Source organism: Quercus robur, chromosome 2 (genome assembly GCF_932294415.1).
Source record: "Quercus robur chromosome 2, dhQueRobu3.1, whole genome shotgun sequence".
NCBI classification, from domain to species: Eukaryota; Viridiplantae; Streptophyta; class Magnoliopsida; order Fagales; family Fagaceae; genus Quercus; species Quercus robur.
This window is the reverse complement of record NC_065535.1, coordinates 83,420,946-83,493,034: the sequence shown is the minus strand read 5'-3', so window position 1 is coordinate 83,493,034 and position 72,089 is coordinate 83,420,946. Positions and strand designations below refer to the sequence as shown.

Sequence of the window (72,089 nt, the reverse complement as noted above, 5' to 3'; positions counted from 1 at the left end):
TGACAAAGCAATTTAGCTTGATAAAATGACAGAAGTACGTATTCTTTAATTTAGCAAAATTACAAATATGATATTTAAGATGTATATGTTGTAATACATTCCTCAACCTGTTTTATTGCTAGGCTTACATCAGTGAAACTTGATGTTCAAAGCAATGTGCAACTCACACCAACATCTGTACTCAAGGAAAACAAAAGGGCATATTCAGGGACTGCTACAAAGCAACAAAGGAAGAAGATACAAAAAACACTTTAAAGTTGTCTTTCAATCTCTAAGATTTTCTATGCACAATTTGGTTTTAATGGATTTGTGATTTTGGTATTAAAGACAGTGGAACAAAGGAAATTTTTTTGCTTTTATGCACAATTTGGTTTTAAATTGAAACTGAGAGGAATTAAACTCTTTTATTTCGTTATTTGAGGATACAGCTCTACTTCAACGTTTTTTAAATATTATGAATACAATGAATATTTAGTGGAAGTCATGAAATAAATGAAATTGAAAAAAAAAAAAAAAAAAAGCCATAGCAAAAATACATGGTATTGGGACTTATGTGCAAATTAAAAACTGTTGGAAGGAGCTTCAGCTTAAAACTGTGATCTATGTGTTATCTTTTGGAACAATAATGATATTTTATGTCCTTCTATTATGGATATAATTTTTATTTATTTTTAATTAAAAAAATTAGTAGCATTCTCGTGCGATGTTCTTTTGTAATACTTATTAAACCAAATGTAAAAGCATATTATGATTATTGTAATATATTACTTCATAATATCTGTATTTATCTCATTTTTAATATTACTTCATAATATTATATGTTTCATCTTATATTAGAGTCAATTTAGCTTTCAATAATTGAAATTAGAGAGATATTTAAATCTGAACATGTTAACATTTGATTTAAAACTATCCCGTGCATTGCACGGGTTTGCGACTAGTATTAATTCAAAACTATTCTAATCCAGTGGACAGCGGCCACCAACCAACTATTGCCGCAACAACCAACGCCCACCACCCAAAACTACCATAATAAAACCCCAAAATCAACCCACTATCACACACAGCCTACAACCATCACCACCCAAAACTACCAAAATAAAACCCACTGTAGAGAGGGAAAATTCCCGACCTATCACAAGCTGACACATCGTACTACCAAGTCTACAAAATACAGCTAATTACAAAGCGCCACGTACTGCTACTAGGTTTTACTATCACTACTTAGAAACCAATAGAAATTTTCCAAGTTTCATTGAAATAGGGGTATAAAATGCATGCAAGAACCAAGCACACATCGGCACGTATAAGCAATGACACAGGCAGTCCAATCGAGTGCTAACATGTGTCACCTTGAAAATCAAAACATTTTGACCAATCAAAAGATGCCACGTGTCTTGGAGAAAAAGTCTTAAAGCTCCTCCAATCAAACTATGACACATGTCACCAATCAAGTTTCGTCACATGTCGCTCACCCACCCCCAAACTCCTATAAACAGAAACCTTCCTAAGGCATTTCTAAACACCAAGACACCTTGGGAGAGATCTTGGAACACACACGCCAAGAGATCTAGAGCACAAGCAGTATCAAAGAAGATTCAGAAATATGGAAGCTCTGCTGGAATCAAGCCTTGAAGCCTCCAAGAACTTCAAGAACTTCAACCTCGAATACAGAGAACATTTGAAGTAAAATCATCCAAACTACCTGCCTAGATCTCAAAGGTCATTGGAATCAAGTTCAAAAGCCTCTAGAAACTTCAAGAAACTACACATTGGTGAAACTCTAAGAATTCAAGCCTCCAAAACTCCGAAGAACTTCTGCCACAAACCTTTGAATATGAAGAATATTCAAAAAGAAATCATCCAAATCATCTTCCTAAATCTCAAAGTTCACTGGAATCAAGCTCAAAAGCCTCTAGAAATCTCAACAAACCACAAAACAACGAAGCTCTACGGATTCAAACCTCTAAAGCACCGAAAAACTTCCACCACGAACCTTTGAAGATGAAGAATGCATCAAGAACATGAAGAACTCCCAAAGAACAAAGAATTTCTAACAAGCTCATAGCCAGAGATTCATTGTAATTCTATTTCAAGGGTCTTCGATCCATCCTTCAGCTAAATTGAAGGATATTTGGTGTTTGAGTCAAAATCACATTATTACAATCCCAACCAATAAGTCTTTCAAAGAGATCAAATCAGAGGATCACTCTTTTGTAATTTTGGAGAATTGTACCACATGTTCATCAATACAAATTCGCATTTGTGAAACTATTTTACTTGTTTGATTTATTTTAAACTAGAAATTTAGTCACACCACACCCACAAATCAACCTAAAACCAAAACAAAAACAAAAACAAATAAAAATTGTGATGAACCTATAGCTAGGCAAGATCAACCTCAGTGCAAGATCTCCGGTAGCAGCATTTGAGAGTAAGAGTGAGAGTGAGAGACGCTGAGAGGCAAATGGAAAGAGAGACAAAGAAAGAGAGATATGTTTGAGAGGAGAGAAAAAAGTGAATAAAAAAATGAGGAAAAAAAATGACATTTCTGCCTATGTGGTGCCAATAATAGAATTGTATTATAGCAAATGCCAATTTTTTTTGGCATTTGGAACATATGATGTTGGTGAGTTTTTAGAGTTTGATGTGCCAAATGCCGACATTTGGCACACCTAATGCTAATGCTCAAGCAATGCCTAATTCCAAGTCCATCTTAACACACACACACACACACGCTCAAGCAATGCCTAATTCCAAGTCCATCTTAACACACACACACACACACACACACACACACACACACACACACACACACACACACACACACACACACACACACACACGTAAAATTGTTTAATTTGAGAATTCACCATAGCCAAATTTCACAAAACAAACCCCTTATTATTCAAAATTTTACAAGTGCTATATTATTTGTCTAAATATATGTAAAATTAAACACACACACACACATGTAAAATTGTTTAATTTGAGAATTCACCATAGCCAAATTTCACAAAACAAACCCCTTATTATTCAAAATTTTACAAGTGCTATATTATTTGTCTAAATATACACAAACATTGTAGAATTTATAAATCATTTTTTTTTCTTTTTAATTATCTCTCTCTCCTCTGTTCTCTACCATTCTCTCTCCTCTCTTCACTCTTGACTACTAAATGATGACACTTCCGTCAAATGGCTGCCTCTTTCGACCACCAAAAAAGGCAAAAACAATAGATTTGATGGATTTTTGGGTTTGGTTTGATTTGCTGGTGGGTTTGGATAGCACCGGCTTGGGTTTGGGGTGCCATTGTGGTGGCAATGTAGATTTAGTGCAGATCTCAAGTTCCCATCATCACAGATCTGGTGCAGTTCAAATCCGGTGTAGATCTAACGTGGTATTTGTTGGGTTATAATTTAACCCTGGTTAATTAATTCAATTACTCAAGTTAATTAATTAGATCAAATTACATGCAAATCATGGAGGCACACACAAATCACCAAATAAACTAAAGTGCAGCAGAAAATAAATTGACACGATGATTTGTTGACTAATGGAGAAAATCTCTCACAAGGCAAAAACTCCACCGGGTGATTTTTTGATCACCACTCCCAAGAATCACTAATTAAGAATCAAGTGGTTACAGATACAATGAATCTTACCACTATGTACCTCGAACTATTCCAAAGTATCAGCCTACAATTAAACCATCACTCCAATCCCTAATTGGACTTGATCTTGTAAAGTCTTCTTCCCTTTTGCACGGGTCCAGTACTTGACTAACTTCCCAGCAACTGATGTTTGTTGTTGGATCTAGAAGCACTTGGTAACAAAACCCTAAAGCATACAAGTACACAATAACTTCTCCAAAAGTATATGAGTTTTCTAATTGAGTCTCTATGTCTTTGACGACATTCAAATAAAGCCTTTATACCCATTAGGAGTTTAGCAAATGAATCCCTAGTAATCCAAGTCATCATGGACCGAAATTATGATCTGAGAATTTTGAATCTGCATAGCTCGATAGACCGAGAAGTGTCTAGCTAGTGTCGATGTCCTTCATTTAATCTCAATAGATGCTAGTATCGAGTTAGTGTCGTGACTAGTGCTGAGGTTCACTATTTCGACTTTTCTTTACTTGTTTCTTGGTGCAATCTTCATATCTTTAATAATATTGTTAGGTTCTAAAGACTTAGGTATTTATGTATTTAGAACTCTAATATGTATTGTTGGCAAACCATGATCAAAACAATGTGTTTAGAAGTGTTTTAGTCTTGCTCAAAGTTTTACATTTATGTAAAGTTGGAATCGAGCTAATGCAGAAAAGTTTTATGCATTTTGGCCTGGCTCGATCGATCGAAGCTCGGGCAGAATGTTTTTTCTGCAAATTTTCCAACTCAGCCCTAGTTGTTTTAAAACGTTTTAGGGTTTTCTAATTTGTCCTAAGTATAAAAGGCAAACCCTAGCCACGTTTTAGTGTTGCTCATATTGCGGTTTGTGTAAATTTCTTGTGAGATCTAAAGGAGCTTTCCTTTACACAGACTTAGGGTTTTCAAGGAGAAAATTTATCTACACCTTGATGATCAACTCGGTTGCTGCCATTGAAGTTTAAAGAAAACACAAGCGGGTGTGCTTGTATCTGGTGGTGAATCCAAGAAAGAAGGAGTCCGTAGATTCGGAGCTTGCACATGGTCGTGTCAGTAAGTTCTACTGGTTGGTAGCAATAAGAAGTCAAGCGTAGGGGCTTGTAAGTCTTATTGTATGAACTTCGATTCTTTCAAGATAGTGGATTCAAGTTTACTTTAAGGATAGCTAGGTCAAATCCTCCCCAGGTTTTTACCGGTTTGGTTTCCTGGGTGATCATATCTTGTGTTATTTATCTTTCCACTGTTTTGCATGATATGATCTTTGTTATTGTGATAACTTAGATTTGTTAAATTGGACTAAGTAACAACTTGGCTAATTACTTAGGTTAAATTAATTGTTTTAAGGGGTCTAAAAACCATCAAATATCACTTGTCTTGATTATTCAACATATTTCGTGATATTCTAAACATATCTTAGATCTACCCAATTACAAGTAAAGTGTATTTGTCAAAGGATATGCCAAGTCATGAAAAATATGACCCTAATAGTGATTTAGATCATATAGATCTAGCGTGATTTGATTTTGGGTTTGGGTTGATTTTAGAAAGAAAAAAATGATTATTTTAATATGATGTATAGTAAAATGGATAATAGGATGTTGTGTGTAGTGTTAAAGTGACTGAGTAAAGTAGAAAAAAATAACTTTTTGGTAAGCCAAAATAAAGAATTTTGATAATCTGGATGTGAATTGTCTTATATATGATAGTTCTTTTAAGACCACATCATTTGTCACAACTTGCTAAAATGGTTCATTGTGAATGGTGGTCAATTACTTTCACATAGATCGATCATTTTTTTCCCTACCACTTATAATCTACTACATCAAAGTTATGGAAAGTTTGTGACATAAAAGTTGTGTTCTTGGAGTTTCTCAACATATAAATTCAATGTCAAGTTCATTCCTTATTGGAAAATTATTCTTTCAAACTTCTTGATATACACTTCTTACTCATAATGTCCATACTTTCCTGATCAGGTGTCCACTTTTTTTAAGATTAACACATGATGCATATGGATAATTGTAAGGTTGAATTTATTCAACCATCTAATTGGCTTCATTCCGTGCCAAATTTGCTTGTAATTCAGCATTTAGTAACCCTGTATTTAGGTGGGTTTGTTGTAAGGGTAGTGAGTGAGATAGAGTGAAGTTTGCTCAAGAGTGTGCAAGAAAACAGAGACTCGCGGCTGGGACTCGCGGCTGCAAGCCACCAGAAGCTGCACACGTGCCAAGCATGCTGGAAGATGAACAGTCATGCTAGCTGGAGCACTACAGGACAAAACAGGACAACTGGCCATACGGTTAACTCGCGACTGGATCTCGCGACTTAGTCAAGCCGCGAGGTCAAGCCGCGAGCCACCCCTGTTTTGTAAAACCTGACGTTTCACATTCCTCTCCCACTCCAGTATAAATACCCCTTTAACCCACGATTGAAAGAGAGCTTCCAGAGAGAATTTTGAGAGAGAAACCCTAAAGAAAAACAAGATTGTTTCACCCACAATTTCTACCTTAGAGTCTCTTCAAATTCCTCAACTCTCTTCCTCTCCATTGTCAAATCCTTGAGAGGCATTATACCAAACCTGGTTCTCACCATTATCATCTCTATGAGACAGTTGTTTGGATTTCTGGGAAGCAGTTAGGAAGGAGCCAATCTTCATTGGTTGATGCTATGGTCTAGTAGTGGAATCCGGAAAGCTAGAAAAGAAAAAGGTTCGGCGCAACCTCGTTGGAGCAAGAAGCTTGGAGGGCTTAGGTGCACTGGGTAGATTAGGCTTGGAGGGTCTATTGCTGTCCTTGTATCCCAACTGTATTTTCTAGTGGATTGATTACTGCTTGGAGGGCGGCGGAGAGGTTTTTCACCGAGGACTTCGGTTTCCTCTTCGATAACACATCGCGTGTTGTCTTTGTGTTTGCATCTTCCTTCCTCTCTATCTTTGCCTTTTATTTATCTGCTGTGGATTTTATTTTGTTATGGCTTAGATAGTTTATAACCTATTTCATATTATAGCATGTGTTAATTTTTCGCACACTAGTTGTTTGACATATTGCTTGAATTGGTTAAGTTGTATTTTGGGGGTCTAAACGTTCAAAGGTGTTTTGTACACGTTTTTGAACTTTCAATTGGTATCAGAGCAGGTACACTTGTTGTGGTTTAAATACCTAAGTGTGATCCTCGACCCCTTGTGTTTATTTGCCATGGATTGTGCTTTGTATGCCTCTTTGCATGATTTGGTTGGTGATGAATGTAACATGCCACATGTTTGTGAAAATGCCTCTATGAGTGTTAATCTTCATAAGTATGATGACATGTTATTTGAATCTATGGGTGTTGTTGACAAACTCTTGAAGAAAAATGCTAAGAAGTTTCAAAAGAATTTAAGCAAGTTATTTTGTGAAAAGGATGATTTGATTGCTAAGCTCAATGAATCCAACAAATTGGTTGAGAAATATAAAAAACTTGCTGAAAATTCTCTTGAAAAGCTAAAAGAGTTTGAATGTTTGAATATGGACTTGGATGCTAAACTTGTTTTGTCTAACAAACTTGTTGATGAGTTAAAATGTGAAAATGAATCTCTTAAGATGCATGCCAAGTGTTTGGTTGCTGAACCCATTGATAAAAGAGATGATAATATTTGTTGCAATCATGTTGTGGTACCCAATCTTGTGCCTATTGTGTATTCTACCTCTAAGGACAAATCGGTGTACGTTCCTCCACACAAAAGAAATCAAAATGTGGAGAGAAAGGCTGTTAAGTCAAAGCCTCTGTTTAGGTCTCAACCTAAGATTTTGAATGGATCTAAATTTGTTCCAACTTGCCACCATTGCGGTGTGATTGGTCATATAAGACCTCAATGTCATAAGTTGAAGAGGGAACAAAACCATGTTGCTAGATCCCTTCCCAAAAAGCCTAGCGGACCTAAACACATTATTTGTCACCATTGTGGTGCCTTTGGTCATCTAAGACCTCAATGCTCTAAGTTTCATGCTTTTAAAAGAATCAAAAGAAAAGAAAAACTTGAGCTTCTTGGAAGTTGTGCTAAAAAGGATAAACCGGATTTTAGTGATAATAGCATGTTGTTAAAGAAAGTGTTTAATGCTCTTAACTCCTTGTCTATGTGCATCTCCGGTTCTCATTCTTCCAACCCTCGTCTCACTTCTCATGAGACACTCATTCCAAACAATTGTTCTGTTTGGATGAGGAAGGGTTCCTATGGTTGAGCTTTTGTTCCTTTGGTCCTTGATCTAATTCTTTCGATCTTTGTAGGACCTTTCATGCATTAGATGCTTCATTGTCATGCATTTGTGCATCATGCATATCTTTATATGCATTGTTTTGTTTTTGTTTTGATCTTACTTTTATATCTTTGGTTTGTGTGTGTAAAAATCCAAAACCACATAAAAAGTAAAAAATCAAAAAGTTTGATCGACATTGTTGAGTTTTGTCTCAAAACTTGTTTTGCCTTGTACCTTCGTGCTAATGACTTTGTGCATTTTCGAGCATTGCTTGTTTCTTTGCACTCATATCACTGTGGGAGAAATCTTGAAATCTATGTGATTGTTATAAATAGATCTTCAAACTTGTCAAGAATGATTAGTGAATGGTTATGTTGATATTGAAACTTGCATAGACTTGTGTCTATATATCTTCCCACTCTTTATTTTTGTTTTTGCTAAGAAGAGCTCACCAAATGTAAATCTCCAAATGAAAAGAGATATTGAGCTGCAAAAGCCTGTCGCACATTCTAGTATTCGACTAGGAAAAAGGGTAAGCGACCTTATATTAAAGAGAATGTTTATTCAAAAAGCCAAAGGCTTGTTCATTAAAGTGAAATATCAAATATCACTCTCACAATGAGAGGTGATTGTCTCAAGAGATCAAAATGATCAAATGTTATGGAGTCAAATGTAAAGCTCCAAGATATGTTATCAAGTTTTGTAGGAGGTCATATATACATATTTCTATAATTGAGATGGATCACTTGATCTAGTGCTAATTGTGTATGCCTTGGTTGAATTGATCATTGAAGCTTCACATTAGACTAAGGACTATCTCATTGTTGATATCCACACAAAACACACAAGTTTATGTTCAATAAATGCCATATTCATTTGTGTGATTGTACTTGATGAAATGTGTTTTCACATGCACAATCTTTGTTAATTCAAGCGCAAAAAGATTTTTGAGTGTTTTAGGTGTTTTTGGAAAGTATTTTGTTAAAAAATCTGAAATTTTTCAAGAAACCCAGTTTTGCCCTATTTTGGCGACTCAGTCGCGGGTAAGTCAAGTCGCGAGACTCAGTCGCGTCTTTGCGGGTCATTTTTGGCAACTCGTTCGCGAGTGGAAGGTCCAGTCGCGAGGGTTACTCAGAGATTTTGGCGGCTCAGCTCGCGACTCCCTCGCGGGTAGACCCTCCAGTCGCGAAAAACACTTAGGAAATTTTTCAAAATTTTGTCTTTGAGCGTTTTGGCGGCTTGCCCTGGCGACTTAACTCAATCGCGAAAATCGCGTGTTTTGCATATTGAGGGTTATTTTTAAAGTTGTTTTCAAAAAATTTTCATTTTTCCCCTCATGCATCATTGGCATTGTTCGTACCTTCATCTCTTGCCCTTATTTCTTCTTGACCCTTTGTCTATTCCTGACAAAAAGGGGGAGAGTATACTCTAGAGAGTATACCGGAGTGTTTTTTCATTTCTATATGACTCTTGTGCACATCCTTAGGGGGAGAAATTCTATTTCTCATGTACATTTGTAGGGGGAGAGATATTCCATAGGGGAGATGCATATACCAAGGGGGAGAAGACATTCTCTTTATGTTTGTTTTCTTATATTGCATCGTGTTTGTGTTTTGGACATGCATATATCCCTATGCTATTGTGCTTCATTAAATGCTTGTTCGGATGATCTTTTGCTTTGCTATGTGATCATTGTAGTCATTTTTATGACTGTTTTGGTGTATGATCAAGTTACTCTGTTTACTTGATCGCAATTTACTTGTTACATTATACTTGTCCTTTTATTACTTGCTTTACCTTGAGGGTCTAATGTGTTTTGTGCAAGTGTTTCAGGTTACAAGTATATATGTTCCAAGTGCATCACAGCTTCTCATCACTTTGAAGGGAAACTTTATGCACTTTTAGTTTATATTGTTTAAGTTTTTATTCAATATAATGTGTTTGTACCCATGTGCTTTTGTAAGCTTTTAGGGTTAATGTTTTATGCATAGTTTGTAGGTTTTATGGTATGTACCTTGCTTAATACAGCCTTTATGCTATGTTGAAATCAGTACTTTAATCTAAATATTCTGCATTTTGGTTTATGTACTGTCACTCTTGTGCCCTTGTAGGATTGTTCCTAGATGCATATGCCTTGTGTGTTATGCATTGGTTGAGTGTTGAGCATACAAGTGTCTTGCCTTGTGCTTGTTAACTTGTATGTCCTTGAGTTCATTCCAAGTGTGAATGAGCACTGTGATCACTACCTTGTGGTGTTCACTTGGTTGATCAAGCCATGGTTTGTTTATTAACTCCATCTTTGCTTGATCACATATTACCTGTTTCATATGCATTTATAATTTTCTGCTTACAATGATCATTATGTATTGTTGTGTTTCAGGAGTATTATGTTCATATGATTCAAGTGCTTCACAGCTTCTAGAGTTAGGTGTGAGTGAGTTTTGTTCAACTGTTCCCAACTCACATGTTAAGTCTAGAGTCTGTTTTAGGGTTTTGTCACGGAATAGCCAAAAGGGGAGATTGTAAGGTTGAATTTATTCAACCATCTAATTGGCTTCATTCCGTGCCAAATTTACTTGTAATTCAGCATTTAGTAACCCTGTATTTAGGTGGGTTTGTTGTAAGGGTAGTGAGTGAGATAGAGTGAAGTTTGCTCAAGAGTGTGCATGAAAACAGAGACTCGCGGCTGGGACTCGCGGGTGGACTCGCGGCTGCAAGCCGCCAGAAGCTGCACACGTGCCAAGCATGCTAGAAGATGAACAGTCATGCTAGCTGGAGCACTACAGGACAAAACAGGACAACTGGCCATACGGTTAACTCGCGACTGGATCTCGCGACTTAGTCAAGCCGCGAGCCACCCCTGTTTTGTAAAACTTGACGTTTCACATTCCTCTCCCACTCCAGTATAAATACCCCTTTAACCCACGATTGAAAGAGAGCTTCCAGAGAGAATTTTGAGAGAGAAACCCTAAAGAAAAACAAAATTGTTTCACCCACAATCTCTACCTTAGAGTCTCTTCAAATTCCTCAACTCTCTTCCTCTCCATTGTCAAATCCTTGAGAGGCATTATACCAAACCTGGTTCTCACCATTATCATCTCTGTGAGACAGTTGTTTGGATTTCTAGGAAGCAGTTAGGAAGGAGCCAATCTTCATTGGTTGATGCTATGGTCTAGTAGCGGAATCCGGAAAGCTAGAAAAGAAAAAGGTTTGGCGCAACCTCGTTGGAGCAAGAAGCTTGGAGGGCTTAGGTGCACTGGGTAGATTAGGCTTGGAGGGTCTATTGTTGTCCTTGTATCCCAACTGTATTTTCTAGTGGATTGATTACCGCTTGGAGGGCGGCGGAGAGGTTTTTCGCCGAGGACTTCGGTTTCCTCTTCGATAACACATCGCGTGTTGTCTTTGTGTTTGCATCTTCCTTCCTCTCTATCTTTGCATTTTATTTATCTGCTGTGGATTTTATTTTGTTATGGCTTAGATAGTTTATAACCTATTTCATATTATAGCATGTGTTAATTTTCCGCACACTAGTTGTTTGACATATTGCTTGAATTGGTTAAGTTGTATTTTGGGGGTCTAAACGTTCAAAGGTGTTTTGTACACATTTTTGAACTTTCAATAATATATAAAAGTAGTGTGAGAGAATCTAAGTCCTTCCTTGATATGCTCTAATAATGCAAAGGAGAGGGAAGAAAGGAATAGTAATTTTCTCAACTCTATACAATTCGACAAGAAACACCATTTTCCTTAATCTTGACAGTTGATTGACTTCAGTTTCGTATGTTGGAGAAACCCTCCCTCTCTTCTCTTTGAGGAATTGAACCATCCAAATCAAGAAAGCCACAAGCGAGTCGACCCAAAAAAACACTCCACATGATGATTTTACAGAACTCACTCTCATACACACCCTCTAGTTTTGTGCTGTTACAATTTTACTATTGTATCGCTGTCTAAAAAGATGGACATTTTCTAGGGTGGCCTGGTGTTCTACACGTACGCCTCACAGCTCACACTAGGGATAAAGACAGCTACTCTCTTCAAGGCCTCATAATTAAAAAGAAGAAAATTTAGTACACTTTACAATTTATGGCAAATATAGGAGAGAGAGAGAGAGAGAGAGAGAGAGAGAGAGAGAGAGAGAGAGAGATGACCCAGTGAGAGAGGAGAGAGAAGTTGCTCGAACAATAATTCCTTGAAAGTGCGAGGGGTGGCTCAAACTCTCCTAAGTGCCTAACAGAGCTCCTTTTTAACATTCTTGAAAAGAACGTAATATTAATACGTTTCTAAGGGTGGCTCACCGCTCACGCTTCATCCTCATTAACATTGCATATCCCAACGATGGCAACACAGGACAGTCTGACAGTGTGTTAGAGACCCGGAAAATTACCAAGTACGCGCAGGTTGTGGCTTAGACGGGTTAAGGAGAAATTTTTTAACTTATTTGCTAATAGTGGGTTAGAAAAATTTTAAACCACTGCCAATTCATCAAATTATAAAAATGGTGGGTCGGTTAAAAATTTGGGCGATTTTGACTTGGTGGATTGGGTGGATTAGTTTTTGTTTTGTGTTGCAATGGCGGCTCCAAAAAAAAAAATTTAGGAGAGTCATTGAGATATTTAAATTAAACAAAATTTAATATAAAGAGAAGTTGAATACATTGTGCTATCAACAACCAAAAAAAAACACACACACACATACACAAATACATGAAATTTTACAATTTGCTTTTACAAGGTGACCATTTTATTTTGTTTTCTGTATATAGCAATTCTATTTTTATACAGTTGTTATTATCTATTTGTCATTATTTTTATAGAAATATTGTAAACTAAATGACAACTCATTGATATTATATTAATTATTGACTCACACAAACAAACTCATCTATACATAAATAATACATTAAGTATCTACTTTTTTTTTTTAATCACTAACTTTACAATAAAAAGTTATTATAACATATTAACAATACACATACATATAACAAACCCTCTGTATTTTCTAATTATTAAATTATATAAAGTTATATTATATGTATACCATATACGCATGCATTCGCACAGATCACAATGATGATGATGATGATGATGATAATATTGGTTTTGGGGCTGGGTTGATATGTGATCAGGATGTGCAAGATTTAAACTAGGGTATGCAAAAATCTTATAAATCTTATAAATCATTGGACTTGCAACAAAAATATAAATCATTAAAGGAAATCATAGGATGTGTCTACTTTCTCATAGATCAAAGTACACACGATTTATGGTATGAGTATTTTTCTAACTTTTTTCCCAAAAAGAAAAAAAAAATAAGCATATCAGTGTCATTATATATACTTACAGATATGTTAGAAAAGTATCACATTTTCCAAATTAATATATATAAATCATGGATTTAATTAAAAAAAATTAAAATATGATATGATATATAGAATAACAAGAGATGAATATACATAGGTGGGTTGGGTCGAGTCTTGATGGTTTAAAAAAACTCAACCCGCCACCCAACTTGACCCACTACTTTAATAGTTGAACCCACTTAAACCGCTTGAAAATAAATATCATATCCAAGTAGGGTGATGTATAGCAGAGCGGAATGGATGAATTAAGCGGATTGTTGCATAACCCTATTTCGGAGAACATTGACATGGTGCTCCCTCCTCTCACATTCATAGTGGACCCCTAGTCGCCTAGTTGCCTAGATCTAATGTTTTGATTACCATTTTGGACTTCGTTCTGGTTTGTCCATTGGAAAGAAACATTTCAGTACCAACCTATTTCGGCATACAATTTAGGGGTTATCATTAAAATTTGTATACCTAACTTTGCATCACATGATACTATACCAAATCAAATTATGAATTCAAAATCAAATAATGTACATTCGTAATATCATCATGGTTAGGTTTTATATTTTTATAGTTTTATTAGCAAACATGCAAACACAAACTTGTCTAGTTATAACTCAAAAAGTTTATAGAAATGATTAGACAATGCTCAAGGCACTACTTCAGTGTGCAAGAACAAGAAATCATTTGATTCAAGGAATCAAATTTTTAACAATTTCGACCGATCAAAACTTATGTTTGACCGATCGAACTTTGTATTTTCATAATTAGGTTTACAGCTCATCAAACTATTAGGGTTTCAGACCTATTTCACTGAGTATATAAAGAAAACCATAAAGCACATTTTTCAAGACTTTGGAGCGGCTCAGTTTGAGATCTAAAAGGTTTGTACCTACTGTTCTTTCAAGTCTCTACTAGTGATCACTCAATATTCTTTGAATAAATGGATTCAAGTTACTAATCTCCAAATATCAAGTATATTGGATTCAAATCTTCAAGGGGACATTGAAGCCTTAGGATGGAGGTTCACGTAGTTGTAGATTGCTATCAGAGACATTTGTGAGATTCAGAGCTCACTTTAGTACTTGTAGTTAGATTTACAACAAATAGGATTATTCTGACTGTAAATCTCTATCTAATAGTGAATCTCTTCACCTCATGATTGATAAGGTCAAGTCCCCACAAGTTTTTCATGTGAAACTGTTTTGGTTTCATTGGTTTCTTAGGTCATCATATTGTGCCTTATTTAAATTTCCACACTTGCATGATATTGATGATTATGTGTTTAACATAAAGCTCTCATAACAAATCTAATAATCAACTTGGTTTTAAAACTTGTTAAATACAGTATTTTGACAAGGGTCTAAACCCAAAAATCATTACATAATATAAGTATATAATATGTCATATATGAGTAAAGAAAAAATATATATCAATGAAGAAAAAGATCATGTCATATGTGAGTAAAGTAACAAGATAAACACATTATTAAAGGAAATAATAATAAAATTTCAAATGTGAGTGAAGTAATAAAAAATGGATTTAGAAAAAAAAATAATGATCAATTTACACACTAGCCGAAATCACTAAACTTAGTGAAATTTAGTAGAATTGACTAAAACAGGTAAAATGGACCAGAATTTAAAACGAGATGGAATAGAGGGATAATTCATATAAGTTAACTAATTGGAATGAAAATATTCAGCTCACTTTGATTCCCTGCTTACTTGCTCTGCAAATTTATAAATTTACATTACATCCTATATATGTACGTATTTCATACATAAAATATTGTGGCATTATTTTATTTTACTTTGTAATAAAAGACACTAAACAAAAGGTCATTTTGGGCAGGCTAATTTTTTTTTCTTTACTAATTAATTTTTTTTTGGTTAATTTAATTGATTCCTAATTTTTTTTTGAGAAAGAATTGAATCCTAATCTAAACTTCTAATTAATAGGTGAACACAATAATTAAAGGCTCAAATTCCTCTGGTTAAGGATGAATAAGATTGCCAAGAGTGGAAGAAGCTCTCCTTTATTATTGCAATTATCAAATTATATATATTCCTATATATATATATATATATATATATATATCCTCTTACAATTGATGCAAAAATGTCCATACTTTTTCTTTTTTTTTAAGTTTCAACCTATGGCATCCATTCTTGATAATTGCTCTTATCATCAGACCAAAACACCAATCAGTTTTTGGTGTAGGCGGTGATCAAATCTCAGACCTTTTATTCAGCTATCAGAGATTTTATCACAGAAATGTCCATACTTTAACATACATGAAAGTAGATGTAAAAAGAAAAAAAAAAAAAAAAAGGTGTAAGAATATCATTACCCATATAATAAGATATTATATACTACTAGTTGCTACTATTAGCTCTTTTGTGGGAAAAAAGTGGATGCTTATAAAAATAGGAGCACCCAATGGCAACTGTAACTTCTTCTTCCTCCTTTTAAGTTTTGGGTCAAATTAATAGGTATCCTTAGGACATTAATTTATAAACTATTTTAAGTTTTTATACAACTATTATGAAAAATATAAAAATTTGTCAAAAATTCAATTACTTTTTTTTATTTTTTCATTAAAAATTTCTAAAAATATTTCCTAAACAAATACGCTTAAGACATTCTTTTAACTTTTCACCTTCTCCTTTTCCTCTTACATTTTTTTCAAAAATAATTTTGATTTGCTTTCTTTCGTGTTTCACATTGCCTTCCCATTAGTCGAGAGACATGAGGCTCCACTAGGCACTAGGTTGGCTGGTTCTTATTATTAGTTTCCCTATGTACACGGATAAGGGCTATTCATGTAGGACACTAATATGGGTGCCCTATTGTCTCGAATTTTGATAAAGAGCACACTCACCCTAGAAGGTTCTTTGTAATTCTGCGAAACTTCTGGTGTGTGTGTGTGTGTACAAAGGGGCTCATATAGTACCAAGGGGAAAAGAAGTACAGAAGGCAATGTTGACGATTTGCTCATGAACCCTGCATGGAATTATAATTATTGGAAAAAACTAAAAGAACATGATATGTCGTGTTGTCAGACCATAAAATCGAACCAAGTTGAATTGCGTAAGTTCAATTCTAGTTTGGTTTAGGTTAGTTCAATTCTCAGAATTTTTTTTTTTTTAAATGTCGTTGAATCAACAAGAAAATAAACACGTTGCTTTCTGGATAAGAAGAAACTAAACATGTTAGCTCCTGATTGAAAACCTTAAATCCATGAGAGATTTCTTAAATTCACAAGATGATAGGCACCTAGAATCCACCAAAGAGAAACGATAGATAAAAATATGATTTTTATTAATGTGATAATTGAATTGCCTTGGAGGCTACAATGCATTTATATAGCAAAAAGAAAACCTAGGGCGCCTAGGAAAATTCCCAGAAAACCTTAATTTGTGTTAATCACGTAATTAAGTAACAAAATAGTAATTTTTACTAAAAATGGAAAAATTGAGATAATTTCATAAATTGAAACTAATGTCTCTAAGAGACGTCCCAAAATAGACAGGACTTTATTCTGACTTTTAAACTAAAAATTATAAAAGAAAATAAATTTTACTAAAAAAGGCAAAATCCCTGTTTCTGGGGCCTTAACTGAGGAATTTTCCAAAATTAGGGTGAACCTCATGGTATAGTCACGAGTCTTCATCAGAAGACCATTTATCTTCAACCATCCAAATTTCATACAATTTCAACATCGTCACCCCAATGAGTTCTATTAGCACATCTTGATCTTGCGCTATGATTCTCAGCACTTACACTACTCTAGGAAGGTCTGTGTTATCTCTTCTCCATCATTTTTATAAAGGTTTAAGATTGGAATGTTTTTATTAGTAAATTGATCCACCACGTGTAGGATAATAAACTAATATTCATGTTTTATAAATATTTTATATGTTTTGCTCTCGAGTCTTGAGATTCCGACCCAAATTCTTTTGTAGGTTCCAGTTAACTTAATTAGTAAAAAAAAAAATTCATCAAATAAGAAAATTGGGTTCAAACCCTGCTTACACCAAAAATCAATTGATGTCTTAGTTTAATTAATAAAATAAATTTTCATAGAGTGGGAACCATAGTTTGAAATTCTATCTATCTAAAATAAATAAATAAAACCCAAATTCTTTCTTTTAAAATTGTTGAAAGTATCATGAAATCAAGAGCCCCTTTGACAAATTTAAATCCATATAGACACAAATATATGCTATGTATTGTGTCCGTTTATATACAAACGTATGATATATAGAATATGGTCATCTTAATTTAGCTACTATATAACATGTAAAATTATTGAATACTAGATTAAAACTAAGATTTATTTGGTTAGGTTCCTTGGGGGAGTCAATTACTTACAACCTAATTAGCTTGTAAATTAATCTAGCTAATTTTCTCAGGTTCTCCCTTTTGGAAGTCCCGTTTTTTCTCTGTTACAGCTAATCAAACCCAGCTTATTTTTATATAAGCAAAATAAGCTCTATCTAGTGGGTTTCAATTAGCTTAATTAGTAAAATCTCTTAATATAGAAAAAAGAAATTTAGGGTTCGAACTCCACCTACATAAATAACCAATTGGTGTCTTACCCTAATGATAATAAAAAATCATCATAAAGCGTAGACCATAAATTTAAATTCTCTCTCTCTCTCTCTCTCTCTCTCTCACACACACACACACACAAGATTTGGTTCAAATAATTTTAAGTAATGCTACACTACTCAATAACTTGTTATTGAATTCATATTTTGAAAAACACACTATTGGATTACATGTTCCATATGTTTTTAACATGCATGCCAATTTACCTACCAATCGGATATTATTTATCATTCAATCCATACACTCATCTTTTATTTATTATTTTAAACTACAAAAACTTGAATTTAAACAATTGGTTGATGACATGGCTATTGATGTTTGATCATCTTGAAATTTTGTAAATATAGAAAATATATGAAGATGATGTAATCAAATGGTGGATTTGTAAAATTTCACATTCAATTAAAAAAATATTAAGTGGTGTAATATTACTTAAAGTTACACAATGTGTAATATAATAAGATTTATAACATAGCTTTTTTGTCAATATTATACCACCTAATAAAATTTTATTAAATTAAAATTTTGAAAATCCCACATGTGGTGGTCTCGCACACAAAGATCAATGATGCAGTATCACGGGCGAGTAGTATTTGTCAACACTAGGAAGTAGCAATTCTTGGTTGGGATTGCGCCAATGGTGGTTTTGTGTGTTGGGTTATAAATTGACCACAGTTAATTAACCAATTACCCAAGTTGATTAATTAGTCCAAATTACATGCAAATTCAATTATGACACAATCAAATTATCAAACTAAATAGAGTGTTACAAAAGACGATTTGTTCACGATGAGGAAAACCCTCACATGCAAAATCCCTTAGGGTAAATTTTGAGTTACCACTCCCGAAGAATTCACAAACAAGAAGACGGGGTACAAGTATAAGGAATCTTACCCTATCTTGAAGTACCTACCTACAGTAGAACCTACTGATCTTTAAGGAAGCTCAACTTCAATCTCCAATTGGACTACTTCTTGTAATAGACTTCTCCTTTGCACGAATCTCCTATCCATGACTAACTCCACAACTCTTTTGATTGTTGTAGCTTTGCAAAGCTCTTCAACCCACACTTAGATGAACTGGTAGTAGCTTGGTACAAAACCCTAAGCACATAAACGTTACAGCAACTCCCTGTTATGCATGTGTCTCTATGTCTCTATGATGACAGCTATAAAATGCGTATTTTTTTTGCTCGGGAACCCTAGTGCACAAATCTATAGAAGGCCAAGTAATTATGGGCTATGTTAGGTTCTAAAGATTTAGGTTTAAATGTTTAAAATTATATTTTCATTGTGTTGGCAAACCAAGAACAAAACATGTGTAGTCTAGATGTTAGGCAATGCTTAAAAGTGTTGGTTTCAAGGTTTAAGTCTAGTTGACTACAGAAAAAGGAAGTGAGTTTCTGCCTTACTCGACCGATCGAGAAATTAGGCTCGACCAATTGAAAATCGCGGGCACAGAAATTTTGCAAATTTTTAAATCAAGCCCAAGCCCACAAAAACGTTTAGGGATTCATTCCAACTTCTCCACATATAAAAGGGAAACCCTAGCTACGTTTTTCAGACTTTTGGAAGACTTGTGTGTTACTCTTTGTGAGATCTGTGAAGTTTTGTACCTTCTAACTACACAAAAATCTACCTGAGCAAGATCTACAATCAAGCATTGGTAGAACATAGTTGCTGCATCAAGATCATTACTGATGGTAATCTGAAACCTTTGAGTGGGATCTCAAAGTCACAAGGGTGCTTGTATTGGTGTAAATCTGAGAAGAAAAAGAGTCCATGGATTCGGAGCTTGCACGTGGTCATATCAATAAGTTACTACAAGAGGTAGCAATAGATTTAGGGTTAAATCTGATTGTAAAAATTTCAATTCTCTTATAGTGGATTTACTTTACCTTGAGGATAGTTAGGTCAAATCTTTCCCAGGTTTTTACCTTGAAACAATTCGTTTCATCAGTTTTCCTAGGTCATCATATCATGGTATTATTTATTTTTCCACTTTTATGCATGATATGATATATGCTTGTTTAACCTAGATCTGAATAATAAACCTAATAATCAACTTGGTTAATTAATTAGGTTAAAAAATCTAGTTTTAGGGGTCTAAACGAACAAACAAGTGGTATCAAAATGGGTTAGCTCTTGTTTATAGAGTTTTTAACCTAGAGTTGATCCTTGACCCCAACTATCATGGATTCTTTAACTAGTTTCTTGAAAGCAACAAGAATGAGAATTAAGTCTATTTCCTCTTGGACTATATGGCATTTTAAATGTGCTAATCCTATCCTTGAATATTTACGTATAACTACTTCCCTCAATAATTATGTTTGTTATATTGCTTTAACTACCTTAAAGGCACAGGATACTTGTCTTTGGTATTTGGTTAGTGGTTGTTCCAAGCACATGATAGGTAATAAAGCCTTGTTCAAGACTCTTTTTGAATGAAAGATTGGTACTATCACCTTTGGAGATGGAAGCAAGTCAATCATCCGAGTTATTGGAACAATAGACATTCCAGGGCTGCCCGTGTTTGAAGATGTGTGGTTCATGGATGGGTTGAAGGCGAACCTGCTGAGTATCAGTCAAATCTGTGACAATGGGCTAAATGTGTTGTTCACTAAGTATGAATGTGAGATACTTGATGATAGAGGTAACTGCATATGTGTCGAAAGAAGAACAGCTGATAATTGTTACAATATAACACTAACCATAAATCATAAGTGTTATAGTGTAAAAATTAATCAAGTGGATTTGTGGCATCAACGGCTAGGACATGCTAGTCACAAGCAAATAGAAAAGAAAAAAAAGAAAAAAAAAAACTCCAAGTGTGAGGCAGTTCTCAGGCTACCAAAGTTTTAAAAGATAAAGAAAAGTATTTATGGACCATGTCAGTTTGGCAAACAAGTGAAAGCTAGGCATCCATCAATCAGTGAAGTTCAGACATCAAGACCCTTGGAGTTACTACATATAGATCTTATGGGTCCTGCTAGAGTTCAAAGCTTAAGTGGAATGAAGTACATCCTTGTTGTGGTGGATGATTTTACAAGATATACTTGGGTGGTTCTTCTGAAAGATAAGTCTAAAGTTGCTAACAAGATGATTCATCTGTGCAAGAAGTTGCAAGAAGAGAAGAATATTCTAATTGCTCGGATCAGAAGTGATCATGGAAGAGAGTTTAAGAACTCTAAATTCATATTTTTTTGCAATGATCAAGGAACAAAGTAAGAATTCTCTGCACACAAGACACCTCAGCAAAATGGGGTTGTGGAAAGAAAGAATAGAGAAATTCAAGAGATGGCTAGGGTCATGCTGAATAACAAAAGCATGCCAAAATCTTTCTGGGGAGAAGCTATAAACACTACATGTCATACCTTGAATAGAGTGTACTTTCGTCCCGATACTAAAAAGACCCCATATGAAGTTTGGAGAGGGAAGAAACCGATGGTGAAATATTTTAGAGTGTTTGGCAGTGACTATTACATTCTTCGAGTCCAAGAGAATCTGGAAAAATTTGATGCAAAAAGTGATAAAGGTTTCTTTCTTGGATATTCTACATCAAGCAGAGCATACAGGGTATACAATCTCAGAACTAAAACTATGATGGAATCTACTAATGTGGAGATAAATGATGAACAATATCCTGAAACTCATGCTGAAAAGGCTCAAAGTGTTCAAGGGAGATCTAGAGAGGATGAAGATACTCTTCCTAAGGAGTATATTGAAAATTCTACCAATGAAGAACTATTGATTCTAAATGATACTATTTCAGAACCAACAACATTGGTCAGAGAAACTCCACAGGAACAAGATGAGTCAAGTACACCATCGGGCAAAAGAGTACAACAACTTCTTTAGTGAAAGGTCAATCTGCTAGAGTCAAGCTTAATCACCCTTCCACCAATATCTTCGGAAGTTTAAATGACAACATGAGACTAAGATCTAAAGCATTGAATGTCATTATACACTCTTGTTATCTTTCTCAAGTGGAACCTAAGAAAGTAGATGAAGCTTTGCAAGATGCTGATAGGATTAACTCAATGCATGGAGAACTCCATCAATTTGTTCAAAATGATGTATAGGAACTGGTTCCAAGACCCGAAAGAGTCAATGTAATTGGCACTAAATGGATCCTCAAAAACAAGTCTGATGAGCATGGAACAGTCATAAGAAATAAAACAACACTTGTTGCACAAGGATACACTCAAGTAGAAGAAGTTGACTTTGATGAGACATTTGCACCTATAGCTAGACTTGAGTTTATCTGGATACTTTTAGCCATTACTTGTCACTTGAATTTCAAGCTGTATCAAATGGATGTCAAAAGTGCTTTCTTGAATGGGATGTTGCAAAAAGAAGTGTATGTAGAGCAGCCCAAGGATTTATGGATCCTCATAGGCCTAATGATGTCTACAAATTGAAAATGTCATTATATGGTCTTAAACAAGCTCCTTGATCTTGGTATAATAGACTGGCCTCTTATCTCATAGGGAATGGATTCAAGAGAGGAAATGCTAATACTACTCTCTTCATTCGGAAGGATAAGAATCATTTTGCTATAGCTCAAGTCTATGTTAATGATATTGTTTTTGGCTCTACTAATGATTTTCTTGCTAAATCTTTTGCAAATAAAATGAAAAAGATGTTTAAGATGAGCATGGTAGGTGAACTTACCTACTTTTTGGGACTGCAAATAAAGAAAACGGACACAAGAATACACATTAACCAAGTAAAATATGCTAGAAACCTTTTCAAGAGATTTGGACTCGAAAAAGATGCACATACTTGAACGCCAACTGCTACCAATACAAAACTTGGGAATGATCCATCAGGTCAATCTGTTGATATGACTTTATATAGAAGTATGATTGGTAGTTTGTTGTATTTGACTACTAGTCGACCTGATATAGCTTTCAGTGCTGGTGTATGTGCTAGATTTCAATCTAATCCAAAAGAATCACATCTTAATGTTGTAAAGAGAATAATCAAATATGTTAGTGGTACTTGTGATTTTGGATTGTTTTATAGAAAATAGTCAAATGTCTCTCTTGCTAGGTTTTCTAATGCGAATTGGGCTGATAATGCTGATGATAGGAAAAGCACCACCGGAGGGTGTTTTTATGTGGAAACCAATCTTGTTGCTTGGATGAGAAAAAAGCAAAATTATGTCTCTCTGTCAACTGCAGAAGCAAAATATATTGCAGCTGGAAGTTGTTATTCACAACTTCTTTGGAATAAAAAGCTTTTAGGTGATTATGGTCTATCACAGGAAACTATGGTTATCTACTGTGATCATTCCAGTGCTATTGATATCTCTAAGAATCCGGTACAACATTCTAAGACTAAATATATAAGGATTAGATATCACTTCATCAGGGATCTTGTTGAAAGAAAGGTTGTTGCTCTTGAGTACATTCCTATTAAGCGTCAGAATGCTGACATCTTTACCAAACCACTTGATAAAAGTAAGTTTGAGTCTCTTCGTCAAGTGATTGGTGTGATCACATATCCCTAGTCACCTATGAGTTTCATGGTCCTTGTATTAATTCTTTCAATCTCCTGTGACCAAAATTGTTTTTCTTTAGGATTTGCATTTGCATAATATTCATACATTGCATTCTAGGTTTGTTTTTGATGTTTTTCAATTTTTTTTTATAAGTAAAAAAATAAAAAATAGAGAAAAAGGAAGGTTTTTGTATTATACATCTTCAAGATGTGTAATTGAGGTTGGCTTATGAAATTTACATTTCATGACTGTATACCTTGTTTAGGTTTGATGAGCTTTATTTTTCTGTACTTTGCTAGTTTGTGCTATGTAGTGCTTATATTGTGTGAGTTGTTTATGATTTTTAATCACATGCTCTTGATTTTAGAGTAACATTCTTTTGATTGTAAGGACTAAAAAATCCTAAGAGAAATGCATAAATAACCATCTCACCACTATTACTCACCAATCATGAACACTTGTGTGCAAATTATAAAAGCCGTGCTCGATAAGGTGTATCACTTGCACAGCAAAATAATTAAGGTTTTACTATACAATAGATTAAAAAAAAACAAAGAAAAATGTAATTCAAAAGAAAAAGAAAAAGCAAAAAAAAAAAAAAAAAATTGCATGGTTGCGAGCGTGTTTTCTAGGAGATGTGGGACTTATATGATGTAACTCTTTAGGCGATGGTTACTTTCAAACTTATATGATGAATAATGTAGAAAGTGTGCTTATTTTCTGTTTACACTTCACCTTGTGAGTATCTCATACACTTACTAGTTGCACACACCACAAGTAAATCTTTGTTAAACTTTGTACATGTGATTATGTGTCAAGTTTTGTGGCCTTCCAAAATTTAACTTCTTGATGTGTTTAATGCATTTTGGGAAGTGAGGAAAGAAAAGATCGAAGAAATTTGTTAAAGTTCGAATTTTTCTTAGAAAATTTTGGTTTTGTAAAACATTTGAAATCATGAACATACATCTCATATCATAAAAACAGTTTTTCAAATGTTTTTGCAGAAAAAGTTTTCCAGAATTTTTAAAATTTCTATTTCTTCAGGATTCGACCTATCGAGTCTATTTTTTGACCGATTGAAATGGGAAGAGGAAAATTCAGTTTTTCAGCTTAAACTCTCGGGCTTGCTCGATTCCATCCTGATCCCCTTCAATCAGTCGAGCCTATTTTTAAGTGAATTTCGATTCCTTCCTCGATTCCTCTCGACCTATCGGATTTCGTATTTCTCAAAAATATAGGAATCAGATCAGTTATTTTTAAAACTATTCCTTTGTCTTTCTCTCCGATTCCTCTCTTGATCCCTTCTCATCAAAAAATTTTTTGTCATTTTTCTTGGTCAAAGATTCAAAGGTTTTCTTCAAACTCTTAGGGTAAGACACTTTTTCCCTTTCTTTTTCATCAAATTACATGATTTCATGCATTTTTCTTTGGGATTTTCGCACTTTTAGAAATTTGGGGTTTTTGATGTTTTTGGGCATTTTGATCTGAATCATGGGTTTTTTTCATGCATCATTTAAACATGATTCCCATACTTTAATTTCTTTCATGATTTATAAAAATTTTCAAAATTAGGGTTCTTAAGTTCTTGAGAGATTTGGGGATTTTGTTAAATTGGGTAAAATTGAACAAAATTGACTTGTGTTATTGATAGATTGAGTGATTATAACATGAATTATGCTTGTTATGTTGTTCAATTGATCAATATAAGGGCTTTTGAAAATTAGGTTTTTCAAAATTAGGGATTTTTTGAAATTCTTAATTTTCCTGGAAAATTTTCAACACTGTGATGAAATTTGACTGTTTTTAGAGCATTAGAGCATGCATCATATGAATCCTAATGTCATGCATCATATAGTTTTTCAAAAATTGCATGTTATCTTGTCTTTAACCCTTCTTAATGCAATCTACCCTTGGTTTTGTTGTTTTGTTTCTATCCTTAGTCATGGCTCCTAAGGTTGATAGAAAATTTAAGACTAGAGCTAATAGGAACCCTGTTTCATCCTCTTCTGGTTCAGCTTTTGGTGATAGAGTTCGGTTTCTCACTGATAAGCATGAAGAGACGTATAAGACCTTGACTAAATATAGCTCTATTTAGGGTGACAGGGAGATTGTCTTGAGTGAGTTAGATCCCTCCATCCGTAGGAACTTTGTATCTAGTGTTAGGTTAAAATGAATTGACCCCTTGCAGATTAATTAATTTCTCAAGTTAATTAATTATTCAAATTACATGCAATGGCGTGGTAGCACAAACAAATCACTAACTAAATTAAATGCAGTGGAAAATAAATTTGACATGGTGATTTGTTTACGAATGGGGAAAACCTCTGAGGCAAAACCCTACCGGGTGAATTTAAGGTCACCACTCCCAAGAATCCACTATTATCAATCACAAGTGGTTACAAGTATAAGAAATCTTACCAAACCCTTTGGCCTATCCCGAAATACCAACCTACAATTGAACCCTTACCCCAATACCCAATTATACTTGTATTGTAGCAGCAATCTCTCCATTCAATTCACGAATCCTGGTACATGACTAACCAATGATGCACGGATCCCAGTACATGACTAACTCCACCAACTTGAAGAAGATGTTGGTTGCAAAGTTTTTCAGTTTATCAACAATGAAGATCAGGAAGCTCCTTGGTCACAAAACCATTGGCGTAAAGACGCAATAGCTTCTTCAAAAAGAATGATGAACTAGAGAAATTTCTGCCTTCAGTCACCCAATGCATGCACGACGGCCTTTAAAATAATCCTCATATAATGTCTAGGGTTGTGAGAAAAGAAACCCTACACAAATACATAAGCATATGCATGTAATCAGATCTGAAAAGTCTAATTTCGTAAGTCTTGAGAGAAACAGCTTATGTTGAGCTTCTGTCAAGCTTCAACATTAAATCTCGATAGAAATGATTCTGTCGAGACTTCTATCGTGTTTTAATGAGCAGCTCTTTTTCCCTTGTTTCTTGGTCAAATCTTCATGGCTTTAACACTTGACTTGAACAACATGTTTCTTGAAGTGTTAAACTCATCCTAAATCTACCCAATTACAAGTAAAGTGCATTTTATCAAAGAATTAGCCAATTATATAAAATATGCCCCTAACATCTAGGAACTGTGTCTTTGTGTGAGGTGTCTGATCCTCCTCCTACAGCTTTGATTAAAGAGTTTTACTTTAACCTATTTGTCTATTTTAAGGCTATAGGTGGTCATTACTTGACTTCCTGAATTTGAGGTCAAGAGTTTACAATAAATAAACAAACTTTTTCTGAAGCTTTAGAAGTGCCTTTAGTTCGTAAACCCACATACCCATACACTAAGTAAGAGTAAAGGTCAGAAATTGTTCTTTCCCATGTATATTTATAGGATTTTGAGGTTTTTAGGATTGTCTGAGTTTCCACCCTTAGAGTTAGTTCACATCATCGTCCCCATAGGAGCCACATTTCTTAGATAGCGATAGGCATAGATGAAGAGGGCTAAGCCAAGCACTGGGATGTCAAAGAGATCACGAGGAGAAGCTTCTACTACAGCTCCTGCCTTTGGTACTATGCCTACTACTGAGGAGACTTTTGTGGATCCGACTGCAGCTGTGGATCCTTCTGGTGGTGCTAACGATGTAGACCCTACTGTTGCCCCTCCTCTCTCACTCCGTGCCATGATGGAGTCTTTCATGACTACTCAAGCAGCTTATGGACAGCTTCTGGATGAGTTGTTGACGGAGTTTGCATCCTTGAGAGCAGATTTTGCAGAGCATAAGAGTGTTTTTTCACCTCCTCCACCCTCTGATGACTGATTTTGCCTTTGGCAAATTGTAACAAAAAGGGCGAGTAGGTTTTAGGACTTTTTGTACTTAGGAGGAGTAGAGTTTTTGTATTTAGGGGGAGTTTGGTGTATTTTCTTTAGTTTCTTTGGTTTTGATGTTTATATCTGCTTAGTGTTTATGTACTTGATTCACAAACTTTGATGTACTTATTGATTATGATAGTTATTGATGGTGAGGTTATTCATTATTGATGTGTTTACTGTCTCTTTATATGTTTTGTGAATTAAAGTTCAGATTTTTACTTAGATTATGGTACTTGTATTTTCCACGCATGCGTTTATGGTTTATTTTCAGTGTTTCGAGAATTTATAGGTTAATTCTTTCAATAGTTGCTGTCTATACTAGCAACTAATAGTTAGTAGTTATGTAATAATTGTATTAGGGAAATATCTTGTATTTGGGCGTACTTAATTTAAGCATTACAATTTGTATGTATGTTTTTTCACAGATTGCCAAAAGGAGAGATTGTTAGGTTCTAAACATTTAGGTTTAAATGTTTAGAATCATATTTTCATTGTGTTGGCAAACCGAGAACAAAATATGTCTAGTCTAGATGTTAGGCAATGCTTAAAAGTGTTGGTTTCAAGGTTCAAGTCCAGCTGACTACAGAAAAAGGAAGTGAGTTTTTGCCTTACTCGACGGATCAAGAAATTAGGCTCGACCGATCGAAAATTGCAGGCACAGAAATTTTGTAAATTTTTAAATCAGGCTCAAGCCCGTGAAAACGTTTAAGGTTTCATTCCAACTTCTCCACATATAAAAGGGAAAGCCTAGCTATGTTTTTTAGACTTTTGGAAGACTTGTCTGTTACTCTTTGTGAGATCTGAGAGGCTTTATACCTTCTAACTACACAAAATCTACCGGAGCAAGATCTAAAATCAAGCATTGGTAGAATATAGTTACTGCATCAAGATCATTACTAATGATGATCTGAAACCTTTGAGTGGGATCTCAAAGTCACAAGCAAGGGTGCTTGTGTTGGTGTAAATCCGAGAAGAGAAGGAGCCCGTGGATTCGGAGCTTACACATGGTCGTGTCAGTAAGTTACTATATGAGGTAGTAATAGATTTAAGTTAAATCTGATTGTAAAAACTTTAATTCTCTTATAGTGGATTTACTTTACCTTGAGGATAGCTAGGTTAAATCCTCCCCAAATTTTTACCTTGAAACGATTCATTTCATCAATTTTTCTGGGTCATCATATCATGGTGTTATTTATTTTTCCACTTTTATGCATGATATGATATTTGCTTATTTAACTTAGATCTGAATAATAAACCTAATAATCAACTTGGTTAATTAATTAGGTTAAACAATCTGGTTTTAAAGGTCTGAACGAACAAACAAGCTAAAAACAAAATTTAAAGTTTAGTTTTTCCGAGGCTAGATAGATCGAGGTGTCGAGACAAGTATCGAGATTCATTTATTTTTGATAGATTGATATGTATTGAGCCAGGTATCGAGGCCTGCAAATTCAGTTTTGCTTGAGCAGTCTTGTGTCTTCAATAATACCATTTATAAGTAACATTATGACAGACTAAAACTTGGACTCAATTATATAAAAAGTGTCTTTTGATCTTGGGTATGCCAATACATAAAAACATTACCCTTATAGTGTGTCGATTTAGTGGTTAAGTTCATCAATCTGGTGGTTGTTGCATCAATTCAGCTGTTTTGTGTAGGGGTGTGTCACCAACCCCTAAACCTACCTGATCCAACCCAACCTTTCGAATTGAGTCGGGTTTTAGGGGTTGGTGGGTTGGGTTGGGTTGGGTTGTGACTTTTATTTATTTATTACATTAGGCTAGGTTGGGTTTGAGTTATAAGATTCACAAATTCATCTAACCCGACCCAACATGCCTATATTTAATATATATTTAAACTAAAAAATATATATTTAAAAATATATTATATAATTTTTTGTATTTACTTTTTTGTACATCTTCCTAAATAAAACTCAAACCCTAAATTCTCTTTGTATAGATTGTATTGGTTTGGTGTTAAATTTGGTCTTATTTGTGGTGGGTTTTTTCTAATACTCAATTTAATAATAATAATAATAACCATATCTCTCTCTCTCTCTCTCTCTCTCTCTCTCTCTCTCTCTCTCTCTCTCTCTCACATTATTCGACTTTAGCATACCCTTATATATATACTTTCATGTAGAGCTCAAAATTCCACTTGATAGGTGATAGGCTACTTAATGTGCCTTAAAGAATTAGGCTTTCGATTTTTGATCAATCAAGAATTACTTGCGAGTCAATCGAAGGCATAAATCTCAATCGATATTTGAGGATGATCGAGAAGTGCGTCAAGATTGCAAAAACTTCCATTTACATGAGTTGATCTTAGGTCTTTGTCTTGGACTTGAATAGATACAATACAACTCAACAAAACTCACAATTTGTCATGGTTTGTCAATACTATCCTAGCAGAACTAACTAAAAATCACAACTTCCACTTCTTCTCATTTAATTTGTCAACATAAAGAAACAGAAAACCTTATAACCAGTGAACAGCTTGCATTGGTGGACCGCTCATAATGTACATTAAGATCTACCAACTAGATAGACGCAGATAATTAATGTGAAGGTTGAATATGAAAGCATTGTAAAGAGCTCTATCAATCAACTTTTGGTTTTTTTTAACACGTATGTTGGAAGAATTTATGCTTCTTGTGTGGTCATTTCATCTTCAACTGGGTGTACACTATCTTTTTTCAGAAGAATTTAAGCTTTTTTTTTTTTTTTTTTGGCAGAAAAACAGCACTATGTACATTGGACACCATAAAAGATTAGCTACACATGAATTACGAATTATCATAAGATGATAAGATATGTAATTCTAGACTCAACCATAACAGGAAGATATATTAAACTCTATCTTGATAATTAAGTACTGTCCTGTAGTTACTTTTCAATTACATTGCCATTTTCTCAACTCTATTCCACTTGCCTATAAATGAGCTGATCTAACATTCGCAATAAAAGATATGAAAATGAAATATAACTTGAGATATGAGAATTATATTGAAAATGAAATATAAGGAGGTCATAATGCTATCTATTTCTTCGTCTTTGCCCCTTTTTTCTTGGATATGTTAATAAAAAGCTCAGGTAACATATTGGATTTGCAATTGTAGAGAGTGAAAATTTATGACCAATTACAAATTGCCACCAAATTCATGTAGTACATTCAGAGTGGCCAATTACAAGATACCACATGTTACTTAGTGGGTTTCATTGTAATTATTTAGAGACCAATAAAAATATTCCAAGTGCCACTAAATAAAAATTATAAAGAATACCCAATAGCCAATCACATGTCGATACGAGCTGATATTTTAATTTTAAATGACATAAAGTAGTCAAATTAAATATTGTCATATGTTATTTTAAATTAAAACACTTTGGCTAATCAAGTAATGACATGTATCTTTTGGAGAACAAGATATAAAGTCCCACCATTTTATTTCATAACACGTGTCACCAATGAGAGTCAATCACATGTCTTCAAATCTCCTCAAGACTCCTATAAATAGAAACTCCTCTCAGCCTTATTGGGGGACACATTCAAGCACATTCAAAAGTCTCAAAACTCTGTCAGAATCAAGCTCTAAAGTCTCCCAAGAATTTTAATATTTGAATACGAAGGATATTCAAAGTAAAATCATTCAAGTCATTCTCCTAGATCTCAAAGTGCCCTGAAATTAAGTTCAAAAGCCTCCATAAACTCCAAAAAAACTATAAATTAGTGAAGCTCTACGTATTCAAGCCTCTAAAGCTCGGAAGAACTTCCAACACAAATCTTCGAGTACAAAGAATATTCAAATAAAATTCATCCAAATCATCTTTCCAAGTCTCAGAGTTTTATTGGATTTTCAAAGCCTCCAAAAACTTAAAGAACTTTAATCAATCAAATCTTTATTGGATTTAAGCTCTAAAGCCCTGAGGAATTTTCACTACAAATCTTCAAAGATGAAAAACATTCGAAGAACACACAAAGAATGCAAAAAATAAATAATTTCTAACAAGCTCATAGTCAGAATCATTGCAATTTCGTTCCAAAAACCTTTCAATCCATTTTCCAATCAAAGTGAGTACATCTTGTGTTCAAATCAAAACTACATCGACAAAATTCTTGAATTGAAAATTTTTCCAAGGAGATCGAATCAGGGAATTATTTTATTGTATTAGGATTTAAATATAGAGAATTGTACTCAAACATTCATCAATAAAAAAAATGCATTTGTAAAACTATTTCGATTGTTTAATTTTCAAACTTGAAATTTTGTGTCTACAGCAATATTGGGAAAAGCTACATTCTTAATCAATTATAGAAATCAGAAAATTTAGAACCTCAATTCATCCTCAAATACATACGTGAACGCCCTTTGACTTCCTTTCTTAATTTCTTTAGCTTTACTTGGGGAACCCTGCGGTTGAAAAATACACAGCTCGTTCATATTGTGTTAAAATTACTATGATATAGTAACTATAAAATAATTGATTTCCTGAAGACTGTTGGAAAATAAAAACAAATACATAGTAAGCACCATAGCTAATTAATTTCCAAAAGTATGTTGCCGGTTAAGCAAACAGAAGTTGTCTCACAACAATTTATTGCAGAGAACATGGAAAAGGACCTAAACTAAACAGGCGTACCGGTACCTTTGTAAAGTTGGCTAAATTGACAACGAAGTGATACTAACCATGTTTTCTCATTCTCTATAGTGTCCATATATGCTGAAGGCTGTTTATTGTGTATTTCCACTTCGATAATTTTCACAGCAATCAATTGGATAGTTTTTAATTTCTTTACAAAATGTTATTGGCATATCATGTTTCTCTTAATCTATTGAAGCTCTCAAGACCATAGAAGTAAGCACCTACAAAATGAGGTGCTGATATAATTATATAGGGTTTAAGGTTTATGAGGGTAGTTAGTTCATGTAAGTTTAATTCGCATTAATGATGACTGCAAGACCAACAAAACAAGATTGAGACCCACCCCATGTTGCAGACATTCTATTTCCAACAAACTACATTAATTTCAGTGTTTTTCACGGCCGTACAGGCAGTTCAAAATCTAATGGCTCTTGAGACTTGGCTTCAGCTAGCTACAGTTAGAGCCTGATGGCTTGGCTAACTTTAGTTTGGATTGACAGGTAATGTATCTCCGAACAAAATGTTTGGCTTACCTCCATTACTTTTTTAATTGGAATCTTCTTTTATTTTAATGAGAAACTGTCATATCATCTATTAACTAAACAAAATGTTTGCTATTGTGTATTTAAAATAAAAAGACATTTCCAATTAAAAAAGTACTAGAGGTAAGCAAAACCCCCAAACAAAGATGATAGTGTTCTTTTACAAGGTGAAATTCTATATTAATAAAAAGAGGGGAAAAAGAAGAAGAAGATATATATATATATATATATATATATATATGTGTGTGTACGTCATTCTATATTGTTGATAAAATTTTAGATTGAGCTCCTCCTTTAGGATGGGAATTCTACTATGGCTACAATTTTTTTTTATGTGTATATAGGTACGTGTCTTATTAATAGAATTTAGGTGACATTCACATTCATTAGTATAATTGAAACTACATTGTCTCTTGATTTTTTTTTTTTTTTTTTCTTCATGTTAGACTCTGACAAAGATCAAATAAGATAGTGTTTGCATCAAATTTGAGAGTAGATTCCACTGCATCACATGATAAGCTTTAAATATATAGTTCTTATTAGTGTAACATGCATATTATACTTAGCATAAGTTGATATCATTGGTTGACTAAAATCAAGAAACATTAATTATCATTGATTTTAGTCAAATCAAGGGATTCTCCTAAGTCAACTTTAGTAACTCTACATAACACACTTAGTGTTCAATGTATAACAATAATTCATAATAGTGAAAACTGAAAAATGTAGCCACTAAATGCTTTCTACTTTGGATGTAGATTATCAGACTCAACCACGTAATTTTCCATACTTCCACTCTCTTTATGAATTTTATTTTTTATTATTATTATTTTTTACATAGTATCAGAATGACCTTTTTGTGAAGTTCACTAAACTTCAAGCAACCAGCCACCAACCATTACTCAACTTAATTGTTGATCGCCTTTGGTAATCATTGTCCAGCCACTTCCAGCCACAGTCTTTCTCCGGACATGGCACTTCCTACTATGATTTCCACATTAATTTTGATTTTGGAGTCATTTTTCCCATTCGAATATCACAAGTTATACAAATTGAGCCATTACTTTTTGGGTTCAATTTATGCCAAGTTTGCCAACTCACTCACGTGTTCCATCATAATGTCATCCTCCATCAAAATTCCTTAGGCCACAATTGCAGGCATCTCCAGGCCATAGAAGTCACTCTTTGGTCACTGGAGCAGCCATTCTTAGGCCCTTGTAACCATCTTTCAGAATTCATTCGGCGTCCTTGTTTGCTACCATCGTCAGCATTTTGCACAATTCAGTCCATATTATTCCTGAATTATTCTACATCTAATTATGTCACTTATATTCATCATCAATGGAATTTTACGAGCTTAGATTCTCAAGGTATCATTGGGCTTCTACCTTGAGTTTAAGGGGAGTGTATCATATATGCATATCATATTTAGTACATGTTGATATATCATTAATCATCTAAAATCAAGGAACATTAAGTGTCCTTAATTTTGGGATTCTTGTAAATCAACTTCAGTTCCTATATATACTTTACTTAGGGTTCCCTGTAAATATTTCAATGTAGTAAAAATGTAGCCACTAACGACTCTCCGTTGTAAATGTAAGATGTTAAGTCTAACCATGTAATTCTCCTTGATTCCACTCTCTCTACAAATTTTATATTTCTCCCTTTTATTTTAACAATTTCCAGTTTTTTGTCATTTTGAATCAACAATGATAAGTTTAGACATGATAATAACTTTGTTACATTCACTAGTAATTCACAACCCATTAAAAATACAATCTTCCCCCCCCCCCCCCCCCCCCCCCCCCCTCCCCCAAAAAAAAGATAATTTGGAGGTACCTTAATTAATATAGTACAGTAATATTAAACCTATCAACTTGAACATGTCTCAACAAAATAAAAGATTTCAAGCTTAGATTTTAGGGCACTAATTTACACACACTACTTATTGCACATTGTCTACATAGTGCATAAAATTATAAACATTGTATATACTAAAAGCAGGGCGGAGGCATGTACAAAATTTTGAAAATTTTCTTAATATATATATATATATATATATATAATTATTTTAATATTTTCAAAATTTAATTTACAAAAATAAGAGTTTGCCCCCCCAAATATTTGAATTAGTTCAATGATACTCTTAAAAAATATAGTTAATCTAATAGTGATAGAAACATAATTTTATTTTTCGTAATTTTATTTTTTATTGTAAAATGTGCTCTTATAACTTATATAACTTATCAAATAAAAAAATGTGTGTTTATATATATATATGTGAGAGGGGTTGTTTTGAAAAATATAATAGTGCCGTAACTTGGCCTCCCAAACAAAAATTTTTGACTTCACTCCTGACTTAAAGTATATCAGTGAATGTGAGAGAATAATTACTATAGATTTTAGCAAAGAAGAAAGTGACATGATATCTCTTTGCATCAAAATTAGAGCCACATATATCATATTTGAGTTTATAAATACACATGTCCATTTATGCAAACATTCTATGTACAAGCATCTATAGATACTTACATTATATATATCTGCATACGTACATTTACTCATGTTTTTTACTGTATTAAAGCAAAAAAGTTCAGATTTCTTACCTCTCATCCGCTGTGTTGTATAAAGGGGAAATTAAGGAAGGTGTGGTCACACTCACATTCATTTCACCAAACTAACTAGTTCCTATCCTAGTTAGCATATATCATCTGCCTAGATTTGGTACGATGGCAAAAACGCCAAAACCTCTTCCCCCTTCTCTTTTCAAACCCTAACCTTCCCCAATAACTATAGCTAAACTGCTTTTGCTTTCCAATTAAACCCGATTTTCCATAAAATAATCCCACTTTTTTTTTTCCATTGCAGGACCCAGCATTTCCTGCCACCCGTGGGCACTACTAAACTAAAGCCACTTCTTTCTTTCTTTCTTTCTTTTTAATTTATTTTTAAATTAAATTTTTTTAAAAAAAATTATTTGATTCATTTTAGCTTACCTTTCTCTCCCCCACTCTTTACTACCTCTTCGGATCCCAAATCTCACTTTTCTTTTCCTCTCTCTTTCTCTCTTTCTCTCTCCAAAAATTTCTATATATAAGACCTTTAAGTTTTACTGTTGTGATACATAGCCGAGTTCCAAAGCAAGAAAACAAAAGCTTTGTGCTTTCTTTCTCCCTGGTGTTCTGCAATTTGCAAGAGCTAGTTGGTTTTCTTATTTTTATTTCTTTTGGTCCTTCTTGGGTAAACAAGTTTGCTTTGACTGCTTACTTAAAAAAGAGACATGTCGAGCTGCATCGATGTTGCGCCTGAGCAACTCTGCTACATCCCCTGCAACTTTTGCAATATCGTTCTTGCGGTATCTTTGATCTGACAAAACTCTTTTTCTTTCATGAGAGATCTGCTTTTTTATCTCTTATTATAAATTCCCCACTAATGGAAATTTATATTTGCCATTTTTTTTAATGTATGTGTGGTTTCTTTCTCATAAGTATATATATCTATGGAGGAAGAACATTTTAAGATCCTCAAAAAAGCTAATCTAGTTTTTGCTTTTGTTAGATCAGTTTGGTTGTGGTAGTGGTCTAATTTACTGAATTCCATTAAAATTCTTTATGGGGTTTCTTGTTTTTGGTACAGTCAGGTCTCCATCGTTGGACTTTTTCTTTTTTCCTTCTTCTTTTGCAGTCAAAGAAAAGTCATATCTGAAGGTCCAGAAGTGCACAAGAGCACAGGGGGAGAGAGAGAGAGAGAGAGTGTGTGTGTGTACATGTGTATGTGTGTGTGTGTGATGGTTGTTTTTGTAATATGGTTTTTAAACGTCAAAACAAGCATTTTGATGAAAAACTCAAACTGATGAGGACAAGTCTTTCACTCTTTGATTTTCTTCCTCTAGCTGAGACTTACTTTTCCCTTACCAAAAACACTGCACCACTGGGTGCTGTGCAAACCTAGCTTCTTTAGCTCAAGGGGGGAAAGCAAAAATGAAGATCTCACTTCAATTATTTCTGCAACACAACACACACCCATCCCTTAGAAAGACCAACAAACCCACCATCCCTTCTAGGGTTTTCTTTTCAAAAAATAGCCCATTTCTGCAAAGAAATCTAATTTTGGAAACTGGGTCTGAGTCTCCAAAGCTAAAGCCAATTTAATTTCACAACTTTCCTTTGTTGTATGTACCAAATAAATTCAGGGTCCTCCTAGCCTAGCCTAGGCTTTCATGAGCTGTACTCAACCTATTTCATTATAGTGATTTCTTTTTATTTCTTGAAATTCAGTTAGTTTCGATCTAAACTTTCAGCTTCTGACTTTTTTTTTGGGGGTTGAGCAGGTCAGTGTTCCATGCAGCAGCTTGTTGGACATAGTGACCGTCCGATGTGGGCACTGCACCAATCTATGGTCCGTGAACATGGCCGCCGCTTTTCAGTCAATGTCATGGCAAGATGCTCAGGTGATAGCTATTGTTGCTAATTTCCACACAAACATACAAAGTTTCAGCTTATTTTTTGGGTGTTCATACTTGATGGATAGGATGTCCCTCTGAAACCGATAGTTATGATGTCTGTATTCTGTAGCTTCTTTTTGAGAAAATCGAAGCTACCTAGCCTTCACTGGATCTCTGTCTCTCTGTTTTATATAGACACATAGACATAGATCGAGTTTTTCAAAGCATTTTTTTGCTTTGTGAAGTACTGTAACCCTAGCACCCAGCCGCCTTAATCAAAACCTATTGCTTTTCTTCTTCTTTTTTGGGTAGAGGAGTCAGTACCTGTGCGGCTCTGCCTGCCGACCCATCGAGGCCAAAGTATTTTTTTTTTAGAAATACTAACGGTGATTTTAGGACACTAATTAAAAATTCAGAAATGAAAAAAAAAAACAATTATTCGTTAGCACGAATTTTTTTTTTTTTTTCCTAAATTGAAAGTGAAATTTTCTTCAGCCGTTTTTTGAAAAATATTCTACTTTGATTTGATTGACAAGCAGGGTTCTTAGGTTTAATGATTTCTTTTCATGAGCTTTTGTTGTCTTCTACTGTGTAAAGAAAGACCTTTTTTAAGATCCCTGAAAATCTTTTATTTTACAACTGTCAATCTGGGTTTTACTTGCTTTTTTTCTGAGCCGTAAATATTCCAAACTAATTCAGTCTTTCAATCATGGCTTTCTCTCTCACAAAACATCATTTCATTTCTCTCTCTCGCTCATGAAAATGAGCTAATAATATAGCTTAGTTCTTTTGCTTTTAATTTTCAGGCACCACACCACATCACACCTGATCACAGGAATGACTACTCAAGCTCTTCCTCTTCCAAATGCAACAGCAAGATTGCAATGCGAGCACCAATAACCAACAACGCCACTGAGGAAAGGGTTGTGAATCGACGTGAGGCACCCACTTTGATGACTAGTTATCCTATATTTTATGTGATTCAAATTATTTACATTTTTCAATTTTTTTATTTTTATTTTTTGTCTTTGCTATTAGTTTTAATTTGATTTTTCTCATGAGCTGTTATTTTCCATTTCAGCTCCCGAGAAGAGGCAGCGAGTACCATCTGCATACAATCAGTTCATAAAGTAAAAAAGAAATTTATTTAAATGCATTGTATACAATCATACAAATTTCACTTCTATTTCTCATATAAGACAATAATGTTTTCTGTAGAGAGGAGATCCAGAGGATCAAGGCCAATAATCCGGATATTAGCCACAGGGAAGCATTTAGTACTGCAGCAAAAAATGTAAGTGAACATTAATTTCAAATGCTTCTAATAATTATATTAACTTGATTTCCTTTTTGAGATTGACTTTCAGTTTTAACTCTCTCTTTGGTAGTGGGCACACTTCCCTCATATTCATTTCGGGCTGATGTTGGAGACCAACAATCAGGCTAAGCTGGACAAAGTAAGTTTTGAAAAGGGTAAAAAAATTCTCACTTCATATCCATTTTTGCTTCATTTTAGTAAAGGGAACACAATTGAAATATACAACTGGGGTACTTGTTTTAAGGATCCGGTTAAAAGGTAACAATTTTTTAATAAACTATTTAAAGAAAGTTTTAATAACATAAAAATATTTTTTTTTAAAATTATTACAAAATAATTATTTTTTTATTTTTTGATAAGAAATTTCTAAAAATATATTATAAACCAATGTCTTAGGGCATTGGGAAAACTTATATATATACATTATTTAAATTTTATAAATTTTGCTCCATGATAATTGTTCTTTACCATCAAGTTGAGATATTAATAGATTTTTCTTTTATATAATTTGAATTCAAACTTAAGTTTTTTTTTTACTAATTGAACTAGCTGAAACTTATGTAATATATTATGATATTTAAAAAGGAAATTTCATGTAATTGCATTGACTTCATCTTATTTCCTGGCAGCATATTAGTATTCTAAAGCACTCAACACTTCATTGAAGTCCTAATTAGGGCTTGCTTCTTGAACCCTATTATATCAAGCTCATATTTTGAATACATTGCCGAAGTTCTTACAAATCAATCACTCCAACTTCTTGCAGTGGCCTTTCCGCATGATGTGATTTTTTCTCCTATCTAAATTTCTCTAGTTGATTAGTCCTAAATCCATCTTTAGGGTATGTTTAGAACTGGGGGAGATGGAGAGTGAGGAGAGAAGAGTAGAGAGGGAGGTGGTCAGAATATAATTAGTATATCTCAGCCTCCCTTCCTATCTCCTCTTCCCCCAACTACCTCCTTCTAGAAATAGGATTATGCTTCTTTGCTTCTTTTCTCATATAGTCCAATCCTATTTTCTTTGGTAGGCTTTCTTTTTCTTACGTATAATGGGCTAGTTAATACTTCCATACACTCATACATAGTTACTGCTAATAATGGGTCAAGAACATTGATGCGTGCTATAACTTCTAATTATAAAGTCGCTTTGCTGATTCCTTTTTTTTCCCTGATTTTCACAGGCCTCTGAGAAGCATCTAACGTCAAGGGCTGCACTACTGAACAAATGAAGGTTGTCTTGATCCCTCAAGATTCCGGCATATCTAAGTTCTTCAAGTAAAAGATAGCCTTGACTTTATTCTGTTTCAAGGACATTTTAACTCTATCCTTTTTCATTGTACTAGTGACCAGTTGTTTAGGGATGTGATTTACAAGGCTTTAAGTACGCTACTTTATTCTTCATCTTTATCAACTTTCACTTCCTTAGAAGATAATGACTGAAATAAATTTAAGCATTTTGTTAGAGCATTTGCATTAATCAATATAAAATAAAGAAATGTATCAATTTTACATATTTAATCTCCAAAATCATCCACGTCAGTCAAACTAAAATGGGTAAATTTGCAAGATTGCTATAGTAACTGTATAAATTTACACTAATACTATTTACTTTGAATTTTTTTATTTTTTCTTTTTTCTTTTCATATTCCAAGACCAAAGAGAGAGAATGAATGATGGTTATTATGTGTGAAAAAAGAAAAAAAATTTTAAAAATTAAGAATATTTGATATTTTAATGTAATATAGTGCAATGTAAAATAGATAATCTGATTTGTAATTTTTGATTTTTTAAAAAATAAGTATGTAAAATAAAAAAATAAAAAGTAGATTCTTATACTTAAATAAATGAAAATTTTTGACAAACTAACAAACTGATGTGAATACTCAGCTTCGTAGTTCATCGAATATCTTCTTCACAATTGTAAAAACTACCTAGGGTACTAATTAAATTCTTCGTACTACCAAGGACTTTGTACACATCATTCATGCCAGGAAAAGTTTGTTTATATTACCAATACGGAAGAAGTCAAATCCGACTAAAGACTATTTAAATTTGGTCATGATATTTAATAATTTCAAGACTAACACAATAGGAAGACGTACTACAACCATCAACTCCAAAGAGTACCACAACCCATTAGAAATCATCTATACTACTATTTAAAGACTTCTCCTGTTTGGGGTCCTCATATTTTTTTTTTTTCAAAAACATCCCTACACACACTCCTATGTTTAAGTAGAAACAAAATTAAAAGATAATTCGGTAAAAATATAACTCTAACTCCCACTAAAATATTGCGTAAAAAATAGGGCCGCTCTTATGTTGATTTTCAAATTACTTTATCCACTTATAAATTAGATTCTCAAAATATAAATTATATATATAAAATAAAAACACAAGTTTTTTTTTTTTTTTGGCTATAAAATAAACGTGTAATATTTGTTCATTTTTTGAAGCTAACCTCACGACACTCCTGGTTGTATTAATAGTTCTAAATACGTAATATTAATGAGAAAACATGTAAATCTCAAACTGAAAATTATGACACTATTAAAAAAAAAAAGCCTCACCGCATGCATGAAGCGTGTGTGATGAGGCTAATACCTCAATTCTTCCTCATAATTTCTTGTAATTTCCATATCCGCCAAATTAATCTTTGAGACTAATTTCATGATAAATTACTAAACATATTAAAACTTAAATTATTAAAAAGGTGAATTTAATCATTTAATCTAATGAAATTGTACTCCCATATTTCATGAATCAAAATTGTACTTTACCCTATAAATATCCTACAATTGTGATCCAAACTAAATTGACCAATTGATATGTCTTCCAGTGGCTTCCGCAAGCAGCCTTCTTATATTGCTCTATGTTAAAGTAATGAATGCCTTTCAGTTTCAGGCATTTGAAAGCTTAAATCAACAAGTCTTTTCGTACTTTGAATTTTCACGAAGGTTAAAAAAATAAAACAAAAGTGTATCCTAGATTGTATGTCAAGTACCAAACAGAAATGTGTCCATGCTAAATGAAAATTTTCGTTGCCTGTAAGACCATATTTAGACCAATACAATGGGGGCGAAAGGTAGACAACACTTTCCCATTAATTTATTTATTAAAAACTAATTTGGATCATGAGGATGCATTGCAAATTAATCTTGTTAGGTAAAATAGGTTTGTGTTGGCAAATTATGACAACTTATAAATTTTATTGAGTTATAATGAGTCTATTCTAGGCCAAGATGAAAACCCAATATTAACTCAAGCAAAAATAACTTCTTCTAAGCTTAACACACCACTTGATCGACTTTCAATCAATTGAGATTAGGCCTTCGATTGACTCTCGACAGATTATCAATCGATCAAGAATTGAGAAGGCTAATTCTCTTACAGACCCTTAAGTTAGCAATCAAGCAGAGGAACGGATGCCCTACATGGAAAAGTATATAAGAGGAACTTATAGACGACTAAATGAGAAGAGAGAGAAAGCTTGTGCCATGTTTCTAAAAACTAAAACCTAAGTTCTATTTTATCACCCTCATATTGGACATCTACAAGGTGAATATAAAGATGGTGTTAGGACATATGTGAATCATGTTAGGAACATATGTCAATGTAGAATTGGCAAATCCTTTAACAAAACGCATTTTACTTATAATTAGATAGATTTTGGATATATTTAATACTTTAAGGAATAAGGTTTCAAGTCTAAGTATTAAAGTCATGCAAATCTATCCAAGAATCAAGTAAAGAAGTGCTGGATTTTAAAGCTCGATAGCTAGCTCGACAGATAGCATTTATCGAGATTTAAAAGGCAGCTTTTGTCCGATGCTCGACAGCTGCTCAATAGATAACCTATCTATCGAGATTTACAAAAATCATTTTTTCAGATCTAATTTCACACCAATCCATGTATACATGTTTAAAGTTTCTTTTCTCATAACCCTAAACATATATAAGGATTATTTTAAGAGCCATCACAGCTGATACAGGTGAGTGCAACTTGATGCAAAGGTTTTTCACTAACACATTGTGACTGGAAACAATTTGCCCTAGTTCATCTTTTTTTTCAAGAAGCTGCTGCGTTTGTATGCCATAAGGTTTTATAACCAAGAAGATTCATGATCTTCATCATGTGGATGAACTGGAGAACTTTGCAGCCAACATCCTTCTCAAGTTGGTGGTTAGTCACGTACTTGGATCCGTGCATCAATTGGTTAGTCACATACTGGAAACCATGCATTAAAAGGAGAGACTGTCACTACAAAACAAGTCCAATTGGGTATTCGGGTAAGGGTTCAACTGTAGGTTGGTATAAAGTACTGAGATTCCTTTACTTATAACCGCTTGTTGTGCTAATAGTGGATTCTCAAGAGTAATGACCTTAAAATCACCCGGCGGGGTTTTTGCCTTTGAGGTTTTCCCCATTCCTGTGCCAACTTTATTTTCCGCTGCATATTAACTTAGTTAGTGATTTGTTTGTGCTACCACATATATTGCATGCTAATTGTATTAATTAATTAACTTGTCTAATTAATTGATTAATTCATCACAAGGGGTCAATACATTCTTGGCCTATCAGATGGTATCATTAAAGATTGGTAATCAAGGCTAAAGCCACATAGCATCCACAAATAGTTACTGTGAAGAAATCTTTGAGGAGGTCCTTGGAGTCAAGAACGGAGCTCGAGGAAGAAATTTCATGATAGAAGAGTTCAAGGGGCTTAGAGCAACGTGCAGTCATATTGTAAGCTCTACTCAAGGTAACTTAATTATTTAGAAGGATTTATTTCTATTGCAAACTTTGATTCTGAATAATAAATTTTCCTTGGGATTGGTGGTTAATCCTGGTAGTGATTTTCTCTTGGATAGTTTTTCTTGAGTTTTTCACTTTGTTATCACATTCCCTTTTTTTTTTTTTCTTTTTTTTTTAGAAAGTTTTAATCTATGGTGTCCGCTCCTGATGATAACTCTTTCTGATATACAATCATTAAAAACTTTACCAGTTGAGCTAACTGGAACTCATACATTCCTGTATTTTTCATTTTACTTTTTAGTACTTTATTTGGTGACTTATTAAATCTATGGTAATTAACCGTGAATCCATTGGATAATCATTATTGATTAATTAACTACTTCAATTTAAATTAGCTAAATTCAAACAACGAGGTCTAAACGTAACTTCTCAAATCTCGTATTACAGTGTAAATTGAAGAACTTTAAAGTTAGGGGTGCATCGTGTAAATGTTTCTTATTTCAGAGTAGTAGTTTACCCGAAGGAAAACTCTATTTGTCTTGGAAATATCCTACTGATCAACATGTGAAAAGGGATAGTGTTTATGACCTCAATTGTATGACCACCATATTATTACCATATATAGATATACAGTAGTCCTGCCCTGCAAGTGCTATATTGCCTTTAATCTTTCTCATATTCTCAAAGTTGTGCTACAACTTGCAAGTTCAACATTTTTAAAGCTTTCCAACTTTCGCATGGTGGATGTTTCTTTAACAACAAAAGGCTTTGAGGCACTAGAGTAACATGAGTGGAATTTCAAAATTATTGCATAACGAATAATATGCCTGTCTTTTTGTCTCACTAATAGTCGGACCCTTCGATCGATTTTCTTTCTCCTCTTTTCCACCAAACTCCTTAAATTGTATGAAGGAATAATGTCAATCCGACCCCAATAAAATAAAAATAAAAATAAAGAATGCAAAGTTTATCTACAAAATTGGTTATAGCATAAGTCTATAACTTTATTCAATATCTTTTTATTGGAAGTGAATTTTGACAAATTTACCATTGGATTACATCTTTTTATATTTTTCATGCTTGCAAAATTTCTAGAAAATTAAACATCAATAGTTATGTCATCAATAAATTATTTAAATTGCAAAATTATATAGTTTAAAATTATGCACAAAATATAAGCTTATAAATCATATAGTAAAAATATCCGATTGATACAAAATTTGACATGTGTATTAAGAGCGTAGAAAACATGCAATATAATGGTTAGATTTTCAAAATATGTAATAATGTTAATTTTATTGAGTAAGATTGTAATTTTAGGCTATAACCAATTTTGTAACTAAACTTTGTCCAAATAAAAAAATAAAATAAAAGGTTCTCCCTTAATTGATGATTAAAAGATACTAAATGTCGAGAGTTTTTGCATGCATTATTTAATAGGATGTGAATTATAGAATAAGAGTAAGGTAGATGAAGTAAAGAAACACATTAGGTTTATTGTGTAATTGTAGAATACCTATTAAGGTTTTTTTTTTTTAAAAATATATATATATATATATATATACCAGCTATGTTCTATAACACTAAGTGTTGAGCTGTTAAAAAACAAATATATTTATCAAACAAGTGTAGTTGAAATGATAATATTATGATAAATAAGTGAAAATACGTGTAAACCAAATGTTTGATGCGTAAGTTACAGGTTAAAAATTACATGCAATTTTTTTTTTTTTGGAAAAACTAGACCTGTAGTATCAGTATCAGGCCAATCAGAATTTACCACCGAGGCTATATGGGCACCTTCATATCATGATATCATCTACAACTTGTTCCTAATCAAGATTTTATATGAGAAACTTGCATTTTCACTTGGATGATTGATTGATGTGGATTGGGAATGAAAGAGGAAAAAAAAAATAATGTTCCTTTTTCTTACAAAAGTAAATATCTAAGAAAAGATATTTTCTGTCCAAGTATGGGCTAACTCATAATTAACATGCCCTCTGTGAAAAGGAGTTTATGGACCACCAATTTGGCCTTCCGGCATCCCATCTCAACATTCAGAGAATCCGCCACAAAAGCACTAAAGGTAGAGAAATCACTTTTGCAGATATTGCTTCATTCAAACTTTGTTTTTATCAACTCTTGACTAAGATGTAGATGGTCCAAGTTTTCTATTACTGTCTATTTTCCATGCACTTCAGATGCAAAATTATCCTTATAAAAAATGGTAAAAAAGAGGCCAAATTTTAGATTTCACTCTTTATAATTATGTCGAAAAGTGAAGTAGGAAATGATCTCCACCAGTTTTCTATTATGAAGATAAAAGAGCCATTCATGAATAACATGAAGTACTATAAATGAAAACTAACCTTTTTTTTATAATAAAAAAATTGAAATCTAGTGATTATTGTTGAGTCCATATGACAAGGTTGGCAAACTGTAAATGTAATCAATTTGTTAGGAGTTTCAGTGACTTTTAAGTGTGTTTGAAGTCTAATTCAAGTTCAAGACACGACCAAGATTCAAGCTCAATAAGAACAAAGTTTCTGAAATCTTATTCATCCTCAATTGATCGAGAGTCACTTGTCCCAACCCATCAAGATAGAATCTCAACCTCTCGAGATTCATACCAAGGTATAAAAGAAATCTTAGGACACGTTTTTCAAGACTTTTGGAGACCTGTGTGCTGTACACAAGAATGGGAGATTTTCAAGCTCTCTTGAAATATCAACAAGAGATCAAAGTTCATATTTTTGAAGATTTGGTGATCGAGGTGAAGTTGCTGCATCTAATTAACAAAACGTTGTTGGAGTGAATTTTCAAGTTTGTACTTAAAATCGTGAGCATGTGTTGTGTGAGATCACATTAGTAATTACTACAAAGAGGTAGCAAATTAGAATAAATTATTCTATTTGTAAAAACTACAATTCTACATAGTGAATATGTTTTTCTTTTGGGGTTGGTGGTTAAGTCTTCGCAATGATTTTTACTGTTAAACGGTTGTTGTACTATTGGTTTTCCCTACGTAACCATATTGCATGTTCCCTTGTCTTTTTACTTACATAACACTAGTGTGTAACTTATGTTTACGCATGTAAATGATGAATTGTAATGATGTTATTGATGTTGATTTAAGTTATTAAATATATATGATATAGTTCAACCAGGACATTTGAAAGTACTAAAGTAGCTTTTCTTTGCAATTTTCATAATATTGGTTATGCCAAGTTTCTCATTACATTGCTATTACGTACATAATTTTGAAAATCACTATTAGATACTACATATACAATATCAATTCACAATTATTATCTGTGAAATTCTATTAAATACAGCACAAAATAAAATAATAAATTGGTCAAATAGTATCTCCTAAATTGAATGGGGATAGGTGCATGGGATCATTTAACTCAATTACAATTTGTTACATTCAGTATCTTCGCATACAAAATATCTGAATAGAAACAGTATAAAAAAATATGCTCATTAGTTCAGAGAAAAAATAGCAGCAAAAATATAAACAATTTAATTTGTATGAAAAGTTGACAAAAAGTAAACTCCAATTTTGATTCTAATTAAATTTTCTCTAAACTTTGGTTAAAAAAAAACAATATATATATATATATACACATATATTACCTAGTTAGTAATGAATGATACGTAGTCATGGTATATTACATAAATGACTTATAAATTTGAATTATTTTTAGTTATACCAAAAATAAAATCATAAATATAAAATCATTCAAACTCTCTCTTCCTCTAATTTTATATATAGAGTTAGATATATAATTAGGTTTTTTTATGGTTTATTTATATAGGACTATATAGAGTCGGATATATGATTAGATTTTTTTATGGTTTATTTATATTGGACTCCTCATTTTCTATACCAAATTAACTCATTTGACACCAAAAAAAAAAAATTAATTAAATTAAATTAGATGAGACACATGGCATAAAATTAAACTCTATTTGAAATCTAATTTTTACACTAAATTAACTCACTTGGTATAAAAATTTAAAAACTTAAATTAGATGGAACATGTGGCGCAAAATTAGACTCTAATTGAATTCCAATTTGAAATTTAATTGAATTTTCTTTTAGCTTTATATATATATATATATATATATATAGATTGTCCTTGTTTTTACGTACCAACCAAGCATTTAACATAATTTGGACTAATTAATTAACTTGGTATAAAATTGGTATTATGGATTAATTATCAACAATAGCGTAAAGAAATAACTTAAGAATTTTAAGTTCATTTTGGATGCATTTTATACACAGCGTGCTTCACCTTAATAGGCATCCAAGCTGTTGGCATCTGCACATATAAAAAAATTAAAAAATAATTAATAATAATAATAATAATAATATAGGCAGGTTTCTTAAAATAACTAAGAGAAAAGGGTTAAATGGATAAGTTTCAAGATAAAGCCAATCAAGGGATGTTTAGTAAAAGAAAAAATTTTCCTTCAAACTGGCTTGAAAAAATTTCTTCTAATTTATTACGTAACCATCAACATTTATTAAATTAATTGACTCATTAAATTATTTAAACAAGTCAAATTACTAATTAAATAGGTCATGTGTCTATAAATACACGTGAAAATCAATTTAAATTATCACATCGTGAGTTTAGGTTAGAGGAATTTTCCTCAAAACTTATTTGGAGGTAAACAAGATCCTTTAGCAAACACCATAACTAATTCAAATTCAAATAAGCCAATTTAATAAATATATATGTAGTGTGTATATATATATATTTCTTGTCTAAACCATTTATAATTAAATTATAGTAATTTTAAGGAAACATTTATGTACTAGTTTTAAACACAAACTTGAAAAATCAAGAACCAGATTTGTATGCTACATTTGCAGACAAAAAATTTTAAACACGATATATTATTCAAAGGTAATCATTTTTTTGTGGTTTACCAATCATTCCATAAAAGTGTTAAGTTATGGTATTTTGTCTTAAATATGTATGCTTACTTATAACTATACACAAGGTTGTTAAAATTGGAATCCTACATAAGATCGATGAAGCGACTTCATGAATCTAATCTTCATAAAATCGGATCGAGGATTATATGATTTTACTTTTCCTTGAAAATATGATTAAAAAAATCGATGGTAATGATGATGTATGTTACATAATCATTAAAATAATTAAAGAAAAATGGATAAATTTGACATAAACTTTTATACTCTACATCTCTATTAGATAAAATAAAAATCATATATATTTTTAAAATAATTATTTAGAAGTAATAATAAAAATCAAATACTAGATACCAAATTAACAATACCTGAGCAAATAACATGTTGAGGTTAACAATGGTCAACCCAACGTGGCATTATTTTGACTAGCAAAAAGAAAATACTTGGTGCTGTTGGCTTTTATAATCTTCTCCTCATAAATGCTTGAAAGTCTTAAACTACTCTATATATCTATCCACGCCAATTAGGACAAGATCCTCTCTATTTCATTTAAGATGAAGAGAGTTGCTTCAGGATTCAAATATTATTTTATGAATGCAATGATATATAGAGTGTCATGTCATTAAATGAAAAATCACAAGTTTTTAGTGAACTTTACTCCTTCTTATCTTACCATACCTTTCCCAAATCTTCAAAAAGAAAAAGGAAAAAAAAAAAATTTGCCTACATTCGCCCCTCTCAAATCATCCACTCCACTTCAGCTATCTACCTCTAAGTCCACTCAGGTTCATTGTCTCACAAAAGCCCTCCCATTGGTACTCTCATCTTGGAAAAGGTGGACCATTCATATTTATCATACTAAAATCGTTTAAAATCTCTCACAAAAGCCCTTTCTTTGGTACTCTCATCTTGGGAAAGGTAGACCATTCATATTTATCACACACTCACATTCGTCCTCATTTGTTAGCTTTTTATTCCATTTTGAGCTGTACACTTTAATAAATTAACAAATAAATTTTTGAACTTACAGTACACTGGATCCAGTCAGATGGTGACACATATTTAAAAGTTGACACATATTATCATCTCAACGGGTCCAGTACTACTAGATCTAAGCCTGATCCCTTTGTATTTTATTAAAAAAAAGCCAATACATCTATTTCACCAGAATTTCAATTAAAGATAATAAATTGGAAAATTTATATATTTTATTTAAATGACAATACATTAAATAATATTTACCTAGGAAGTTAGAAGAAAGTCCTAAAATTAATCATTCAACGTCCTTCGAGATCTGAAGTGGGCACTGCTAGTAGATTACAAACTGGCAAATGGGTTTATATATATAATATAAAATTTAATCTTCTAAGTATTATTTATAAATAAACAAAAAAAAGTAAAAGTAATAAAAATTAATGTGAGTGTGTATAATGTAATTACGCCCGGTGCAATACCTAGGATATTGCACCGAATCCAAATCCCGTGGGAAGGGAGCAGTGGGAGGCGAATACGGCTTGTAGTGGTGAGGCAGCTGGTAGCTATAGGCTTATAGGCTTGATAGATAGGTGCAGTGCAATAGATTACAGAAATAGGAACCACATTCTGACAATTAGAATCTGAAACGTCAAATTCATGTCTGTGAAAGCATTCATTACATTTCTATGTCATTTCACCTCTGACTTCCCCACACCCACCACATTCAGAATCAGACCCCCCCTTCCCTTCCGCACTCGCTCACCTTGGAGTTTGGACTTTGGACTCTCTCTCTCTCTCTCTCTCTCTCTCTAAGAAGTGGTAAGAATGTACAAGGTGAAACTAGTCTTCCTATTACTCCAATGCAAGATAAGCCTAAGTGGGTCCATGATAAGCAATTTGATGATGTCTTTATGAACTTTGGGATGGGGACCGTTACTTGGGTTGGATCATGGGTCCATGATAAGCAATTTGATGATGTCTTTATGAACTTTGGGATGGGGACCGTTACTTGGGTTGGATCATGGGTGGCTTTTGTTTGGTGAAAGGGATTAGTTCTTCCATACGAGAATGGAAGCTCACATGTGATTCCCATGGCATCTTGTTCTCTTCCAAAATGGCTTTATTTTTATTTCCTTTTTTCTTTTTTTCCATTTTGTGATAATAAATAGTGTCACGTGTTGCCTCCTTTTCCAATCAAAGCGAGGCCTAATGTAAAATGGACCACAAGGATATGAGGAAGAATATCATATTTTTGTAATATAAATCCTCCTCTTACATGAGTGTAGACCCCACACTAGGGGTCCACCCTCATATGAGAAGAGAACTCATATTACGGAAATATAATGTATTTTTTTCCAATCTTACATGAGTGTAGACCCCACACTTGTGGGGTCCACCCCTCATATGAGAAGATGACTCATATTACAGAAATATAATGTATTTTTTTCCAAAACTAGAACTCAACTAAGTACTTATATATCTAGAATTATTTATTGTCCTTCATATATATATATATATATATGTTTGAAAGATCCTTCAAAAATTTGTTTCATAGACCTTATCATACGGACAGAACAAACTGATAGAGTTATTACTTATTTCATATGGTTAAATGATTTGAAAGGAAAATTTTCAATTAATTTGCCTATAGAGTGAGTCAATAGTTTACTACAGCTACACAATCTTTACCTTAAAACAAATGAAAGGTTCCAACCTATTGCCGAGAATGGATAGCTTAAAACAAAGGATCAGAGTTTTTGATAAAGAGTGCTACTTATGTGATGCTACTACTGAAACTTGTGCTCATTTGTTCTGCTATTCCCTACAACAAAGAGTAATCTAGTTTGGAAGAAGTTTGGCAATAAGACCTAATAGATTAACAATATTCAACCATGAAGGCATAGTAAGATTTGTTTTGGATCCTCTAATTTAGGTAATGGGGCATAATCAATTGACAAAGAAGGATTATGAACAGTGCACCTTGCTTATGGCTATAACTCTTGAGGCCATTTAGAACCTCAGGAAATTTGTTGCTCACTAGAAGGAAAATGTGAATATTCCTATCATCATCAACAATATCAATAAGAGGGTAAGAGAAGTTATGCCAACTTTAGACCTTGCAGCACATAATCAAGACTAGGTTTCTTGACAAGAAATGCAATGAAACCTCCAACAAAAGTAATGAAGATAGATTTTGATGTTAATGTCAATGATAAATTCTCAACATTGGTTGTAATGGCTCGAGATGAAGAAGCTAAGGTCCGATACAAATGGGCTAAGGTGCATGTACTTTGTGATCCAATGCAAACAGAAGTAGCTACTATTCTCTGGGCCTTACAATTAGCACAAGCTGAGGATTTGCATATAATCATTGTAGAGGGCGATGCCAAAAGTTGTTTCAATGCTTTGAATTAAAATTTTCCCAATGTTGAATGGTTTATTTCTACTTTGTTGGACAATTTTGTAGATCAGCTTAACCGTTGTTTTGAATTCTATGCATTTAGTTGGGTTAGGAGAGATGCAAATAGAGTTGCTTATGCGCTTGCTTCTATTAATAGGTCTTGTGTCTATTGTAATAAGCTTTCCTCCTTTGATTTTGAGGGAGTTAAGGAAGGATGTTTGTGGTCTGTTTGTTTAATGAAATCGTGAATCATCAAAAAGAAAATACTGCCGTTTGGGTTGGCCATATATTGGTAAAGTGTATCAGAATAGCTCGTACTTAAGGACATATTTCAAAATTTTGGAAGAATATATAGGTGGGCCCAATATTCTCTTCTTTTCTCTTGATCCCTTTCCATCCCTGTTTTGGCCCCATAGGCCATTATCCAAAGGGTTTCAATTATGAAAAACATACTTTATAATTATTGGTCTGGCAAAACTTGTAACATCGGGATGGATTTTATCAGATGGCTTTGTTTCAGATTGTCTGATGCTTTGGGCCTAAATGGGCTCCACAAGAGAGAGAGAAACAAACAGTGGAGAGTCTATTCAATTTTGCTTCTGCTTTCATTCGCTTTCGATGCAATCAAAACAAAGCATAAAAGCTACAGTGACCTCTCGGCTATCATAGACTTCAGGAACAACCTAGAGCGTCCAAGTAAAAATCCAAGGTCAATGTCAACGATTGCACCTCCATTTGGGACTAATGACCATTGTTTATAATTTCGTACCAAAATCTTCCATTCCGACTAGTTAACCAGTACGGATCAATCTCCTATTCCAGGTAATGACTCATGAAACAAATCCTCTACAACCTCAGTATAATGCAAAAGGGCTGCCCAAACCTGTTAAATTCTACCTGTAATTGTGGTCTAATGGGAACCACCATGGGCCAGGGTATTAAAAAATTAAACGTGCCATTTTCCACTTCAAACTGCTCTTTTTACTCCTTTCCCACTGAAGGAAACAATGGCTAGAGTACAAGGTACTGGGAAACCAAGAAAAGAAAAGAAAAGGAAATGAATATAAGGGGAAAATAAAAATCCTATAACATGATCATTTTAGTTAATAGCAGACAGCATCTTTTTCGAATGAACTGAAAGACAACTGCGACTTCTCATCAGATCCAAAGCTGAACTTAATATCCAGAGCATCTTCATGAATGGTAGCACTGCTTGTAGAAGGAAAGGAAAATACAAGGGCAGGATTAGACCTTTGTGAGCCAAAACTATATGAAGGAATGGCAGGTCCCTCTTTCTGCTGCAGACCACTGCCTGAGAGTGATGGCACAATGGTTGGCGTTGGTGGCTCTACTCCAGAGGAAGACACCGGGAATGTAAACCCTGAACCAGCATCGGAAGTAAATGGCCATCTTGACACAGGCTTGCTAATAGATATAGAAGGCAAAACTGGTCTAGTCACTGAAGAAGCTGAACCACCTTTATTTACAGCCTTGGCAGCTTCAGAAGTACTGTCCTGAGGTGGAACCTTAAAATAAGAGTTCCTTTTATCTTCACTCCTTTGAGCATAATTATTCTGGTCAATTTGATCTTTACTTTTGTAAGAACCAAAATATCCTAAATTTGGTAAGGTATTACGCTCATTTGACATGGCATTGCTTACAACAGAAGATTCAGGTTTCTTCCATGTAGCGACTAGCTTTAACTCTGAAGTCTTATCCTTAGGAGTGGGTGGATTTCTATCAATATGCTCCAAAATCTTCCTAGCCATCTCAGTAGTATGTGGATGTACTGCAGCAACAGCCTTCTCAGACCTGTGTGGCTTACTGTATAATGACTGAGGTTTTGAAGTGCTACTTGTTCCTCCAATTTCCATATTTTTCTTGACAGCAGACAAGATGCCTTCAGAAGCATCAGAATTTTTCACCTGTGAAGGACCATCTACAGAAGCACGTAAATATGCAGACCCTCCTGAAGAATATTTTGCAAGAGGTTTATGCCTTGTCCTACGAATGGGTCCCACCGATCCATAATCATTATCCAGAGCATCACTCCTTTTCACCTATGCATTCAAGGAGTAAGTAAAACGATCAGTTCAACATACATCTATGTTGACAAAAATTCAATTTTGCCAAGTTAGCATATTCTAGTTCTCAGATGTATATAAAGTAAAGGATACATAGGCTTAATCTAAATAAAATGGAAATGTATCGTAAGCTTGACATATACATTCAGTGTTTCACAAGTTGATAAAACCTTCAATTGCAGCACACAAATTTTCAATCATTCTTTTTTTTTTTTTTTTATGACACAGAACCTCACCAAGGCAGGGCCCTTTAGACCCACCTCTAAAGAGTAAATCACAGATGCACAACCCCACCAGCCAAAACCATGTATAAGGTAATTCAAGGGAACTAATGGGGATTGAACCCAGAATGTCTAGGTCTACAGTTCATCCCAAGCCTCCAACCACTAGTCTGCACCCTAACGGGTAATTTTTTTATAATTCAACAGTTACAATGGGGGAGAGATGATTAATTTTCAATCATTCAAATCCACATATTTATTAGTGCAACATAGACATTTATAAGACACTAAAAGAAACACAGCATAAATTTTTTCAAGCAATTATGAATTCAGGAGCTGAAAAAAGGTCAAGAACAGAGAAAAGTCCCATATGCCAATGGTAAAACAGCCAAAATTCAGCTAACCTGCATGTATCTCTTGCACTTAAATACAGTGCTAAGTACAATAACAGACAATCCATAATTCCTTCAGAGGGAATAATACCCTTTTATTTTTGTAACAAAGAATGAAAATCTTAAGACGAGTAATCAGTATAATAATAGAACGGTTCAGCCTTATCCAAGACTAAAAAAGTTTCCATCTCAGGCAGTGGGCTCAAGTGAAAAGATGTGACCGAAGAAAATATACCCTGATTTGAAACTTTTAAAGACGAGAGAAAAGATGTGACCTGCCTTATCTTTTGCTAATCTCCTACTAGTATAGTCAAAGAACTAAGTATGATATTACGTTATCTTCAAAAAAAAATAAAAAAGTATGATATTACGTGAGCATTTGGATGTTGCTGAAATTCTTTTGATAGTGCGTCTAGCTTTTTTTGTGGGTCCTGTGATGTGGGTCCCGTGCACTGTTCACGGGACCCACAAGTCATTAATTTATGCAAATTTTTCTTTAAAACTAGGTCCCACAATATTATTTACATATTTAAAAATTATTTTGCTACAATATTTTCAATTTTTAGTTTTCAGCAATAAGCAGTATCCAAACAGACCCTACATCTAAAAAAGTCCGTGCATGGGGGATGTTGTCCCTGAATTTCAACAGCTGGATTAAGTTAATTAAGTCCCAAAATGCACCTGAAACAACTAAGAAACTCTGGAGTAGAAAGGCCTTGGTAGGCAGCTAGATGGATAGGCCTTCTAAAAGGGATGAGTCAGCTCAAGAAGAGTGCTCAACTTGCAGGACTACATATGGACCTGATTCAGATCATTACTGAGATATTTCTGGCAAATTGGACCTGTTTAGGTCCCACAAATTCCCGAGTCCAGACATAATCGGGAACATATTTGACAAGACACTTCCAGCTTACCTCATTGAGTTGATCTGGTTGCCAACTCACCCAAGACATGTACCACTATTTAGCAACAATAAGTATGACGATACTACAAAGACTTGATGCCTACCCAACAAAGGAACCCCAAGAAAAAACGTATGCACAATCTGTTCTAAAGCACATCTATGTTTAGAACAAAGTATACCGATAGAGCACATGACCAGTAAACAAACCAGGTTCTTTAGAAGACAATTACAAGAAGTTTAAGTGCTGAATTAATTTTAGGATTTCACTTGTCAAGAAAAAAAAAAAAAGGATTTCATATGGTCACTATTTCATACACAAAAATGAATCAACAGATTCATCCCTCTAACAGAGAAAATCAACAAGAAAATATCTACAAAAGCCAAATTAAATTTATAAAAATCTTTGAAGAACCATGCAGCTACAAAATCTAGCTCAAATGGCACTTGCTCCTCCCATAAAAGGAAGTGAATGGTGAGGTAATAAGTTCAAGATCCAATGGGTATCCAAAATAATAACAATAACAATAACAGTAAATCTATAAATAAATAAAAATAGAGAACTATTCTCACAGGAGGATTACAACATCAAGGCATGCAATTAGGACAGCTAATATGAAAATTTACCTGTCCAAATAAATGAGTTTGTGATTGCTGAAAGGGAGTTGATGAAATGTTCATGCCCCGATTGCTATCACCTCGTAATGGGGTGATCTGATGACATACCAGTAGCATAAACAGTCATCCCAAATGCAGGAAAGAGCATCTAATGAATCATGGCATAATTAAGTAATTCAATTATACATACCCTGGTCTTGGACTTCGAAAAAATAGTTCTAGAATAAGGAGTTCGGGGAAAGTTATGAAGTCCAAATTTGCTTCTTTGACTTTGTGGGGTCAAGTAACCATGTTGATCTTGTGCCATGGAACCAGGCCAACATGCAGACGGCTTAGGTGAAGGTGATTGTATAAATGGTTTTGCAGCAGATTCATCACCATGTAGTAATGCTCTTTCATCTTCTGATGTTATATTTTTAGAACCAAGGCCTATTTCTGATGCTCTGTTCCCCATGTATGCTCTTGCAATTTCAACTGGCGAAGCACCAACTTGATCTTGCAACTGGAAAATTTCATACATTTGTTATATCACCTTTCAACTTCTGAGAATATGATAATGAACAACATATATTAAATTCCAAGGCACTAAAACATAATATGGTAAATAAAATATGTGCACAAAGTTAAAAAGAAAATTCTGAACTTCCCTTCAGATCGAAACCTAATATTATCTTAAAGGCACTAAGGACAATTAATAGCATTTAGAGACTTCCATTATATTCTAAAGGTTTCAAATTTTATAGATTCATTCTATATTTCTAACATGGAAATTTTTTATAAAGCCCACTGTTTTCATCTTCAGCATCTAAAGCAGACCAAGAACTCATTAAGATAGCAAATTCAAACAACACAAAGAGTTCGAATTTAAATAAATAAATTAAAACTATTTATTTATTGGGATAAGTTACTTTAAAGAAAAAAATTTAAGGACTTCAAATTTACATTACAGCAAGACCTCAAATTTTTGTGGTGTTGGACATAAGACAAGGATTCTTTTAAGAGCAAGAGAAAGAAGAAAGGGGGAACATGGAGAGAAATATTTTTTCCTCACTTGGGGGGAAATGATCAGCGCTTTAAATTGCTCTGGAAATATAACTCCTCCTGCATCTACTTCACATCGACTTGTAATCCACTCTCAACATACCCTTTTTTTTATTGGTAGGTAACACATGCACCCAATGGTTCTTGAACCCACAGTCCCAACCTCCACATTACACTTACAAAGGGATGAGGTGCCATTTGAGCTAGAGGCCCAACAGAGATATGAGATAAATATGGAAAGTCATAACCCTCTCTAAGCCACAGTCCATCTCAATTACCAACCTCAGCAAGCACTATACTATAAGGAATATCAATCTAATCAAGTGTTCATCTAAAATTTATATATTACCCCATCTTATAGTCGTTACAGACTCAACCTCAATCATTTTTTTATAGCATAACATTTGAAAAAATAATAGAAATGAGAATACCTTCAATCTCCAAATAATTGCCAAGGAATCAACATGGTCATGTTAGACATTAAATTTAAAACCCATTTAGATCCACCCTATTGCCTCACTTGGATTTTCTTTATGGCTCAGACTGATAAACCAACCCCACTATCTAGCGAAGGCACCGATCAGAAAAGTCATAAAGGGACATTAAAGGCAATTCAGAATGAGCATTACCACAACCAAAAAAGAAAAATCTGAGTCCAATAATTCTGCAAGGAGCTCTGTTTCAGAATAAGCACGATGCAAGCACATCTATGTATCAACTATTGAGCCCAAGTGAATACAGACACCAGGTCAATTTCAGTTGTTAGTCAAGGAGATATACAGCAAGTTCCAGCCGCTAAAGATAAACTGGTTTTGCCTTCACCCCCAATCACTTTGAGGGTCCCAAAACTCAAGTTTTTTCTAGACTCAAATTCCCTTTCCAGTGAAATATGTGTCGGTAAACCCACTATTTTTACACCAACCTAGATGATATTTCTGAGATGCAAGAAGGCTTTAATTTTCTATTTTTCCATATTTTCAGGGGAAACCAGGGCACACGCCATTTATTGCCTTCTTTGGTTATGCACAGTCGCATGTGGTAACAAGCAATTCGGTGTATCCAATCAGTGAGGGAGAAGCCTTGGCTCTATCGAATGTATAGGGAATTGGAGGTAGTGTTCCACCAATGTTAAGTCATGGAATGGCTCCTTCAGCCCTATTTCTGACTGACTTACAGTCTTTTCTGACTGAGAACAAGGCTTCAAATTTCTCCCTTTTCTAACTTAACAATTTAGCTAACTAACTAGCTTGAAACATCAAATGAGGTGGGTCCTAATAATCAACCCCTACTTTCCCACATATAGACTGCTAAACTCAAAAACTGCAACATAAGACTATTTTTTGTGTAGGTGTGAGCACAAACGAGAGAGAGAGAGAGAGAGAGAGAGAGAGAGAGAGAGAGAGAGAGAGTACTTGTTGTTAGACAATTTCTTTTACTTCTCTCCGGCAACTCCCATAAGACAACTGATTCTTAATTTTTTTCCCTCTCACAAGCCTTTTCTTCCTCATTTATTTTCCAACTTTACTTCTAGACAGTTGATCCTTTAATATTTCCTCACAGGCCTTAATCTGCCATCTACTCCTAAGAGACATTAGATGAATTGATCTACTAATCTTTTATTTAACTTTAATGTATAGTACAACCAAGAATAACAACCTTTTCAAGCACCATTAATTCTGTTATGTCTTTATTCACCTTATCCATATTCATGTGCAACCAGTTCCTCCCAAATACAGATGTATGAAACGACATACTTGACTTGAAAACCATATTTTTATGGAAAGTAAAAAATATAAAATATATCATGTAAAAAAGAACAAATATATAGCAAATATACATTTTCCAATGACATGCAACTATTAAAATTGTGTGTCCACCTCCTCATGTTTTGATGGTTTAGGGGATGCATATCAAACAACCCTTATCCATACCATCAATGTATACCTATGCATGCATTACTGTTAATAGCTATGATGAAGCATTAGAAAAGTTTTTCTTCAAGTAATTCCAAGATATTCTAACAATGACACATTTTGTAGAATTGAATGCATCAAAGCTGATTTTTTTTTTTTTTTTTTTTAAACATGCTGTAAGTATTTTATTTCTTCTCTTTTAAAAAAAATAAAAAAATAAAACAAAAAATTAATACCAGGTTCCTAAAAGTAATTGATAAATTGTTGTGTATTCTATTATTTAAAATTTTATATTTTGGTCTTATATTTTTCCATATTTGAAACTAAATTTAAAAACTGTACATTGTGACAGCAGTTTTTTTTTTTTTTTTTTTTTTTTTGGGAAGAAAGAAATATATAATATATCCACAACTAGAGCAAAATGGAAAATTTTGCATAAGTTAGTAAGCCTAAGAAAGTTTATTCTACAGGCATATGTCACTTATTCAGAAGCCAAGTTGACAGCGATAACTTGCTCTACATACAGCTGACTGGGGGGGAGGGGTTGAACTTACCTTTAAAGCTTTCTTTGAATCTTTTTCTTCACTTGAAATTCTTGGAGTTTCCTGTGCTACTACAAGCCCAGCAGGGTCTCCTCCCGAAATCATGTTTGGCTTATGATCAACAGCCCTAGAATGTAATATCTCCATCAAATGATTAAGTTCGTCCCTGCATAGTAATGAGTAGAATTTAGAAAGTGATACATTAATGGTAAATACTTTACTAACTCATCCAAAAAATGCTTAAACTTTCAACATTCACAGCCAATGAAACTGAAATTCTCCTTATCATAGAAAGGAGACTTAAAAAATCAATTAAAAAAATTAAAAACCTAACATAACATTAATCTGGGATCAGGGGGGAATATATATATATATATATATAGAGAGAGAGAGAGAGAGAGAGATCCAAATAATCAGAAAATACTACAAATAATTTTGATCTACCTAGAAAAACTTTTCCCTTTCAAAAGCTTCTCAATTTCAGAAAGCCTGTCATCATCAGAAAGGCCAGCATTCTTCTCTTGTTTGTACCCATCAAATTTAGAACCACTCTTCAATCTATCAGCTGCCCCACTAGGACTTGCTACTCCAGTTGATCTGGATGATCCAAACTGCAATAAATACGGCTAAATCAAGAATAATGTTAATGGGAACAGAAAAGTTCATCTTACTAAAGCCCCTCCAACATGGTAAATAAAAATATGAGGGTCAGGGACACAGGATAGGCTACCAAGTTATATATAAATATTCAAAATCCTTACATTTATAGCGCATTTTCCATCGTCACAACCACCATCTTGTTCCACTTCTGCAAGCAAGTTTTCCATTGCAATAAGAAATCATTATTTAGAGAGATGAAATTATATTACCCAAAGTTCAGCACAAATCTTTAAGTTTCTTACACGGTACATAAAATGAAGAGGGATATCAATTTTCACAACTTTGAGAAAAAAAATAGAACAATTGGGAAACAGATAAATAAATTATCTGAAATATTCTAATGAAATATGGTTTGCTATAATAATTAAAAAGAAATTCTCACCATCATCCTCAGCATTGCCATACAAGCAAGCCCACAAATACTATGCTGTAAAATATGCATCTCACTCTACAATATACAATGTACAAGTATAACACTTTAGAATAAAGCTGACACCTTTTAAGTAAGAAGCACTGACAAGGTACGGTACGGGTAAATTTTTTAAAAATTATAACATGATAAGGCAAGTACGACACTAATGAAGTGTCTGTGCTTCCTAGCTTTTAAACCTCAAAATATTATTTGCTAATTACTCTTACACTCTGATTTACAGGGTTTAAAAAAAATAACTACAATTATAATTATAATAAACGATCAAAAGCTTCATAATTTGCTTAAATAATTAGCATTTTTTCATGACAAATATATTATAATCCTCTCAAAAAAAAAATCAACCAAATATAAAAGGAAATTGGAATAGTCCCAAAACCAAGACTTTTCCAAAACCCTAATCTCTCACAATAAGATGAAGATAGAGACAAATTAAGAGAGAGAGATAAACTTACGGTGATTTGGAGGAGTGGGTGCAGGAAGGGCATCAATGGAATCTGGTTTGGAAAACAACGAAGGAAAAATTCGAGTGGCGCCGCTGGAAATTAGCCGGTAAGCCGGATCGACCAGCTTCGAAATCCATCGCCGACCACCTGCTTCGGCTCCGGCTTGGCTCGGCGGTGGTGGTGGCCGAGAGTAAGGTGTGGACGGCGGCTTGCGCGACGGCGGCTTCCTGAGCTTTCCTCCGGCGCCTCTCTCTTCACCTAATCTCTCCATCTCTCTCTCTCTCTCTCTCTCTCTCTCTCTTCCCCCACGACGTCGTTTTGTAGTGGCGCAGCCTGAGGGCAGTTCGACAAGGAGAGCTAAAGCTTAAAAAGGATCGCACGAGTTCAGTCTAAGTTGCAACTTCCTTGCGAAGGAGTGAGAGAGAGTCACAGTCACTGAGAGGATTCTCAATGGGGAAAGGTCACGTGGCTGTCTCATCTCCTTTTTGGTTTCACATTAGTGTTACCAACTTACCGGGGTACTAGGAAAGATTTTAGGGGAAAAAAAAAAGGGTCAAATTATATTAATGGGGTTTTATGATATTTAAATTTATTACCTAATTTTGATATGTGAGCAATCTATTCAACATTCAATTGTTTGTAATTGCTACCCATCCATGTAGGATGAGGTTAGCCCATTAAATCCATAGACCAAGAGAGCCTTCAAGATGTGTTGATAATCTATTCAAACTCAATTGTTTGTAATTGCTACCTACCCATGAGGATGTGATTAGCCCATTAAACCATGGGCCAGGACCCTTCAACACATGACTACCTTGGAAAGTCACACATAAATTCAACCACTTTAATACCCCACTTGGTGACAAGCTTACGTTACCAGGCTCAGCTATTACCTAATTTTATTTAGATTACATTCTTTTTTCTTTTTTTTTTTCCTCAAGAATCTTAGATTACATTCATTGATGGAATGGTTTTATGTGGTGTTTGCGAATCATCCTAATAAACATTTTTAGGGTAGAAATAATCACAATAAGCCTTAAGGCAATGGGCCAAGCCAGGCCAAATCGGCCCATTTTCACTTGGCCATGGGCCTAACAGGTTGTTAACAAGTCAATGGGCCAAGTCAATTAATGTCAGAAGGGAAAACTCTAACTAATGGGCAATGCACATTTTGTCTTTAACAGACTGGGTTTAATGGGCTTTTAATAAACTACCCGTAGGCTTTTAAAGGGCTATCAATATTACAAATTGTTTGCATAAGCTACAATTGACTTGAATATTACAAAGTCTTATTTTGCATAAGTAGTTCTTGATCTAATGTGGATGATTTTTAGGTTATATTTTGGGTTTTACCTTATTTTAGATGAGCTAGTGCAAATGCTCTTCATCAAACATTTCATTAATCCCTTCTACCATGTGATTTGGTTAGTCATTCTTATTCACGAAATTATGAGAAACTTATGTAGAAAGTGATGCTTAAAAAGCTTTTAGCTTCCAACTTTTTATCTCACCTTTTATCAAATAAGTAACAATATATATATATATATATATATATTTTTTTTTTTTTTAAATAAGCTAACTTCTAAATTTTTTCTCACTTTTTGCAAATAATTAAGGATGCAAATAAGTAAATTCTTCATTTAAACCATGTGATAAATTCATCTTTTTCTTTTTTTGAAACTATAAATCCTTATTTCAACCCCCAAAAAAAAAAAAAAAAGTTATCAATTCAAGCAAATATAAATTATAAAATCAAATTATTAATTCCATTCTTCCCGAACTTTCTTCCCTAGCCGCCCACCACACATGATTTTCTAGATGCATTTTTCTTTATTCATTTTTTAAATCTGTTTGTCTCAATCTTCTATGGACAGAATTTTCTCTAAATTAGTTTATAGAAAATTTCCCCAAACCCACTAGGTGACCGCTCAAACACGAATCTTATGACTTATTTAATAGTTATATGACTTGATTAAATGATTAATACATATAAATGTTCTTATGAATTGTCACCTATGCGTTGGAGGAGATTCCTTCACTCCGATTGCAATTTGGAGTAAAATTTTGTCCATATAAGAGCTTTCACATCAATTTCCTCAAATATTTAGCTAAACTAATCCAAAAAACTCTACTTTTGCTACTATAGCTATCTATTATTTTCATAGACATATATCAGTCTCAATACCTTATCAACATTGAAATTTAATGTAACAAGGATAGAGGCTCACTACATGTAGAGATGAGACTATCCTCTTTAAAAACTTTAGTTAATTTAGTGAGGCTGATGCACGCTTGTTTCGGTTGAGTTTAGATAAATTTTTGCTAAAATATTAAATTAGTGAGACTAATGTGAATGCTCTTACTATACAAAGTTGACAAGCTCAAGGAGCCACGTTAAATCCTATAATATAACTCGGTTCTCCACAAAAACTTTCTCAATCATTACACCAAAAATAAATATCTTATGAAACAACTTTTTTTTTTTTTTTTTTTTTTTTGAGAAGTTCATGATACAACTTCATACTTTTCAAGTAAAAACTTTTCAATCCCTATCTCAACAATAAATATTAGTATTGCCCGCATGAGGGTGTGGATTCTATCAATTAATGCTACAAGAATTGAACATGCATATCACTGAAATCATTTATTGGGGAAAAACCAAATCGGAACATGCATATCACTGAAATCATTTATTGGGGAAAAACCAAATCGGGATGTAATTTGTTGGAGAGCCATGCGATAAAATCCTGATCAATAGGCTAGCATTTAGATAACTAAACAAGAAATATGCAACTTAGTGGTTAAACATCAGGCAGAGGTTGCAAAGGTAGAAATGTCATCAACAGTAAGATGTATAATATTACCAATACAAATTTACATAAAGAAATCAAGCAAATAAATCTGCTCCTGCATATCACAAATCACATGAGCAAGCAGAGAAATAATAACACTTCTGGCTACAAAACCATGAACAAATAAACTTTAGCAACCCCACACTGCAATATCCTCCACATAACCAATAGATAATTCTAGTTTTATATTTTTAACTCAAGTGAAACTACGTTCTTCAGAAGCACACATATTCAAATCTAATGTTTGCTCTGTTGAATGTCCAAAAGCAGTGGCAAACCCCTCTTTCGTCTGCTCTGAGGGGGCTAGTCTTGTTTCTTGGGTACAGGATTTGCATCAATTTCAGTTTTACGTTGGATTGGCTCAGATATTTTCCCTGCTTCCTGGTCAATCTTATGTTGTTCTAAATGTTGAGTGGAAGACGTCATATTTTCTCTTGAATTGGACAGTTTATTCTTCTCAGAAGGAAGTTTTGGTAGGGACTTTCGAAGTGGCTTCTTACCAGATGATTCTTTGGAAGCATAATTTCGAGTAATTTTCTCATCTAGGCTTAGACGGCCTGATTGAGTGCTGTGGCTGCCGGTTCCTTCAGAGGATGCTGCTGATGATCCCTTGCCACGGCCTAGTTTGGGAGATCTGGCTCTTGTTGGTGGTATCTGCATTGTATAATTGTAATGAAAATGGGGGAAAACATTGATATATATAACAAAATCTCAGTAATAAGAAACAAAAGAGTGAACAGTAATTTGATTAAATTTAGGCTTGCAAGATAAACAGGTTCATTCCATTAGTTACTGCATTTTCAAGTACAATATAGTGATTGAAAGAAATCAATCATGATATCGAAGCAGAATTACAAGCTTATTTGCACAAAACAAGTAATTAATTAGATGGATTTGATGACTGCTAAAAGTAAAAGAAAGGATAAAAAGTCTAAATCAGGACATATACCTAGAAGATCAATTAAATGTAACAAACTGTTCCCTTTTTTTTTTAATAAGTATAAATCTAACAAACTGTTGAAGTTCTAATGATCCATTGAACATTTTCTGTTTTGGACAATCTACTCTGGTGCAATTTCTAGGATATTGGACCTTGAAGAGAGATTCCAGGCTTCTCCAAACAAGCACATCAGTGCCTGCTGAGAGCAGAAAAATTATATACCCAGGGATATCTTGTACTCTTCTCAATATTCTCAACTAAACCCCACACATTAACATATAATTTTATTGTCCACAAAAGAATTTCCAATGGATACATTTCTATGAATAAAATTTTTTTTATACTGTGAAGACCATAAATTTCTTGCCATTGTTACCGTATCAAACTCCCAAACAACCTAAAGTTATCATGACCACAAAACATAGAATAGGTATCAGATGAGCATAAAACATAGAATAGGTAGGATCCATAAAGTACTGTGGTAATATAATCTCTCAACACAATGGAAGAATGTTTCCCATTAGATATTGTGTTTCATATATAAGTGTAACATTTAATACACACACCTCAATCTGTAGCTGAAAGGGGAATTCCAGTTGGCATGTCACAGCAAAATGAAGAAGCTTATGACATACTTTAGCATTGATCACACAATTAAAACATAGATTAAGTCCAGCAGGAGGGCAAGGAGATGTTTCAAACACACATAGTTTATCCAGGGTCGGATTGACAATGACCAAGATACCGCATATAACTTACCCTCTTGAACTCCACTTTGGGTGGGGCAGGTTCATTATAGAAGCTTGGCATGGGGCTTGCTTTAAATGTTAAGCTCTTACGAAGCATCTTTATTTCAGCATTTTGACTTTCCTAGAAAAACAATTCAGCATATACTATCAGCACTAAGGGCAGACTTCTGTGACAAATCAAAGCCAATAAAAAAAAAAATAATAAATAAAATAATAATAATAATAATAAAATCTGAGACAGAATTGAATAGCACTACCTTGGATTTCTCCTGCAAAGTAGTTCTCTCCGCTTCTTTTGCATGAATCTTTTCCTCAATCTTCGAAAGGAACTGCCCAACCAAAAGGGATATAAACAAGCAATAAATCATCAACTGAAGAAGCAGCCATATATAATCAAAACCATTGAGAAAATATGAGTGAAGTTTTGTGCAAATAAGAATCTGACCAACCTCTTTTCGTTTCTGAGCTCTCTCATCACACTTGAACCTGAAGCCATAGGAAGGAAGACGACCAACTCTTTCAGGTTTAGTACTCTCTACTGCAGGGCTTCTATGAAGAATTAAAGAAAAACAAGCCTTCAGTGAACATGGAAAAATGGAATGGCATTAATGTCAGGAAAGCACAACAACAACCACTGCTAGACAACACACAAAGAAAAAAAATGAGAGTTTTCTTCAACTTTAGCCATTGGCTTATGTTTGATGTATTCCCTGTGGCAAACAGTTACATTTAAATTACAAATTGCACACTTACTATATGGTCAATTGGTCAGATACATTTTAATAAGTAAAATATTTTGGAATTGATAGACATCAACCATGATCTTTCTCCATCTCAAAACCTACTAATCAATCAGTAGGAGCAAGGAAATATGCCATAATTGCAAGAAAAATATACCCGAGACATTCTGGCTCTGATGTGCTTAACTCTGGTAATGCTGTGCAAGATTGTCCTGATTGCTGCCCAAAAGAAAACGGAGTAACACCATAAGAAATATTAGCATAAAGCATATGAAAACAAAAAAGAATGATTCTTAACCTTGAATCCAATATATTCGTAGACTATCATGTTACTGGCATTTACCGGGAAATGGCAAGCAGCACTAGCTGCAGATGCCAATTTCTTAGCCCTGACTGAGGGAATGCTTGTGATGCTTTCAGCAATCTGCCTGTCATTAGGTGACCTCCGGTTAGTTGCAAGGGCAAAAGGTTTCTTTAAGGTGACCGAACCAAATTTCCCATCTTTGTTCTTCTTCACTGAAGTCACTATAGTGTTGGGATTTGAATGCTTTATGGCCGTTCCCCTGCCTTGAACTTTCTTGGAATTTTCCAAACTATTTGTGTTGTCTCCCTCCCTTGTTTCCTATTAATTTAAACAAACTGACTGAGATTTTCCCTAATCAACTAAAAGTAAAGGTACACTAATCAGCCATTCAGTAGTACTACACCTTTGTTATGGTCAAACCAGTGAATTCCTGAGGGAAACTTGATCTTTCTACATCTTTCTCAGCCAAGGGCTCGAAAGCTCCACTCTCTCCCAGCAGGGAATCAGCTACAGAACTCTTATCTAGTCCTTCGTATTCCACAGCATTATTAAGAACACTGCTTCCTTCCTCCATGATAACATCATCTGTGCCAGAATTGGATACCTCATTTTGGTGGCTCACCTCCATTCCAGCTATAGGGTCACTAGCATCCATTGCACTAAACAGAATGACAACCAATGTCATGAACAATTTGAAAATTATATTGAAAGGGAAAGAGCCAAAAAACATAATAAAGAGAAGTAGATAATCAGAAAGCATTTCACTTAGAACTGCAACCAAAAGCTAAAAAATTTTTAGAACACATATGTTCCATTTAAAATGAGGCAAACAAATTAAAGTTCTAAACCATAAACATCATTCTTTAAGTTACTTTAGCCCCAAGGAAAAGGAAAACTCACCTCAAGTAAACCAGATGATTTTCAAATGCTTCCTCAGATCCCAACATTTTGTAAAACTTAAGAGTTTAAAAATATATAAATACATATAAAAAGGTTTATCTTATTTCCTCAAACTTTGTTAGCATTAGCAATCAAATAGAAACTATATAATACTTCCACACAAATGGGTACACAGTGCACGTTTCTTAATTCTTAAGTCTTAACCAAACACAGTACTGGCAAAATTTACTAGCATGAACCTTTTCATTTAATAACCGACCAATCAGTCCATCTTACACTTTCAAGAATTGAGAGAGAGAGAGAGTGTGCGTGTGTGTGTAACCCAAATGGGCAAAAGGGACCACTAAAGTTTTAGTAACGAAGTGCCCAAGAATTCAAATAAAATTTAAGAACTAGGAAAGTGTCAAGCATCAATGCATAATAAAGAGAAGGAAAGCGCAAAATCTACGAAACATTAAATTCAAATCCTACACATCCACAAAGGAAGAACCACATTTCCTAACTCTCAAAGCCCCAAAACAAAAAGATTGTTTGTGGCATACGCAAGTGTAGTGATGATTCCCACAGGGACAGATGAGCCAATTTTTGTTTAGATTACAATAACCAAAAAAAAAAAAAAAAAACCCAGAAAATCTAAGAGCATTTAAAACCCAACAAAATTAAGCAAAAAAAAAGAAAAGAAAAAAACCCAACAAAGAGAAAGATGACTTACACACGTAGAGCTGTAAATAAGGAAGAAATGGCAAATTCAGATTTAGAAAGCCATTGCCGTACAGAACAGAACACTGGTTGGACTTGGAAGTTGGAACTATAGTTGACGGTTAAGTAACATCGTGGGACTTCGGTTCCAGTTACTAGTACAAGTCTCTAATAAGAGCAAGAGTGGGCAGTTAACCCCACACCTTCTTTTTTCTTTTTTTCGGAGCAAGTAATATGAGCGACATATTTTTTTTTTTATAACACTTATTACTTTATTAGTAACTAGTATTATTAAAAAAATATTTCTAAAAAAAAAGAGTATTATTAAAAAAAATAAATTATTAATATATTGGGCCCTACCCTAATTGTATATTTTCGTGGGAGCCATAATAAGTACACATTTTTCACTCCATCGATCTGTATTAACATTTAAATACGGTCTAATAATTGGCATTCACTTTTTCTTTTTATCATCAGATGAAAACATCAATAGGTTTTTGGTGTGAATGGAAATTGAATTTCAGATCTCTTATTTAACCATCAGAGACTTTACCAGTTGAACTAATTGGAACCCACGTACAATGACGGAACTATAGTTGGACTAGGGGTAGTGGCCCCCCCTAAATTTTTTCAAATTTTTTTTAGTGTATATATATGTGTGTGTATTAATTTTAGCAATTTGTTTCAATAAATTTTCACTTTGCCCTCTCAACAATATTATTGATCTTTTTAAAAGCTATAAAAAATTTTATTTATCTAAAATTTGAAATAAATTTAACAAGCTTAACAACAAAATTGACGAATGACAAACTTTAGCCCAAACAATACCCCAAAACAAACCCACACAAGACACAAACAAAAAATAAAATAAAATAAAAAATTCCTAAGCCAATTCTAACTAGTCTAAGTGAACACCCACACACATTTGACAACACACAAGACACCAAAAAAAAAAAAAAAAACTTAACTTTCTAAATTGAGAAGTGTTACGTCCACAATATTTTCACAACAAATCACATGCGGTAAGTTGTTATTGGTTCTAATTTGAATCCACAACTTAAATTACTTTTTTGCTCACTCATAACACCTAATAATAACAAACCACTTACGATTTGTTGTGAAAATGTAGTGAAAATTTTGTGGACATAGAATTTCTCTTCTAAATAAATGCTTACTTGGAGTTTTTTTTTAAAAAAATTGTTTATACTTTTGCCCCCCCAACTCTAAATCCTAGCTCCGTCCCTGCCCACATATAAGAACCAATATCTTGTATAAACAATACTACCGTTTAATAATATTTTATTTGATATTATATTACATGTAACACGTGTTATTGAAACGAATCTCACTTCAGAATATTCACTTTGAGTTTTTGATCCTTCAAACCTGAATGTTCAAATAGTGTGTATAACACCTTGAACGTTTAAACTCCCAAATTACAAATTACTAATCCAAGCTTATTATCAAACAATATATGTGCGGAATAGGAACACAAGTTTAAAACAGAATTGATAAAACAATCTAAACCAAATAAAATCACAACCACAACAGAAATTAAATGACACAGATTAAGGGAAGAGAGATGCAAACACAAAGACAACATAGCGATGTGTTATTGAAGAGGAAACTGAAGTCCTCGACGTAAAACCTCTCCGTCGCCCTCCAAGCAGTCAATAATCCACTAGAGAATGAAGTTGGGATACATGAACAGCAAAAGACCCTCCAAACCTAATCTACCCATTATACCTAAGCCCTCCAAGCATCTTGCCCCAATGAAGTTACGCCGAACCTTTGTCTTCTCTAGCTTACCGGATTCCGTTATAGCCCATAATATCAACCAATATCAATTGGTCCTTTCCTAACTGCTTCCCAAGCACCAAACAGCCTCCTCACAGATATGGGTATGGTGAGAAAATGTTTTAGCTAATGTACCTTTTAAGGATGTAACAATGAAGAGGGTGAGAGTAGAGGAATTTGGAGAATCAAAGGCTAAAGATTGTGGATGAGTCAATCTTGTTTTTCTTTAGGGTTTCTCTCTCAAAATTCTCTCTAGAAACTCTTTACATTTCGTGGGTATAAGGGTTTATATATAGTAGGGTGTGTATGGAATGCGAAGAGTCGGTTTTGTAACAAATGGGTTGTTTTGGCAACTTGGCCTCACGACTTGATTGAGTCGCGAGCTAACTGCCACCACCACCAATTTAGCCTGGCGACTTGGCTATCCACTTAATAGCCACCACCACCACCACCATCCAACAACCACTTCCACCGCATTGTCCACAACACCAAACATAATTTAAAACAAAACCAACCAAATCCAACCAAATACCCACGACAAATTCATTACAAAACCCATAACCACCAACAGATTAACAACCACCACCGTACAAAAACACCAACTACCACCACAAAAATTCCAACAACAACAATCACAACCCAAAACCTATGAACCCAATTTGAAAAACTTCCCAAGACCCACCATTGTAAGTGGCTAAAACAACCATAGTGAGAAAGTGAGAGACAGAAAGAAACCACCACCGTGAGTAGGGATGACAATTTTGCCCTGCCCTTCCCCGCTTCGCCCCACGTGGGTTTTCTCTACCCCGCAAAGGTGGTGGGGCAAGGATGGGGCAAGATTTTAGCCTTGCACCACGGGGTGGGGCGGGGATGAATTTAGACTTTTTAGACCCAACCCGCCCCGCCCCGTATTGATAAAGGTTAAATTGTAAATTTTTCATACCTTAAAACCCCACTATTTAAACAACACATCATCAACATATTTTATTCTACCCAACAAGGCTTTCTGTCTCTTTTTTTCCTCTAGCAAGGTTGAAAATAAGGTACCAATTTTAACATTTTCTTTTGTCTTTATTATAAACAAATTTATATACTATTGAATCATTGATTTTATATTATGAGATTTTTGTTTTTGTTGTGATATTGTCTTGTTAAACACTTTAATAATATTATTCAATTTTTACTAAAAATTAGTTTGATTTGATGGGATAAATTTATTTGTAATTTTAAGTATATTTTTATTAATGAAATATATTTTATTAAAAATAATTGTAATAGTTATGGGCAAATTAACAAGAAGTAGAATTTTATGAGGTGGGGTGGGGCTTCACGAGGCCCTAAGGGGTAGGGATGGGGCAAGAAAATTTTCCCTGACATGCGGGGCAAGGCAAGGATGGGGTAAGACAACTATGTGGGGCGGGGGCAAAGACCCCATCCTTTGGACCTGCCTCGCCAAATTGCCTTCTCTAACTGTGAGTGGCGATTGTAAGCAGTAATGGTGAGTGGCACCGTTTTGCTAGAGGACCGGTCATGGGAGAGAGGAGAGAGATTCAAAGGTGAGAAAGAGATCTGAAGGCTGATTAAGAGAGAGATCCAAAAGCTGAGTGGGAGGTCGATAGCGAGGCATGGTTGAAGACACGGCAAAGCCGGTGGTAGCGTGGTTGAGAGAGAGAGAGAGAAAGAGATGGATTTGTGTTGGAGAAGAGAGAAAAAAATAAATAAATAAGAGAAACAAATTTTGGCATTTCTGCTATATCGTGCCAATAATAGAACGTTACTATACATCAATGCCAACTTTTTTGGTATGAGATAGATGATGATTAGTGATGATGATTAGTAAAATTTTCAAATCATGTTTGTGGCTCAGTAAACGTGAATTTTTTTTTTTTTTTTTTTTTTTTTTTTTTTTTTTTTTTTTTTTTTTGTACAATGGATCCTTTGAGTTGCAATTTCAAATCATGCTTTTTGTCCCACCACTTGTTTAAAAAGCACAGTTTTTAAAAGCTAAATCAAACTCACCCTAAATGAAATTATGATATAAAAATTTTCTTGAAATTGGTATTAAGGAAGTTCTCTCAAACCCACTACATGACACAGTTCATAAAATCTTCCATATATGCTATTAGTCACATGACCTATTTAATAGCCATGTGACTTATTTAAATGATTTAGTGACTCATATGATTTAATACACATGGATGATATTATAAACTGCCAAGTAATGGTTTAGAGAAGACCCCTCCAACCTGGTGTGGAGGAGAACTTTGAACATGAAATTATTATAGGGTAAAGTCAACAAATGCTTTAAGGGCATTGGTTTAGAAAGTATTTTTAAAAACTTTTTATGAGAAAATAAAAAGTTAATTAATATATTTAACTGTTTTTTATATTTCCCATAAAAGTAATATTAAAACTTTAATAAAACGGTCCATTAACAATTACCCTAAAAATACCAATTAACAAGACTCATTATTATATTACAATGATCATATTGGGGGCATATATAGATAAATTAACCATTGATTAGACCTAGGATGCATAGAAGTCATGATGTGTAGTACAAAGTACAAGTTTTTCCTTTTTTTTTTTTGCTAAATGAAAAAGGGGTCTCTGGTGTGGA

General features: G+C 33.9%; 3 protein-coding genes across 11 annotated transcripts; 1 reads left to right on the top strand and 2 right to left on the bottom strand.

The window, feature by feature from the left end:
* Window positions 1-35,396: 35,396 nt before the first annotated feature.
* LOC126715409 (axial regulator YABBY 5) lies at window positions 35,397-39,616 on the top strand. Of its 3 annotated transcripts, none has more exons than XM_050415999.1 (7): window positions 35,406-35,748; window positions 36,724-36,843; window positions 37,644-37,773; window positions 37,919-37,967; window positions 38,056-38,131; window positions 38,226-38,294; window positions 39,336-39,616. In XM_050415999.1, exons 1-7 carry the CDS (start codon window positions 35,674-35,676, stop codon window positions 39,381-39,383), a joined length of 567 nt encoding a protein of 188 aa, XP_050271956.1. In that variant the 5' UTR covers window positions 35,406-35,673; the 3' UTR covers window positions 39,384-39,616. The 3 variants fall into 3 exon arrangements, with proteins under 3 accessions (XP_050271958.1, XP_050271956.1, XP_050271957.1); XM_050416000.1 differs by having other exon boundaries at window positions 35,407-35,748; window positions 38,226-38,310; XM_050416001.1 differs by lacking the exon at window positions 36,724-36,843 and having other exon boundaries at window positions 35,397-35,748.
* A 12,562-nt stretch (window positions 39,617-52,178) lies between these two features.
* On the bottom strand, window positions 52,179-60,985 carry LOC126715408 (nuclear pore complex protein NUP1). 4 transcript variants are annotated; one of them, XM_050415996.1, is made up of 7 exons: window positions 60,498-60,985; window positions 59,714-59,757; window positions 59,397-59,578; window positions 58,965-59,118; window positions 55,647-55,958; window positions 55,466-55,552; window positions 52,179-53,300 (listed from the first exon to the last, which is right to left on the bottom strand). In XM_050415996.1, the coding sequence occupies exons 1-7, from the start codon at window positions 60,757-60,759 to the stop codon at window positions 52,344-52,346; spliced, it is 1,998 nt and encodes a 665-aa protein (XP_050271953.1). In that variant the 5' UTR covers window positions 60,760-60,985; the 3' UTR covers window positions 52,179-52,343. The 4 variants fall into 4 exon arrangements, with proteins under 4 accessions (XP_050271953.1, XP_050271952.1, XP_050271955.1 ...); XM_050415995.1 differs by having other exon boundaries at window positions 59,714-59,760; window positions 60,498-60,984; XM_050415998.1 differs by having other exon boundaries at window positions 59,397-59,563; window positions 60,498-60,984.
* A 2,337-nt stretch (window positions 60,986-63,322) lies between these two features.
* LOC126715407 (protein WVD2-like 5) lies at window positions 63,323-67,886 on the bottom strand. Of its 4 annotated transcripts, none has more exons than XM_050415992.1 (8): window positions 67,686-67,886; window positions 66,477-66,732; window positions 66,113-66,391; window positions 65,927-65,988; window positions 65,479-65,578; window positions 65,287-65,358; window positions 65,040-65,150; window positions 63,323-63,994 (listed from the first exon to the last, which is right to left on the bottom strand). In XM_050415992.1, the coding sequence occupies exons 2-8, from the start codon at window positions 66,726-66,728 to the stop codon at window positions 63,644-63,646; spliced, it is 1,227 nt and encodes a 408-aa protein (XP_050271949.1). In that variant the 5' UTR covers window positions 66,729-66,732; window positions 67,686-67,886; the 3' UTR covers window positions 63,323-63,643. The 4 variants fall into 4 exon arrangements, with proteins under 4 accessions (XP_050271949.1, XP_050271951.1, XP_050271947.1 ...); XM_050415994.1 differs by having other exon boundaries at window positions 66,477-66,717; XM_050415990.1 differs by lacking the exon at window positions 67,686-67,886 and adding an exon at window positions 66,974-67,056.
* Window positions 67,887-72,089: the final 4,203 nt, after the last annotated feature.

What these genes read in the sequence shown, in the direction of transcription:
- LOC126715409 (XM_050415999.1), top strand. Translation starts at nt 35,674, where the DNA reads ATGTCGAGCTGCATCGATGTTGCGCCTGAGCAACTCTGCTACATCCCC. An exon ending in GCATACAATCAGTTCATAAA is followed by an intron (nt 37,968 to 38,055) that starts GTAAAAAAGAAA and finishes TGTTTTCTGTAG; the next exon opens with AGAGGAGATCCAGAGGATCA. An exon ending in TTAGTACTGCAGCAAAAAAT is followed by an intron (nt 38,132 to 38,225) that starts GTAAGTGAACAT and finishes TCTCTTTGGTAG; the next exon opens with TGGGCACACTTCCCTCATAT.
- LOC126715407 (XM_050415990.1), bottom strand. Translation starts at nt 67,020, where the DNA reads ATGTTGGGATCTGAGGAAGCATTTGAAAATCATCTGGTTTACTTGAG. An exon ending in TCAGAGCCAGAATGTCTCGG is followed by an intron (nt 65,579 to 65,926) that starts GTATATTTTTCT and finishes AATTCTTCATAG; the next exon opens with AAGCCCTGCAGTAGAGAGTA. An exon ending in CTTTGCAGGAGAAATCCAAG is followed by an intron (nt 65,151 to 65,286) that starts GTAGTGCTATTC and finishes TTGTTTTTCTAG; the next exon opens with GAAAGTCAAAATGCTGAAAT.
- LOC126715408 (XM_050415995.1), bottom strand. Translation starts at nt 60,759, where the DNA reads ATGGAGAGATTAGGTGAAGAGAGAGGCGCCGGAGGAAAGCTCAGGAAG. An exon ending in AAAGGGAAAAGTTTTTCTAG is followed by an intron (nt 59,119 to 59,396) that starts GTAGATCAAAAT and finishes ATTACTATGCAG; the next exon opens with GGACGAACTTAATCATTTGA. An exon ending in AAACTCATTTATTTGGACAG is followed by an intron (nt 53,301 to 55,465) that starts GTAAATTTTCAT and finishes TTGAATGCATAG; the next exon opens with GTGAAAAGGAGTGATGCTCT.